The sequence below is a fragment of the Pinus tabuliformis genome, chromosome Q, assembly GCF_031772625.1.
Source record: "Pinus tabuliformis cultivar Carrire ecotype Pingquan chromosome Q, CPIR1, whole genome shotgun sequence".
In the NCBI taxonomy this organism is placed as follows: Eukaryota; Viridiplantae; Streptophyta; class Pinopsida; order Pinales; family Pinaceae; genus Pinus; species Pinus tabuliformis.
The window spans coordinates 1,040,643,587-1,040,715,675 of record NC_142296.1 but is presented as its reverse complement, the minus strand read 5'-3'; the positions used below and the strand labels follow the sequence as shown (position 1 = coordinate 1,040,715,675).

Here is a 72,089-nt window from a genome sequence, read left to right as displayed (position 1 = left end):
TTTGGCCATCAACATTGTTGGCACTAGAAGGAGGGCCATCAAACTTTGAATTCCAAGAAGATCACAAACTAAATCAAGTAGTCATTCCAAGAGTCAATCTCCGCCCAAACCCTCACCATCAACTTCTAGATTTTCTTCTCGTTCTCCACCTCCTAGATTAGAAGTTGCACATACTTCTCATAAATATCCTATCCCAGTAGGAATAACTTCTAGTGAACCTTCATTAAATACTCTTCTCCCTACTCAACTTGTTGAACATACTAAAATCAAAACCATTATCCATAAACCTAAAGAGTTTTTTTAATTTTTGGAGAACATGATGATATACCTGAACCTTCTAAAGGTAGTATTACGTCATCTTTAAAATCTTATGGATTTCTAACTAGAGCACAAAGTGAATAATTATGAATAAAACCTTTTGAATTCCTTGTACAAGCTCAGCGCATAAGAATACTAGTTATTGGTTTTGATCCATTTGCTAGTGAGATTTTCACACAATCTTCCCCTCCTATTACTCCTACCATCCCATCAATTTCATCACAGTCTATTCCATTTTCTTCTTTACCATCTTCTTACCAACCCTTATCTCCTTTCAACCATACATCCACAACCTCCAATTTCTTCCACTATTTTGTTTCTATCCAACTAGTAGGTACTAATATCGTTACTAGTTTTGTAGGGACACCATCATCTACTATTATTTCAACTTCCCCTTCATCAGGTACATCTAATTCTAGGTCTATCCCATCAACCATGGGTCATATTATAAATCTCATAATGGAAAATAGACCTTGGAACAAACCAGGAGCAGTAGTTATGAATCCCCCTTTGCATCCTCTTCCTAAATATCTAGAGAGATTGATACCAAAATTCAATCCAGATGATGGACTTGTTGTGGATGAACATCTTCATAATTTCATGTTGGCCATCAATATTAATGGAGTCTCTGAGGAGGATGCAGTTTGTAAGCTTCTCCCTTACGCATTTGAAGGATCAACTTGGTTGTGGTATTTCTCTCTCCTTATTGGATCAACAAATAATTGAGATACATTTGAAGAGAAATTCCTTAAGAAATATGGAGGTGATAAAATTCCAACCACATTAATTAATGACTTATCTAATCTCAAGGTTGCTCCCAATGAAAAAATAAAAGATTTTAACTCTAGATTTAACAAACTTTTGAATAAAATCCTAGATACATCCAAGCCATGTGAAGAAGTACAGGTTGATTGGTATATTAGTTCTCTTCCTTTCAATATAGATATGTTTGTTGATAGAGCACAAAAAAAAAACACTTACTGATAATATGAAAGAAGCCTTGGCCATTCGAAATATATTGTTAGCATTGGAGAAGAAAGGTGTTGCTAAGGAAAGAAAGCCTACAAAGAAAGTAACATTCAAAGAAGAGACCAAGAAGAAAACTATCAAAGATCCTTATGATATGGAAGGCTTACAAAAAGTTCTTAAAACACTGTCAAATGAAATGGTCAAGTTAAAGAAGCAATCTGTTGAGAGTTCTTTGAAGAGATCATTTAAACCTTTTAGAAGAAATTAACGAGCTACATCTACTTCCCATCCACCTTCACAACTATTAGTTGTTGTTGATGATGAGGAAGAAGTGGAGGAAGAAGAAGTACAACTTGTTGAAGAAGAAACTGAAGAAGAAGAAGTAGCTGAAGCACATTGACTATAGGACTTCATTTTTCTTACTTCAGATGAAGAGGAAGAAGAAGATCTGCATGTTAAAACTATAAGCAAAGGACCTGCAGATGTACTCTAAAAAAATAGAAAGTTAGAGGTGATTCTTTAGTCGATAAAGCTATGCCTGAGAAAACCCCTGGTCAATATATTGGTTCTTCATATTCGTCTAAAACACTGTTAGTATCTGATAATATTGAGTACAATATTGTCGAAGATATGAGGAAAACCAAATCCAATATTTCACTCTATGAAGTCAGCAAGTTAAAACAACAACAAAAATTATTATTAAATATTTTGAATGCAATACCTACTACTCTCTTACCTTCAACTGTTGTTAGAATTAAAGCTCATAAGAGTAAGGAAAAATCTAAGTCTCTTACTTCATCTGCAGATAAGATTAACTCAACAGATGTTATCCTTATTGGAGATAGGTCAAATTCACATACACCTCCTTTCCTCTTAACCTTTGAAATATTTAATAAAAATGTTCATAACTGTCTAGTTTATTTAGGAGCTTCATCAATTATCATGCCTTATTCAGTGTGCTTAAAATTAAATGTGAAGCCCCAAAAATATTCTACACAAATAGTTTAACTAGACAAGACTAAGGTCAAGGTATTAGGAGAAATGAATGAGGTTTTGATTAGATCCTCATCCAATTATAAGGTTTTCAAAATAATTGATATTCTGTTTGTAGACATTGCTAAATTTTATGGCTTGATATTAAGTAGGGACTGGTCTCAAACATTGAATGGCTATTTTTTTATAGATTGGTCTCATCTTAGGATACCTCATAACAAAAAACCAAATCAAATTAGAGTTGACAGGGAGAAACATATGAATTACACAATGATGGAACTTGATGAGGAAAACAAACCAGTTACTTCGCAAATAATATTATGGGCAATTATTCTTCAGAATCCTTCTTTGGTAATTTTCCTTCCCAAGTCTCTCCCCATCCTTTTGAATCTATGTCTTCCCAGATTCAAATTTTCTCACAAACAGATTCATCTGGATGTATAAATATTATAGATTATTCTATAGATAATACTCTAGATAATATGTTTTGTACAATATATTTTGATGGATCTAAGTCCAATGACGGTGTAGGAGCGAGTTGTATTTTAGTTAGTCCAAAGAATGAGAAAACCATGGTTACCTACAAATTAGATTTTTAATGCACAAACAATTTAGCATAATACAAAGCGCTCATACATGGAATGCAAAAAACCATTAGTCTTGATGTTAGATTATTGAAAGCCTTTAGAGACTCCAAAATAGTGATAAAACAGGTATGTAACAATATGCACTATGTCTCTAACCATTTGAAACATTATCAAACCTCAGTTTAGGACTTGACGTCACACTTTTTAGCCTTTAATATTCTCCCCATTCAGAGGATAAAAAATGCTAGTGTTGATCTATTAGCCAATGTTGCATCCAAGCTCATTCCTCATGAAGACCTTAGTCCTAACCAATTTTCAATTGAGTTTATTTTTCGACCCTCTATTCCTAATAACATCAAAAACTGGAGAGTGTTTAATGAAAATGATTATTTTATAGGTTTTCTCACATATGAAGGGACCTATGATGACCAAAACATTGATGAGGACATGCATGATAATGATCTTAACAACTCCTCATGAGATGATAAAATAGAAAATGCATTTCCCAAGTCGATGGTTAAGTTGGAAGACCTTTATGAAATAAAAGATAGATTTAAACACCCAACTAACTGCAAGGTCCAAAGTTCTACTTTAAAGTTTGAGGTTGTCAATTTAGGAATAGATGAGAAGCCTCAAAACATTAATTTAGGACTAGGTCTCTCCCCAAATGAAAGACTTAGCTTCATTCATCTTCTTAGAAGATATAAAGATATTTTTGCATGGAGCTATGATGATTTGAAAACATATGATACCTCAATAATTCAACACATAATACCCATGTTTCCCGGTGTCAAACCTGTCCAACAAAAAAGCAAAAAAATCCATTTGAACCTTGAGTCACAAATTAAAATTGAACTTAACAAATTACATAAGGCTAAAATCATTTTTCCAGTTAGACATTCCAAATGGGTATCTAACTTAGTTCAAGTCAAAAAGAAGAATAGTGACATCAAGATTTGTATAGATTTTATAAATCTAAACAAATCATCTGAGAAAGACAAATTTCCACTGCCTTCCATGGAACAAATTATACAATCTGTAGTAGGATATGAATTAATGTCCTTGTTAGATAGATTTTCTAGATATAATCAGATATTAGTACATCTTGCAGACAATTTGAAGACAACATTTATAGCCAAATGGGGAACATATGCTTATTAGAAGATTCCATTTATTCTAATCAACGCATGAGCCACTTTTCAAAGAGATATGGACATAACATTTAGAGGTCTAATGAACAAATCAATGGTTATCTACTTGGATGACATTACTATCTACTCTAAAAAATGAGGTAATTATTTATATAACCTAAAGAAAATATTTGAAAGGTGTAGAAAATATGTTATCTCTCTAAACCCTAAGAAATCATTCTATGCTTTAACTGAAGGTAATCTATTAAGGTTTATTGTTTCCAAAGATGGTATTTCCATTGATCCTGATAGAATAAACACTTTCTGAAATTTATTACCTCATAACAAGAAATCAATGCAGTCATTTCTTAGACAAATTAACTTTGTAAATTTTTTTGTTCCATACTTTTCTCAAATAGTCATGCCTTTACAAAACATGATCAGGAAAAAAACACAATATATAAATGGGGTACTCCTAAAAGAAATGTATTTAATTCAATCAAGCAAGCCATTATTCATGCTCCTTCTATATCTTCACTTGATTATAGAAAGGAATTCATTCTCTACACTTTTTCTTTTGATCATTCATATGCAGTTATACTTACTCAAAAGAATGAGGAAGGAGCAAAAGCCCCCATTGCATTTAAAATCTCAACATTAGAGGGGGAATAATTAAACTATTCATAAGTTGAAAAACAAGACTTTGTTGTCATTAATTCAATAAAACACTTTATACCCTTCTTGTTGAAATCACATACGCAAATAATTGTACCTTTCTCAGCAATGAGACAATTGTTAGTCCAAAAAGAGCTTGGAGAAAAGAGAGCAAATTGGGTCACAACATTGCAAGAATATGAGTTAGATATCAAACTTTCCAAAATTGCTATAGGGAAGGGCTTATGAAAATTGGTTGTTGGCTCAAACAATCCTCCATCAGAAGACATTGCAGGTGAACAAAATGAAGTACAAGAGGTATGGTTAATTAATTCAAATTCTCAATATGCAGACCTTATTTTTTATTTGACTCATGGTTATGAACCTATCGAATTGGAACCTAAAAAGAAGAGAGCATTGAGATTGAAAGAAAACCAATATCAACTTGTGAATGGTATTTTATTTAGAAAAAATATGATTATGTTTTTCTTAGATGCCTGGAGAAATATGAAGCTAATAAGGTTTTACAAGAAATGCATGATGGCCCAGTGGTGGACACTATGGAGGTTATACAGATGCACACAAGATCCTTCATGTTGGTTATTACTGGCCAAACTATTTAAAGATGCTCATAATTACGTTAAAAATGCAAGGTCTGTCAAACCGCTTCAGGCAGAGAGAGGAAGGTCACACTACCATTACAAACAGTAAACAATGATCAACATTTTGAGCAATGGGGGACTGGATATTATAGGTGAGATCGTTCCTCACTCTTCTAAGCAACACAAATATATTCTTACTACCATGGATTACTTTATAAAGTGGGTGGACGCCATACCTTTAAAATTTGTCAATTCAGAACAAGTTATAGATTTTATCGATCAACATATCACTACCAAGTTTGGTCTTCCAACCACTTTAATGTTTGATAATGAATCATATTTTTCTAGAAACTTACTAAGTTAATTCACACTCAAAAGAGGCTTTAAGACTAAATTTTCTGCAAATTTTTATCCCCATGGAAATGGATTAGTAGAGTCAGCTAATAAAAACCTCTTAATAATTATTAAATGAACCATTGTTGATAACCAAAAGAATTGGCATAAAATCCTAATCTTTGTTATATGGGATGGTAGGATAACCTTCAAATCATCATTATGTGCCTCCCCTTACTTATTGGTTTATGGTAAACAAACGATTATCCCCCCTAATGTTGCTTTTCCTTCCTTAGTACTACTTTAAGCAATTGAAGAACAACCCTGCTCATCTTTACTACAAAGATTGTCCCAAATACTTAAGATAGAGGAAGAAAGGGAAAATCCCACCAAACATATGCCAAACAGCAAAAAATTGTCATGTCTTGATTTGATTCTAGTTTATTTGGTAATAATTATTTTCAAATTGGTGATTTAGTTCTGAAGTGGGATAAATCCCATGAGGAAAAAGGAAAACATACCAAATTTTAAAAATTGTGGCTAGGCCCATTTCAGATTGCAAAACAACTCAGTAAATCTACATTTATTTTGTAAGACCTTCAAGGAAGAAAGGAATCTCTTCCTATAAATGGAGTGATCTTAAAAAATTAATTTTCTTGAAATTCAGTATGACTTATGTAAATATTTAAATAATCACATGTATAATACGGTGTGTTATGCTTTCATGTTGTTCTTCCCTTAATGCTCTTCTTTCCCTCTTTTGGTTTTACAAGTTGAATGATATTGCTTTTGGCTGTGTGTTTGGGCTATCAATAATTCTCTACTATTTATATAAGAAGTTTTACCTTTAAAAAGGGAAACATCAGTGAGATAATATTGTCATACTTTTATTCAAGTTTCCTAACTAATGGAATCCTTGATTTCTATTCATTATAGTTTATCTATCATTATTTTTGTGGACTATTTTGAACCCCTATTGCATTATAGCAAATTATACATATTAACAGTTGATACCAAATAATTAGTCTCTAAGATGCAAAGTTAATCAAGTATGAGTTCAGTTATCTAAAGCTTCTTCTGTCATCCCATCTCTTAAGGAGTGGATTTGTTTCCCCATCCATTAAATAACATATTTTTAGAGTGTAATTCAAAAATATAAAATTGCTTGAAAGATAAGAGGTCTCATCATGATCCCACCTACCATGATCATGGAATCTGACAATTGTGACATTACCACATTTGATCACTTGTTGGGCCGTTAATATATCGTTATTATTTTTTGTTTTTAACACCTATTTCATCCATTTCTACTCTTCTTTATCATGTCATTTATCATGATTTATCATATAATTCCATTTTATAATTATTTATGCTCTTATGGATAAATATTATTTATTCTCCTTTATTTTTAATAAATTGATGATTATGCATGATTTTACTAATGATGGTTTATTAATAAATTGGTTGTAACATTACTCACCATTTTTAGCCTCCAAGATATTTTCCAGATTGAAGATTTGATCTCCAGCTCATCATTAAATGTGCCAACTCAGAAATTCGCTGGAATAAGAAGTGATGATTTTGCATTGGACGTTTTGGGCAAATGGAGAAGAATATAGAAAATCTGAAACATGGGTTTTGTCCAGAACAGACCAAATTAGTTTTGCAATGTGCAGTTTTCCCAAATTCAGTTCGTACTAAGAGAAATGGAAGGTTCTCTGAAGACGTTTTTCTCAGATTCGTTGTGTGGCCGTTTTCCAAATTATCCCAGTTGCAATGCCAAATTCGACCTGTTCCTGTTGAATGATTGATGGAAAGATATTTCAGATATGATCTTGCTTATCAATTTGTTGAGAACAATCCAATTTTGTAATATATATCATATTTTAATCATCTTTGTTGTAACTGCTCTCTGATCTCTCTGTATTTAAATGAAAACAGAGATCAGAGAAGAAGGGGATGGATTCATGATTCATGATGGATGATTAGAAAGAGAATTAGATGGATTGTTAGATTACAGATAAATAGGGTAGGATAGGAGGAATGGGAGAATTACTATTGAGAAATTGTAACTGTTATTGTTGACTCTCATTGTTGAAGCAGAGAACGAAACTACTGTAATGTTTCTGCAATAATTAACATATAAAAACAGTTGTAATTCCTTCGCATATTTTCGAAGTAATTCGACGGTGCTTCACTAGCAGCTAAGAGCTCAACCCTAGTGGATCCACTTGCTTCTTATATGATTATTTTATAGTTCCGTGTGATGGTTTGATTTCATTTTCTTTAATTTGTTTTATTCAGTAATCTTCTATTTCTGAACATTTCGTTGAATCGCCCTGTTATATCAGAATTGTGATTGGATTGCGTTGATAGCAAGATTATTATTTATAACTTAAAATTTCATGCTGTTAATTTTGATATAATACTTCGTTGTCCATTTCAGATTCTGATGTTCATTTATAACTACAATTTTTGTTCATTTATAACTGCGATTGTTGTTCATTCTCCTAGATTAAGACCGTTGATTCAATTACATTTGCAGTTGCTGTGTATTTCTATTTACTTAGCTTTGTTGTTCAGTTATATTTAAGATTATTGTTTAATTCTAATAATTTAGCATTACTGTTCCTTTCCATTAATAATTCATTTCTGTTAGATGAAGCTTTGTTGTTCAGTTTTTCAATAGATTTAGTCACTGTTCTTTTCTGCAAGGATTTGATTTCATCTTTTAATTGATATTTCAGCAAGTGTGTTTTAGTAAGCATTTCCAATCGAATTGTTATTATTTGCTTTAGTGTGGATTGAAAGATCAACAACTGTAAAGAACATTGACTATAGCTGTCTAAGTTCTCAAATTGTGGATCCTGTTTATGTTTGATTTCATTTATATCAGTTGACAGAAGAAAGAGTTATCACTACTACATCCTTGACTGATAAATTGTTGTAGTTTTCTGAGTGAATGATTTAAGTTTCAGAGTGTTAAGTTTCTTTTAATTGTAAGTAGATTATGTTTCAAGCATTCATTTACTTTTGCATTTTAAAGCACTATACTGCAAAGCATTACTCTTGAGTAAATGACTGCCTCAGACTGAGTACACTCTTGAGATAAAAAATTGTCCCTGGGTTGACAATTAATGTGAAGATAATTAGGAGTTAAAAAGACACCTTTTATCACTATTTTGAACCTCTATTGCATTATAGCAAATTATACATATCAACAGGTGATACCAAATAATTAGTCTCTAAGATGAAAGTTAACCAAGTATGAGTTTAGTTATCTAAAGCTTCTTCTATCATCCCATCTCTGAAGGAGTGGATTTTCTTCCCCATCCATTAAATAACATATTTTTAGAGTGTAATTCAAAAATATAAAATTTCTTGAAAGATAAGAGGTTTCATCATGGTCCCACCTACCATGATCATGGAATCTGACAGTTGTGACATTACCACATTTGGTCATTAAGCCACGGTAATCACTTACATCCATATGACTATAAGACAAGAGGTCTCATCACAAGTCGGCTTGTTCAACCCTATTAGGTTCTATGAATGGCATTGTCAACATTTGGTCACCAAAGCAGGATAATGGCTTTCAATTAACTTAATTTCAAAACATAAAATTTCTTCAAAAAAAATTGCTCTAAAAACTTGTACTAATGGATGGGATATTGACATTTCTAGGGTTAAAAGGTAACCCTGTCGGGGCTATGGATGCCTACTAGCAATAATGGCACTACCTATGGCATTGGAGTTTATTTTAATGTTGAACTCTACTTATTACTTTGTATTCCCAATGCTGGTTATCAATAAAATTTGTTGCTGGTGATGCATATATTGTTATCACTTCCTACCTTCTTGGGGAAAATACTTATATATTTCACAAAATAATGATAATCATCTTTCTTGTTTTGTTTTATCAGGGAAACTTATGTTAGAAAATTTGAATTTTGATATTATCTAATTTTTATTCCTTCATTTTTAAAAATTTATGTATTCATCACAGAGATAATTGTTTCGCCCAGTGTGTTTCCAATTGTTGTAGTAAACAACAACCCCCCATTTATTATTATTCCTAATAATAATTAGGGACCCTTTGATTTCATATAAGTATATAATTTCATCGTAATATACCTAAGGGACTTATTTTTTCATTTTCACAATAAAATCCACGCATAAAGAACCACCGCAACCTTAACTTAAATCTTTAAAAAACAATGGAAAAGGTGTTATCTCACTAAGTTAATTGGGGTATCCTGGAACCCGAGAACCCTGTAGCTCATCTTGAATTCAATTATAAAACTTACAGGGATACAGGTATCTGGGTTCCACATCATCACTCTCTGGAAAATGTGCCCAAAATTTTTCTTTCGAACCAAAATTCCTTTATAAGGAAAAGACCCCACTTTTCGCCGATTTCCTTTATCAAGCCCAATTCCCAAAAAATATTGTAACATCTTTAAGAATTTCCATTTCTAAAATCACCTGGGCCTCCAAGTATCTGGGTTCCATGTCAGTATAATAAGGTTGAACTACATCTTTGATTATTTTTGGTTTTCCCATTATTTTATTATATGTGGCCCCTTTCTTTTCAGGCCTTGCCTACCCAGAATCTTGTAGAGTTTTTCTAATTCCATTTAATAATATTTACAGCCACCCAAGATTCTTGGTACTTCTCTCTCATATTAAACTCATCCCGTGTCATATTTCCCCGGTTCTTTATTATAATTCCTTACGGGATTTTCCCCTCCAAGTTTTCACTTCACTTATACTTAGCTACTACCTCCGAACCCCCAGATCCCCAAAAAATTTTATGTATTGCAATTAAGAGTTCTTACGGGATTTCTATTCTCAGGGTATGATGTGGCATCTATCACGTGGCCTCCCACCTCCTTGTCCAATCAACCAAATTCATTCATTAATATTTTGCGCTAGCATATTTATGATTAGGAATTAATTTATTTAAGAAGCTTTTAGTTGTTGTTTTACCATTATTTTCTATTATTTCTCTATAGCAGTTATGTTCCATTAATATTTCCGCATTTTACAGGCAAGCTTCAACTCCCCTTGCCAAGAAGAAATGAAGAAAACTAAGGCAAAGAGAAGGAATTTGTCTAACAACCTACCGTCCCATTCAGGGAAACTGTAAATGAAAAACTACTAGGTGCAGGGTTAGTCTCAGACACGATTTGTACTAGGGATTCAGGATACTCCTCATGGGAAGCTATTTAAAAATATTTTGAACATGAAGGCCCTAAGGTGACAGTGAAAACAATTGTGCTCGATGATGAAACCCCAACTTTAGACGAAACTCCACATGACGCGACAAACTCTTTTTTGCATAAAATTGGAGTGAGGCCTCAGATTCTACCATATACAAATATAGTCAAATGGGTTGTTGAAACCGTGTACATTATAGGAATTAATTTCCACACACAAAAAGGCACCAAAATTGGTTTATACATAACGAAATATTTTATGGAAATGTATTGCTTACCATACCCACAATACATTTACAACGAAGAGTATGTAGGGGACGTTATAAAGAAGCATAGGTAACCAAATGATTCTATAAAGGAATGGAGGAGAAATCCAAACAAACACAAGAAAGAGGAGGACAACAAGTACTCTATAGGCTCACCTGCCTCTCCTTTTAGTCAAGTTGTTGCCATGCTTTTCAAATTTTATGCCTACCCAAATGTCCCTAAATTTCTTGATGATCAGGTTTCTTTAATCGATGGGGCTTCTAAGGGTTACATTTTTTACTGGGCTACTATACTATCCAACAACTTTGCCAAACACATTTTAGCTTTCTGTTCTTCCCACAATGTATCTAAGAATAAAATCCCTCCATTTTACATGTCAACCTACATCATGGATTCTCTCTATTATTCTCTTGAATTCTTAGCCTTGCGATGGAAGTGGACCTTTCATGACCCATCACCAATTCGTATTTACCATAGTGTACTCTAGGAAACCAATTATGTCAGCCATTTCTATCAGGTTTGTCACAAATTCATTATCCTTATTTATGAAATTATATTTGAAACTAAACCCCCTATAATTTCCCCAAAAGCTATGGAAAGCCTTAAGAAAATTGGGAATTGTTTTGGTGAAGAGTCATTCACATACATTAGAGTGTTGAGCAGCTATGCAGACCCCCATGTTTTGCCACTTTATATTCTAGAAAAGTTGCTATGCAAGGAAGTAGCATATCAAAAAGTTGGTCATGGGATTATTAAGGATTTGAAATATTCTAACAAGAAGGATTGGCCTCAATTCCATCTACCTTTTGGAATTTTCTCTTTAGCCAATTTTGGACATGCTGAAAAAGAGTTGTGACCTATTGAGGACTTGAAGTTGACTACCATCCTAGATAGACCATATGACCCTGATGGAGTAGCAAAACAGGTTGCCTTACTCTTTGGTATTAGAAAATATGGACATGAGCATCACAAATTTGATGATTTATTTGTTAGAGCCTCCTCTTATAGTACAATCTTCAGTCGAGTATATGATACAATGTCAGTAAAAGATAGAGAATAATTTTTAATTTTAGAAATGCAAGGTTGGTTCATCTTCCATTGGATTTATTGGGACCTACCCTACAAAAACAAATATCTCTAAAGAATTCTACAACTTCTGCTTAATTGGAGAATTCCTCTCAAATGACAATCCTTCCTCAGCAACAACAAACAAAAACAACTATTTCTTCAAGTCTTGGAGGAGAAACTCATACAGTAGATCCAAGGATGGAACATGTTTGGGATCGATTTGATAAGGCCCTGAAACAGTCCAAGCAAGGTGAACAAGGGAAAGAGATCCTAGAGGGAGAGATTGTTTTCAACAATGGACTCCATTAAGTAATCCTTCTTCTCAGTAGTACACCATTCCAGAGCAATGTACAATTGAGAAGACACCATCAGTTACCCATTTTAAGATAGAGATCATTATTGTCAATCATACTTCATAGGTCTTCCTCAATATTTAGGAGATCCCTCCAATGTAAATTTTTTACAGCCTAATGCACAAAGTGATGGTAAAAAGAGGAAGGAAGAAAATGAAGATAGATGAATCCTAGGCTCTAGTCCCAAGGAAAACCTCAAAATATACTCCTTTTGAAGTTCTCTGGAAAGGGACTTTAGCTGCCCCTACTGATGAGCTTGGAAAGATAACATAATTCATAGGTGCATATGCTTTTGCTACCATGCAAAAAGTAATTGAAATATAAGAATTGATAAGGGAGAAGGATGAAAAAATTTCCACTATGGAACAAGCATTCACGAATGAAAAAGAACAATTGAGAACAAAGTTGCAAGCTTAATTAGATCAAAAGGAGATTGCACTAGTAGAACCGCAAAAACAATTCATCTCTCTTCAAATTCAACAACGACAGAGAAGATTAAGACAAAAGATATAAAACTCAAGGAATCTCAGCAAAAGGTGGAACAATTACAGGTCAGGCTCTAAATTTGGTGAAATTCAAATATGAGGCTCATGATTTAAATGCACAACTAAAAAAACAACAACAACTATTTTGTGAGAAATTGAGTTTGATTTAGGAACAATACAAATTTGGAAATACATTGACTAGTGAGCTAGTATATATGATCGCATGTTATGATGAAGCCAAAAAAAATCTCAATGAAATGTTAAAGTGGTAAAAAATGTTGAAGGGAGGAAATATGACTTTCCCAAAATTGATGAAATACATAAATCAATCATTTTTAATGGATGGAAAGCTAGGATATGATTAGTTAAAAACTTATAAATGATGCGCATGGATTATCAAATGCCCTAGCTGAATCTATTAGTGATTCCTTACTTGAAGAAAATCTCGTCTCCAGATATCAAGAAGATTCCCTGCCAAATATTGAAATCTTGCTCAAGAATTGGCTTGAGCAGAAGGTCGAATTCACTAAAAAGATTAACCAATTGAGTAAATTTAATCTTTAATCCAATTGCATTTTTTGGTCAAACCTCACACCAATTGGTTAGTTTTAAAGTCACTTACCAACATCTCCATTTAGATGTTTCCACCATTGCGAGAGGCTATCTTCAGTAGCCAGATGCAAATCAAGCCTTATTCCCCTCCAGAGTTGGTAATGCTTCTAGACATTCAAAAAGTATGGAAAAAACTGATTGGCTCATCTTCAACCAGCTGGGAGTTGATGCAACCAATTTCTTTTTATGTTATTTTTGTTATTTTTAGTTGAGCATTTGTAGGAAGAGTAGCTCCACTCCTTTTTGTAAAGAAATCTATAAATTCCTTCTAGAACTCATTGCAAAGGGTTTTGAATTTTTGGAAAAAGAAAGGATTTTCTTGCACTTTTGTACTTAAGTTTTTCTTTATTATAATTTGAACCAATATCAATTCCCAAGCATGCACAAATTGCCAACAATATGGATACTTTTGGATATTCCAGGACTTTCTAGACTAAAAAATAATTCTTTTTCTAAATATATTTTACCTGGAAGGGTCTTATAAAAATGGTGTTGACTCCTTTTACTCATGACAATAAATCCTAAGACATAACAAACCGTAGAAGTATGAAGAATATGATTTTACCTAGAAGACCATCAATAAAGAGCATGAAACCAAGCTTTAATAATAATAACTTTTTTATTTTCTTTTATTGTTTTTTACCTAGGATACATATTGAAATGAGTACAATAGTAATTATGAAGACCAAAACTAGTTACATTTTCAACACTCCCTCTTAAATAGGGAGGTATTCATAATTGTACAACTAGTACAACATCATATCTCAAACTGAAGAGTTCTCACAAGAAGAGTCGAATTGATAAGTAAAATTTTAAGCATCATTATAACCAACATTGTCTCTGAGGCCTAACTAGACAAGATCTTCTTCATTCAAGAGCATTATGTTGGGAGGCTTTACATGTGATACTACATTACCTCTACAAAGCACATACCCCATATGGATGTCCACAAGGTATGTCCTTTTAGGACTATTCTTATCTTGGATCTCCATACTTGAGTCCTCAAAGAATATTAGTCCTCTTCGACCACTCTTCTCTTGAATTCTTGTCCCATCCTCAAAGAGTGTCAGTACCTTTCTTGTCTTGGATGTTTTATCCTCAATGAAAATACATATTCTTATCCAATCCTCTACCATTCTCTCTTCAAGGCCTTCACTTATACTTATGGTTGTTAGTCTTGGTCAAGTGCATGACACATGAAGAAGAGAATGTTCATGTGAGGTCTACCATCACTCCCTCTCAAATTGAGAGGACGTCTCTATTCTCCCTTAATATTGAGAATAGAGCCTTGCTCCTTATTCAAGGAGACTCCTTTTCTCCCTCTCAAAACTAGAGGAGATTCCAAAATTCCTTTATATTTAGGAAGTCAACACCACAAGCCTTACAAATTGTTTTATGAGAGTACCAGCTACTTTATCTTCATAGTGATCTAATAATGAGATCTTAGACAATTATTAAGGTATTACATACTCATGTGCATGGATTTGCCTATGTTACTTTGTGCAATGGATCGATAAGATTGTGGAATACATATACAATGAAGCAGTTAAAGAAACATAATAGACAACACACATAAACACAACAAGTTTAATATGGAGTTCACCCAAAACTCTTGGGCTACGTCTCCTGGTCCAGCCTTCAGTGGTGACCTCTCTATTATGTCTTTGAAAACAGAGTTTTAAAAAATGAGCTCAATTTGAGTCTCACAAAACAGATACAAAACAACAAGGCTTTACTTGGATCCCCTAAGTCTTTTTGAGTACATAAACTCTCCTCACTGACTCTCTGTCTCCGTTTTCTCTCTGACTTAGCACTACCTGTCTCTGTCTTCTGTCTTCTGTGGCTTTAAAGCCAATCGGCACTGTCTGTTCATTTCCCCTTCTCGGGCTCTCTGGCTCCCGGCCTCTGTCCACTCGAACCCCCCTCTGAGCATTAACAATCCTTTATAAACGCCTTCAAGGATGGTAGCCACCTATTCTGTAACGAAATGGACCATCGATGCCTTTGAAATTCCAAAAATGGTTGTTCTCTGCTTACACAGAGAAATACACGTAAAACTGTGAAAATCCGCCAATCCGTCGTTTATCGGATTTGAAATATTATAAATTATGCTCTATACTCCTATCGGGTCCACCTTTATATTGCTTATCGCATCTCCAAAATTGATCGGAGAGATCTTGATCCAATGGCTGAGATCCATTTTGGGCGGCTCATGCGTACATGGGTTAACTGCCTGAAAATGGTGGTTTTCTCTCTCCGATGCCTAGCCACGTGGCAGCTAGTGTATGGGCTCAGGCTGAGCCCAGCCAAAACCACTTACTGCCTATAGCCCACCCAAAATCTTGCTTGTTTCGGATCTCAAAACATATATACCTGCATGTATAAACCCCTTCGGGTCCAGTTTCATCGCTTTATTCACATTTCTTTTGTTTTTCGTTCATTTAACGAAAATGCGATTTACATTGAAAAAACCCTTTTACCATACTTGAAATATTATCAAATATCATTCATAATTTTATCGGGTTCAGCTATCGTAGTCATATTTATTATCGGCCCCGCTCCTTTGCATAGCTCCGATGTGATATTGTGATGCGACTAGTCACAATCGCATATCGCATAAACCCTGGGCCATTGGTGAGCACTCCCTTATGGTTTGCTGACACGATATTGTGATTCAAATTGGCCCTTCGATCTGCACGCTTGATCAACAGTCCTTGTTGACCACACTAATCATTGTCACAATATCTATATGGTTAACTCCGATAGCCTCTGCCTACCTTCGTCGATTGTGATATGTCGATTGGATCTGGACAGTTGATCAGCCAGATCTGACGGCTCCTGTACAAAGTTGTTTTAAGCCTTCGATAGGCCATATTTCACTGTTTACTTCATGTTTTTGCCTCCTGATAGTGTAATCATCCTTTTAAAAGGTTCTTCTCAAGCGATAGTTTTGAATTTTTGAAGACTTAGAGGGTGTTTTGGATCCATTTTGGATCATGCCTTCCCACTAAAAAAGCTTTTGGACCACCAAAATTTGGTTTTTAAGCATCAATCAAGTGAGGATACAGCTTCCTCACTTGTCCAATCTCTATCCATCTTGTACTGCTTGGTTTTGAACCTTTGAGTCCGATTATGAGGTACTCAACATCCCCTCTATGCGTAGTTCTCACCTTCCTGTCCAGAACTGTATCTTCCTGCAACTCATTGAGATATTCAAGTAACAGATCATCAATAGAAGGCAAATGACTTTTCTCTTCAGTATCTTCAATCAATGAAGGTTCAAACAATCTCAAGTTCTCTGCATTAACTACTGAATAGATGTGCATGTAAGCTGGCAAATCAAGGCAAAAAGCGTTCTCACCAATTTTCTCAAGTATCTTGAAAGGCCCATACCTTATTGGCTTCAGCTTCTTACCTTCACCTTGCATTATGTCTTTGTTGATGTACAGCTAGAATTGATCACCAACTTGGAAGCTATGCTCAATTTGATGCTTATCATGCCTTGCCTTGTACTTGGCCTGGCTTCTTTCTAGCTGTTCCTGCACTGCCTGGTGAATTTCTTGGATCTGTTCAATGAACTTGGTTGCTTTTTCCACATCACTATGTCCATCAACTTCTATGCCTTTACTAAAGACAAAATCCAAGGGAGACCTTGGTGTAAAACCAAAACAAGTCTCAAAAGGAGATCTCTGTGTAGAAAAGTGCTTAGCATGGTTGTAAGCATGTTGCACATAACACAAATTTTCATCCCAAAGCTTAGGATGTTTGTTGCAATAGCCCCTGAGCAACTGGATCACTGTCCTGTTGACCACCTTTGTTTGGCCATCTATTTGTGGATGAAATGTTGTGCTCTTTTTCAATCTAGTGTCCATCAACTCCCATAGACTTGACCAAAACTTCCCAACAATTTGGGAATCTTGATCAGATACAATAGAAGTGGGTAACCCAAAATGAACCCACACATGCTGAAAGAACAACTCTGTTGTTTGTTTAGCTATAATCTACTTGTTACAAGGTATTAAAATACACATTTTGTTGAACCTGTCCACAATAACATATAAATAATCATGACCTTTTCTAGATTTTGGCAATCCCCCAACAAAGTCCATGGAAACACTTTCCCAAGGATGAGAAGGAACTAGAAGTGGAGTGTACAAGCCTAGTTTTCTATCATTGGGCTTGCTTTTAGCACACATGGTACACCCTTTAATATATCTAGAAACTGTTTCATGCATTCTTGGCCAATAACAGAACCTTTGTAGTTGTGCAACTGTTTTACTTACACCAAAATGACCTGATATTAGAGAAGTATGTGCTTATCGGATTATGTTAACTCTTTTAGTTTGAGGAATGCATAACTTTCCCAAATGATACAAGAGTTGGTCCTTAACATGATAATCCAATTCTTATACTTGTTTTCAATGACTTAAAGTTGAATATACATCTTTAAAATTTACATATTGAGCATATTGTTCAATGTAGCTTTCATGCAATACTGAGTTATGCTTAAGTATAGTAGATGCATTTATGATTGATCTAGATAACATATCTGCAACCTCATTGTGTATGCCTTTCTTATATCTGATGACAAGATGAAACTTTTGTAGAAAAGCCATCCATCTATAGTGTCTTGATTGCTGCAATTTAGTTTGTGAGTGTAAATATTGAAGTGGTTGATGATCAGTATGTATAACTATTTCCTTGCCCAATAGGTAATGTTTCCACTTTTTCACTCTGTACTAATGCATACAATTCTTTATCATATGTGGGATAATTAACTACTGTAGAATTAAATGTCTCAGAATGATAACATATGGGTTTACCATGTTGCATCAACACTGCTCCCATGGCATAGTCACTAGCATTTGTTTCAATCTCAAATGGTCTTTGAAGATCTAGCAATGCTAGTACTGGTGTTGTACTAATTTTTTCTTTCAAGTTATCGAAGGCTTTCTATTGTTTTCCTCCCCACTGAAACACCTTGTTCAATCCTGTCAAAGCATGTAAGGGAGCTGCAATCAAGGAAAAGTTAGCAATAAACTTTCTCCAATATTGTGTTTCTCCTAGGAAACTCCTAACTTCTGCAGTAGATTTGGGTTTAGGCCAGTTCACAATGACTTCAACCTTAGAGGGATCTATCTTCAATTCACCACCCCCTACAATATGACCCAAATAATTCAAAGATGTTTTGCAAAATTCACATTTTGATAACTTAACATAGAGATTTTCTCTTTTCAAAACATCTAGAGTCTGCTTTACATTCTTTAAATGTTCTTCCCATGTTTTACTGAAAACAGGAATGTCATCTAAATATACAATTACAAAATCATCAATAAAAGGCATAAGTACATCATTCATAACTCTCATGAAAGTGGCAGGAGCATTAGTTAAGCCAAAAGGAATAACTATCCATTCATACAACCCTTGCTTTGTTTTGAAAGTAGTATTCCATGCATCTTGTTCTACAACTCTGACCTGATGATAGCCACTACGCAAGTCCAACTTGGAAAAGTAAACTGCTTCTTTCAACTGATCTAATAGATCATCTATGCGAGGAAGAGGATAACGATTCTTGATTGTTATTTTATTCAGTGCTTTGTAATCAATGCACATCCTCCATGAACCATCTTTCTTTCTCACCAACACAATTGGAGATCCACATGGTGATGTGCTTGGTCTGATGAATCCCTTATCGAGTAGCTCCTATACCTGCTTATTGATCTCTGCATTCTCTAAAGCAGATAACCTGTACATTCTGATGTTAGGCAATGGAGCATCTTGCTGCAAATGAATATCATGTACTATTCCCTTTTGGGTGGCAGACCTTTAGGTTCTTGAAATAGGATATCATATTCTGAAACAACTTTTTCTAAATCATCTTTCTGTTTAGCATCACAGCCTTCAAATGCATTGGTTTTATCAGGGGTCTTTTCCTTTACAACCATTAGTAAAAATTGCTTGCATGACTTTACAATTCTTTTCATTTGCCCTAAGTTTATGAGAGTGTAGTTATTTTGAGTTGATGAGCTCTTACAATATATTCTATCCATCTTTTGTGAGTTGATACTTATTTTTAGTTATATAGAAAATGGCTTTTCTATCATACAAGTAAGGACTTCTTAAAACAATACCACATATATCCAAGGGAACTATATCTAAATCAACCTCATCTACAAAAGTTGATCCAATAGCAAACCTAAGTTTACATTGTCTAGTCACTTATAGCTTTGCTATATCACATACCCAACCTAATGGATATGGCTTCTTGTGAGGTGTTGTTAGTAAGCCCAACTTCTTCACAATTGTTTCAGAAATCAAGTTTACTTGTGAACCATTATCAAATAAAGTATCAATATTTTGATGCTTGGAAATAACTCTAATATGAAAAATCTCATGTCTTTTCCTCTCATTATCTTCATTATCAATATATTGAGCAGAATTGCTTGTAGATGCCTAAGAATTTTTACCTTTTATACCTATGGCTGTGACCATTGTTTCATCACCTGAGTTTGATCCCAAGTCTTTCTGAATAGCAATAGCAGTCTTCTTCTTCTTACCACCGAAATTCTTAGGTTTTAGCTCTGGATGCAAAGACTAGCAATGTTCATCATCATGCCCATCCTTCTTGTAGTGAGTGCATGAACGTTTGTCTTTCTGTACAGTGTTTGTCTTCCTCTCCTTCCATTTTTTATTCTTATTTTCCTTTTTCTTGCTTGCAGTGGGTTTTGATGATCCCCCAATCTCTAGGTTCACATTCTTGCCTCTAACCTCTAGATGTGTAGCCTGAATGGATACCTCATCTATGCTAGTGGGGTTAAACATGAGAATGGTGTGCCTCAAATAGCTATGCAGACCACCTATATACTTCATCAAAGTTGCAGGTGAGTCTAGAGAAATGCCTAGAATTAAAGCTCTTTTTCTAAATTCCTGGGTATAGCTTTGTACACTTTGCCCTTTTAATTAGCGAAGAGTTTGCCAACTCATCATTGCTTGTTGCATATAACCTAGTGGATAGAATTGTCTTTTAATGGCAGAAACAAATTCATTCCAGGTAGAAAGAATTTTACCATGCTTCTTCAAATCAGCTTGGGTCTTTCCTTCCCACCACACTAGGGCAGTTCCTCCAAGGTGAAGGCTAGTTAGCTGAATCTTTCTCCTTTCTGAATTGATGTTCTGCACCCTGCAATATACATCAATCTATCTAATCCAGTTATCTAGCTTTTTTACATTTAATTCACCATCATAAATTGGCAAATCAAATTTCACATCTAATTTAATCACAACAATTTTCCTCTTTTTCTTTTCAGGGCTAGTTTTATGTGAAGAAGATGATGAGGATGGTGATGAGGGAGTAGATGGTGGAGAAGGCTTCTCTTTTTTCCCTTTTCCTTCTGGATGGCCATCTAGAAGAGGTTCCTCTTCTCCTTTTTTTGTTTGAGGTGCTGAAGTGCTTTTACCTTGGCCTTTCTTAAATTCTCGATGCATCTCTTCCACCATGGCTCCCATGGTCATGAAATTGTCCAAGAACTGAGAGTCTGATTCTGATGAGATTTGTTCTGCCATCCTCCTCCTAGGATAGATTCTTCCAATTCCTGGATTAGCTTCAACAAGTTCTCCTTCTCCTAGTTTGAGCTTTGATCTAGTTAGCATTCAACAATCCAATACAAACTTGTCTAACCGTAACAAACCTAAAGCTCTGATACCACTTGATCTGATAATGAGATCTTAGAAAATTATTAAGGTATTACAGACTCATGTGCATGGATTTTCCTATGTTACTTTGTGCAATGGATCGATAAGATTGCGAAATACATAGAAAATGAAGCAGTTAAAGAAACATAATAGACAACACACATAAACACATCAAGTTTAATATGGAGTTCACCCAAAACTCTTGGGCTACGTCTCTTGGTCCAGCCTTCAGTGATGACCTCTCTATTATGTCTTTGAAAATGGAGTTTTACAGAAGTGAGCTCAATTTGAGTCTCACACAACATATACAAAACAACAAGGCTTTACTTGGATCCCCCAAGTCTTTCTGAGTACACAGACTCTCCTCACTGACTCTATGTCTCTATTTTCTCTCTGTCTCAGCACTGCCTATCTCTGTCTTCTATCTTCTATGGCTTTAAAGCCAATCAGCGCTATCTGTTCATTTCCCCTTCTCGGGCTCTTTGGCTCCCGGCCTCTGTCAGCTCGAATCCCCCTCTAAGCATTAGCAATCATTGCTAAATGTCTTCAGGGATGGTGGCCACCTATTCTATAACGGAATGGACCATCGATGCCTTTGAAATCCCAAAAATGGTCGTTCTATATTTACACAGATAAATACATGAAAAACTATGAAAATCTGCCAATCCACCATTTATCGGATTTGAAATATTATAAATTCCACTCTATACTCCTATTGGGTCCGCCTTTATATCGTTTATCGCATCTCCACTATTGATCTGAGAGATCCTGATCCAACGGCTAAGATCCATTTCAGGCAACTCATGCATATAGGGGTTAACCACCCGAAAAGGGTGGTTTTCTCTCTCCAATGCCTAGCCACATGGCAGCCAGTGTATGGGCTTGGGCAGAGCCTAGCCAAAACCACTTACTGTCTACAGCCCTCCCGAAATCCCACTTGTTTCGAATCTTAAAACATATATACCTGCATGTATAAACCCCTTCGAGTTTGGTTTCATCACTTTATTCGCATTTCTTTTGTTTTTCGTTCATTTAACGAAAATGAGATTTACATTGAAAAATACCTTTTACTGGACTTGAAATATTATCAAATATCATTCATAATTTTATCGGGTCCAGCTATTGCAGTCATAGTTATTATCGGCCCCTCTCCTTTGCATAGCTCCGATGTGATATTGCGATGTGAGTTGTCACAATCGCATATCGCATAAGCCTCGGGCCATTGGTAAGTGCTCCCTTGTGGTTTGCCGACACAATATTGTGATTCAACTTAGGCCATTGATCTGCACGCTTAATCGATGGTCCTTGTTGACCGCGCTGATCACTGTCATAATATTTATATGGTCGCCTCCGATAGCCTCTGCCTGCCTTCACTGATTACGATATGCCGATCAGATCTAGACCATTGATCGGCTAGATCTGATGGCCCCTGTGCAAAGTTGTCTTAAGCCTTCGATAGGCCTTATTTCACTATTTTATTCATGTTTTTGCCTCCCGATAGTGTAATCCACCTTTTTAAAAGGTTCTTCTCAGGTCATAGTTTTGAATGTTTGAAAACTTAGAGGGTGTTTTGGATCCATTTTGGATCACATAGCTACATGGATCCCTCTTTCTTTCGCATATCTTTCTTTATTTTGTGGTATCATTGTTTGGTCAATTTGGTGTGTCCTAAATTGCTACATTAATTATCAATCCGGGAGTTGTAAACTGATGAAATGTGGCACACTATATGTGCAAGACAGCCTCTTTCTTATATTTTTGTCGTTTTTCAATTTTTATTTTGTTTTAGGGGTTTTTATCTTCATTTATCTCCTAATGTGAATGGAAATCCTATTCCTGAGTTTTAAGAATACTCTAGAAGGCAAGTATCGATATAGATTTTAAGGCAATTGTGTCCTCTATAATGATTTCCAGAACTTAACACTTCAGAGGGTCTTAGAACATACTAGTGTTGAAATTAATACTTGAAAAAAAATGAAAATGTGCTACTATTCAAATCAATCAAATAATGAACTACTGATCATGAAACCATTATCTCTGTTGTTGTCTAAATATAGAAAATGAATTAAGCTACTGCACTCAAATAAATCAAAAATTACATTCTAGTAAAATCAATTCACATCATTCATAGTCCGATTCCTCGCCAGTTAGTCTAAGCTATGGCTTTCAGAGATAATCGTCAATGATATGAGCAAGTTGATGTCTAATTGCAGAAAAGTAAAACTAAAATCAAATCACATCATTCATAATCCGATTCCTCGCTAGTTAGTCTAAGCTATGGCTTTCAGAGATAATCATCAATGATATGAGCAAGTTGATATCTAATTGCAGAAAAGTAAAACTAAAATCAAATCACATCATTCATAATCTGATTCCTTACCAATTAGTCTAAGCTATGGCTTTCGGAGATAATCGTCAATGATATGAGCAAGTTGATATCTAATTGCAGAAAAGTAAAACTAAAATCAAATCACATCATTCATAATCCGATTCCTCGCCAGTTAGTCTAAGCTATGGCTTTGGAGATAATCGTCAATGACATGAGCAATCTGATATCTAAACTAACTACTAAAGCAAGTGAACAAGACTGGAATCAAAGCATAACTGGAATTAAAAAAAACTAAGAAAAGCAAAGTCAGCAGAGAGGTTAATTCCATGTCACTAGTTATTACAAAAATTGCATGAAAAATGCCCGGGCCTACTCTGTCCTGAAACATACACACACTGATCAGCGTTAACAACAATATACAAAGCTTGTAAAATCATAAACAGGAAGGAAATGTTAGAAATATATACACAGGTGAATAACTATGAAACATGTGCAATGAAAATAAGGAAACGATACATAAAAACTGTACAACAACAATGAAAATGAAACCTCAGCATACAGGGGCCCTCTGCACAGCCTCGGTCAACAGGCTATCAATCCAAAATTATGTTCACGCAATCATGTAGAAACAAAGTCTTCTTTATATATCAAAACAGAGGAATAATCCTCTCATTAACACAACGGAACTAGTGTCACGGCACAGTAACTTTAACAACAAAATTACATTAACAAGAACTAACTTCTATGCGTATAGAAACACATTATTTATAACAAAAATTTCATAACTGTTTTCCTGTGAAACTACGTCAATAGGAGACACGTAAAAGACAGTGTCCATGGATTTAGCATAATGATTGCGGAGGCTATTAAATCTATCAATTGTGGCTATTGGATTCGCATTGGGGGGCAGTCTACAGCTGTCGACATGACCCCAAGGATCTAGGAACAGCCATGAATCCTTCACGTGCTTGAAGACGGAGTCCTGTTGCTGTAGGATTCCTCTGTTTGACCACCGCTTGACCACCATTGACCACAGCTTTCCTTGATGAATCCGGCTGAACCAATAGGACCTGATCCATGTCCAGGTCATTTCTAACTTGCCCATGTGGCTTGTTTTGCCTGATGACACCTAAAACCTAGAGTTTAACAAAAACAGTTGCGGAAAGTTGAATCAACTGCGGAAAGTGGCTGCATTCCGCAGTTAATGATCAAAATCTAAGTCAAACAGCAAACACAAAAACATAGTTAGAAAACCACTTAAATGCTCTTTTAGGACCAATATGCAATGATTTATAATAGCTTATGGAGTACTGGTGAGGAGAAAAAGTCTGGGAAAATGTGTAGGATAGGTGTAATTTCAAAGCTCAACAATCATGGAACCATCTCCACTCTTCATTCTTGGGATAGGATCCAAGTCATCTCTCTTGCTCTTCACTTTCATTTTTGACATGAAGGCATTTCATTGAGCCTTCCCAAACTTCAAGTTGATCATAGCTTCCTCATGAAAGTGATCTCCTTTGACCTTCAGGTTCTCTTCTTGCACTTCTACCTTCAGGATGGACATATCTCGTCTTCATATTTTCTAGGTACCAGATATTGAGCTTCCCTCAATACTCTTCATCCATACAGTTGACCTTGCCTCATTTGTCATCATTTATTCTTACAAAATTCTTCCAGGTAGCAAAAATAATATGTTAACCAGATAACCAACAATTAAAATTAGACTTGCCTCATCGTGATGATATTTTCGTACTATCAACATCCTCATTAACCATGTCCACTTGAAACTTCCTTCATGCATCTGAGTGCCCAAGGATCGAACTAGACTACCAAGTTACAACTTTTCTTCTGGAGATTTATACTGGATGTTAATCTCTATTTATATATTCTAGAGAAATTCCTACTCTTTTATTCACCTTAAATAAAGTCAAAACCTATTCTTTTTCAAGCATCATATATTCATATACTTAAGAATATTCTATGATTAACTTTATTTTCACAAGATTCTATACATATTAATCTTATCCAAATTTTTACATCCAACATGCATTCCTGTGCTTTCACCCAATCATCTAGTTATTTTCCCTAAAGTGAGCCTGCAACTTGACCCATTGCATCCTTCATCCCTTTAACGGTATTGATTCCACATTATATGGAATGTATACTAACCTTGTCATGATGCTTTTCCCAAGGACATTCCAAAATGATGGTCCTTCCTATATCATGATGATCCGACTAAGAAGGATGACAACTTCTAACATAATGTTAGATAATACCTATATCAACATTATGCAAAAGTGGTATATTTATCCATCTATCTATATGATCTCTATAAAGAAACTTAATCATGTAAATTATAGCTGACATGCTACTAACATATGCTTCTCTCTATGATGCTATAGATAATCAAGACTAACAAAGCATAATGTCTAAAGGAAATAATATTTTATATAAAATACTTTCCAAACAAAGTGCCTTCTTTAGTAGTAAAGATCCTTTAGTTCTTCCTTCTTTGACTTCTTCTATGGTTCTCCCACTTCCTCAGCTACACGAGCTTCACTCATTTCCTTTCTCTTGTTGTTATGTTGACTTGGACGGTCCCTCTTAAAGTGTCAAAACTCATTGCACTTAAAGTATTGAACCTTGGACATGTATTTATTCTTGAAATTTCCAAACTTTCCTTTGTTCAGCTTCTTGACTCAAGCTCGAAAGGCTTGAGACTGCTCATCTGATCCAAAGTCATATTTTACATTGATCCTTGATTCTTCTAGGATGCATTCAGCCCACAACTCATCAAAAGGAGTTGAATATCTCTTGGAGTAGATGCTTGTGGCAAAGCTGCCCCATTCCAGTGGCAATGCATTTAGTACCATGGGGGCTTCACTCAATGAACCTCTGACACAACACATGTTTTCGTGGCATACTAAACAATACCCTGAATTTGACTACATATTGAAAAATACCTCTAAAAATCACTTTATTTAATCCCCTACCAATACAAACCCAATACATCTTTCCAGTTTAAAAAACCCCTACTTTCACTAGATACTGTAGGTATCCATTTTTTCATTAACATTTTTTATACCCCTTTATATCTATATCCCTATTATAGTGACATGATGCCTCTCTTATGACCCCACATGCATTCTATAATGCACCTTTCTTCTTTTGATATACATTGTAGATGCATATTAGTTCTTCCACAGTGAAATTACTCAACCCACACTCAAGCACGTCTCACTATGATTTATGGCATTTAATGGTCTAAGGTACACAAATATCAACCATGTTTTAGGAATATTGATTATGTGCATGGATATAAAATGACATATAAATTGATCTATATGACGATGAAAAAAAAATTGATGAATCTTTACGAATATGTTTGCACCAAATAAGGTGTTCAAGCACAAGTTTAGACCATCTAGATGCAAGACCACTATTTACAACCAAATTTGGGACCCCAAATCTCAAATCCATATACAGCAATGGGTTATACCCCCATCACTCAATTAATAATTCACTCACTATCTCTTAAGCTAGGGAACTTATTACAACCTATTTGGTTCTTTGGAGAGGAATAAAGAGAGCAACCTACTTTTGTGTTATTGCAATGCATATCTAAGAATCTAGCTATACTCATGTAGTCATGGTGAATTATGATGGAAAAGCAAAAGACAAGAGCCATTTGCTATTTTTTTGGAAAATGTTGTATATACAGATTATGGTATAGGAACACTCAACTAGATGAAATATTGTCTAGTCTCTATAATAATGTAATGTGCTCCTTTGTAAATTCTCAATAAGATAAATATTTTCTTTTAATTACCAAAAAAAAATTAATGGGATCAAAGTTTCTCTAAGTCAAATAATTGTGTCTTATTCATAAGCATGTGTGCTTAATTAAGTATTGTATTTTATGTTGTTATTTTTCTAGTTCACTTATAAACTAATGAAAAAGCTTTAACACGTATTGAATGTGCAGTCACACTCCAACAACATATCAAAATGAAAACTCTAGCATATTCTAATGACAAATAGCATTCACATAGAGAATACCCTACTGGAAGTTACACTCAACGTTCAATTATTATCCTCCCTTCTTCAATCCTCTAGCATGGTTTATTACTTCTTCAATGTGAAAGCTTGCTCTAATGTTGATATGTAGATTGTGTGACTATGACCTATCCATCTCATAAAAATGGACACTTTCATGGAAGTAATTAAAAAAATATGTTCTCTGTCATGTTAAGTTCAAGGCTTCTTTTCTGATAAGGATGAATGAGTGGCTCTATTTGGTCAAGACTAGTTGGCTTGGTTCACTACTTTTCTTGGAAAGACCGAGGATTATTCAAGAAATGTAAGAGCCCTATATTTAATGGCCAAAAACTAAACAAATTTACCATGTTAAGTTAATAAATCATTCTAATTTTTAATTCACATTCATAGCACTTCACTCCATCATTCCTTTCCTCATTCACGATATAATTAATTGATGAACAATTGTCCAACATTGAATTTATGGCATTACTAAAAATTGTTTTCCCAAAACATTTGGTTGTAGCTTGATATGATGCAACAAACTCATGATCTAATGTTCTAGGCAATAAACCAACATTGATTTAATTGAAGAGAGCATTTGAGAACTTGAGCAATTTCTAATTTGGGCAATGTGCATCCTTAAGGGCAAATTACTTAGCTAAATCTCACATACACAAGTACATTGTCATGACGAGTATCATGATAAGCAAGGAAAACAAATCATGCACCATAATCATATCCATATACCATCACCAAGGGCATCAAATCACATGAAAAATATCTCTCATCAATACATCCAAGCTCATCCAGCAGCTACTCAAATTTGTGAAATCTCATACAAATTAAGGGGTAACAAGGTCTATTATCTATAATGTGTTTATTGATAGCAATTTCATGTCATGTGAGCCATTTCACTTGGAGTAATACATTCCATTCACATATTTAGAGGCTTCCATTTCGGAATTTGGCCCTTTCTTTCTGAAGATGCTTTTTTTGATGTCCATATCAAGATTAGTAGGTGCCATCAAATTAGTATGTGAGTGAAGTTGTTAAGAAGGGTTTTTCTTTAGCATGCCACAAATGCACGTGCTATATCAAAGGTTCATTGAGTGAAGTCGTCGTGTGTCCAACCTATGATGAGAGCTATGGAGGTCCAAGCCAAGAAGGCTTGGACCTTCCTTCATTGAAGCATCGAATAACCAGATGTTGATGGGGAAAAATTCCACCTCAAACCTAGTGAAAATGCAAAGATGTTAGAAAATGGTAGAACAATTTCGAGTTGGGTAAGAAGACATGGAGGTTGCAAGGGTTACCATATTAATTCACTAGATTGTGATGACTCATAGCATGTGTGACTTCATGGGGTGAGTTGGCCACACCATTCCAACACCCCCATTGTGGTCCCTTCCCATTATTTTAAAAATGGTTAAAAATAACTAATTCTTAGAAAATTTACACTATCATTGATTTTACAATTTATTTATCATATATTTTCACATATAAAAAATGAAAAAATGATATATTTTAATATAAGTTTAATTTACTATGATATTCTTTCACTAAGAACATAAATAAGACATTTTAAAATTTAGAGAACAGTGTTTCGGATTAATCACATTGTAAGGATTGGGTCGACGTTTCGAACCAAGTAATTAACAATTAATATGAAATTATTCAATATGTACATGATAACCTAATTATTTATTTATATTTTTAGATTGAAATTATTCAATAGCCCCTAGGGCAGCTCAATTGGTGATGGCCATGAAAATGATGTGGTATGTGCAAGGAGGTGAGAGGTTTCAATTCCCCAATTCATATGTACCTCCAATAGGCACCTAGAGGTTATAAAGTCTCCTCATATTGAATTTTGTTTTTTAAATTTTACTGCCTTTAAATTGTAACGAAGATGTGAGAAAAGACATACATAGACACCTAGAAATGATAAAGTCTCCTTATATTAAAATTTATTTTTAAAATTTTACTGCATTTAAATTGTAATGAAATTATAATGAAGGTATGACGCTAGAAATTTTAGATTGAATTAAATTGTTAATATGTATTAATTAAATAAATATTTGAACATATAAAAACATATTTTTTATATTTAAAAAAAATCAAATATATAAGATTTTCCAATATAAAAAACCATATATGTGACTAATTTTAGTGTAGAGAAAACAAATCCTTACACAAGCCACAATTATGAGAAAACCATGAAATTTTTGTTGTGTACTGACAATGATGAAATACACACACACGCACACATATATATATGCAATTTTTTTTTCTTTTCTGAAGCCATTTTGTAGTACTAGTCAAATATTTGATGATCACGCTGGCTTACTAGCTTTCCATTAACATCAAAAACAAAACATTTGTGCCAGGAATTAACCATAATATTTACAAATGAACTTTACATGCATTTGTCAGTGAAGTGACCATTAGACATGTCAAGAATAAATTCCATATACTTTATTCAAGAAAATCACTAAAACCCTGATAAAAAGGATATTGTTACATTTTCTATTTATAGAATTTTCGTGTTTTATAAAGACTAAAATTTCAATATATATTATATATTAACTTAAAAAGTTGCAATGGCTACCTCACAATGATCTGCACGTCAAAGAACCTCTCAAAAATCCTCTTGACATACACTCAAATAACTAATAAGATGCCATTGTTCATTGAAGATGTTTGAAGGCCTTTTGATAATTAATGAAACCCATGAACCAAAATTCATGATTATCTATAGTCTGGATTTGTATATATTTCTTTGAAGGCTTGTTCACATTCTCACATGGGTTCATTGATCTCACTCTTCCCAGATGTATAACCACTCGCAATATCCAATCCAATCGATCTAAGATCAATTACAGAGGTCTGAGTATTCTAGGCATTTGTATTTAATAGATACTCAAGAAATGTAAGCTTCATAAAAACATTTTTTGGAAACATGTAAAATATTTCTTTTGTAAACCTAGGAAATGCATACTATGTAATATGCCCAATAAAAAGGAAATATTAAAATAAATTTGAATTCACAAATATTAGTCTCGAATTAATGTGATAATGTATGTATTACCCTATAGTAGTTGCATGCATTCCTTCCTTGAGAATATGTGAAGGAGAATGGACAATCACTGCAGAAGGCTACTTTTTTTGTTGATATGAATAGTAGCATTGTCACAGGTTCACTGCTGGTTGACAAGTAACAAGCTGAAGTTTTCAAGAGCTTCTCTATTGGACCAACGTCAAATCTCAGCTTAAACATTTTTTCAACTCCACCTTGAGCTACTATTTTGGTCCTCATGCTTCCCCCAAGCTTCACTAAACACAATGAAAAAGCAGATGCATTCTATGAGAAATTTATATTGAAAATCCTTTACTCACTTTGCATATAATGAAATCTTAATTTTTACTCATATTGAAAGCTTATGCAGATAAAAAGTTTTGTAGACTTATTGTGAGCCCAAAAAGTCTCAACTAGGCCATCAACGTTTTTGCTCGATCTATATAAGCGCTCTAAGAATGAATCTACCTTAGTTATACACAACACAAACAAAGCCATAACCCAATGAAGATCATTACCTCATAACCCTCCATACTAAAAGTCTATAACTTAAAAGCACAAAAAATTGACAATTACTGGAAAAGTTATTAATACATATAAATAACATGTATATTTACTCCAAAGGAAATATGGGAATGTGAGAATCTTGCTGATATTGCACTCAAGTTGCCTTTGCTTCTTGTTGATTTGATAATAGTTGTTCAAGAACATCATCCAAATCATCCACTTCCCCCTTTGCACAAGTCTGACCCTCCTTGGAATTATCTCCAATGGATTCATTTCATGCGTCTTCATAATGGTGACCCTTTTTCTTTCCTAAGTTTGTTACACCCTACATTTTATCTGCCTCAAGAAGTGCTTCAGCCCTTGAGGCTTCCAAGTCATCTTTTAGGAATTGTCTTAGTTATTTTTGGATTCTGTTGTTGTTCCCTTTAATATTATTTGCAAGAAAACTTGTGCCTTTCAAGGACTCCATGTTTTTAATATGAATAACAAATTCCTTCAATACCAATATTCAAGATTCCTTATCTCGAGTAACTAGTGGAATAGAAGGGAGGTACATGTGCATTTTCTCTACCTCTCTCTTGACAAGTTTCATGGAGCATCTTACCATGTCATCCTCTCTCAATGTTTTACGTACTTTTTCCAAGTATGGCTTGAGTAATTCCTTTGTATCATCTCTTTAGTTGAATTTCTTGAAGAGTTCTCTTTCTGACTTATCTGGATCGACCTTCAAGGACTCCAATCTAGCCATAAGGGCATTGCATGTAGCCTGATTCAACCTTGGCCGCTCCTTATACACAACATTCCTATCCAAATCGAATATTGAAACCAAATATTAAAAAAATTGATGTCCTTAAGAGACCTTGTAATATCCATGGGACAAGTGAAAAAGGAAAACAATATAGTGTACATTTTCTCTCATCTTATAACACAACAATATGCAAACATTGCTTCCACTCTGAAACCCTCCTAACTACGAGAAAGATAAATTTATAATTTCATTAAAATCCTCGCTTACGTATATTATCTAGAATTATAGCCTTGCAGTCTAACACAACCAAGCTAGGCAACCTATTTTATCAGTCCCTTGGTCAAAGGTGTTTTGTTTTTATTTGAATCATAAATAACTTTTCATTGATTTTGTTAGCAGCCTTCAATGGATTATAAAAAAATGTAAACTCACTTTTTCTGGGAGAGAAGTGATAAGAGAGGACATGAAACCTATGCATCTTCTATTGTGTATCTCTTGTCCAAGTGCAAGTTTTAGCGTCTATCAAAAACATGCATTACTACTAAAATCTATCAAAGACCAATACTTATTAAAATGCATTTCAAAGAAAAAAACATTAATGCCAGACATGGTTATGAGAACAACATCAATTATTTATGTTCCAAAAGCTTTGTAACAACACCAACTATTTATTGAACAAAGCCTTAGCATTCACCAAACTGGAAAATATAATTTTTTGAGGTAAAAGAAAGACCAATATTTATAAGATGTAGTTCAAATAAATACTTATTAATGATAGCCACAATAATGAGAACAACACCAATTGTTTCTTGTACAAAACCTTCGCAACAACACCAACTATTTATTAAACAAAACTTTAGTGTTCACCAAACTAGAAATTAAAATATGTTTAGATAAAAGAAAGACTAGTAGTTTTAAGTTGCAACCCAAAAAAAAGTTGTCAATGCCAACTCTTTATTGCACAAAGCCTTTGAAACAACACCAATTGTTTATTGAATAAAGTATTAGCATTCACCAAACTAGAATATAAAATTTGTTTAGATAAAAGGAATCCTATCCTTCCTCAGAATGATACTCGAAATGATGTATGATACTCTATTCATTGGTTGAAGGAACTTGAAAACCAATAAATATCAAGTGGTTTTGGCCTCAACTACATAAAATATAGCATCGAATTGATTACAATGGGAGTTGAGTTTCCATATTTCAACAAGAGAGTGTAGTAGGAGATTGATCTAAGAACATACTTCTTCAGTATTAACTCCCACACCAACACATTGACTGTGGTAAGTCTCCTTTAATGTCACCTAAAACCCTCTAAAACAACGTAAAATGAGCAAGCACCATTACCCTAAACCAAAACTTTTAAAGGGCTTCTCTAAAAAATGATAGTTGCATGCAGAACCTTAGGTAGTCTTCACTAATGAGTATATTATCCACACGAACTAGAGGCATGCATAGAAACCTATTGTACCATAACAAAAATGAGTATGAAATGATGGTCATGTAGACAATATACCAAATTCCAAAAACAAGCTTTATCATCTCCAGCTTGGTGAATAAATAGAATGCGGCATAGACAAACAAACAACATGTTGAGGAGCCTGCAGTTAAATAAGATCTCCACCACCAGTTGTAATATTCACTGCACAATTGGAAGTAGCACAAGATAACGATGATATCTACACATGTAAAAATGAGGATCACAAAGACAACGGATATGAATCCAAAGATATAGAACTGATGCATCCATATTGAAGTTAATATGAAGAAAAACTCAATAAATATAGCTCCAAAAGGCAACATGCCTGTAATTAATATTGAGAAAATGGGCCGCATATACCAAGCTTGCTCTAGAATCCGCCTGGGGATTTTATTGGTCTTCACTAAATCCTCAATTGTAGGTTTCTTGTAGCCAAAGTAACTTCCCACAAAGACCAATGGCACGGAAATTCCAAAGCATAAAAGTTCCAAAGAAAACATAGTCCCAAAAGGAGATCCACTAGATGATTTCTCACCCCATATAAGTGCATTGAGAATAAAGAAAATGCAAAAAGAAAATATTGGAAAGAAGAATGTTGTCTTTAGTGTGTTCATGGAATGATAAGTCTAAATTATTTAAACTATACAATCTAAGGGAACGAAGGGTTTTTGAGGGTATTGAATCTGTTGTATCTATTTATGTTTTCTAAAGCACATTTTAAATAGTGAAAATAAACTATCTCATGATTTTTTTTAGATTCCCACCAAAAAGATAAAAATGTCTGATGGTCAGATTGCTTTAACTATAAAGAGTTAGTGCCCACAAAATTATGATATTTATGGAAAAGAATGAAACAGATTTGCATGGAAAGTTGATTCAAAATACTTGATTAATATATCAAGTACCATAACTGACACCAAAAATAAGAAAAAACACACCACAACATCCATAAAATCAAAGGTATTTTTAATATTCAACCCTTATAACTGCCTAATGAATAGATATGTGACAACCAACAATCAAAATATGGAAATAGAAAAATACTAGGATCTTTTTTTTAGGATAAAATGAATCTCATGGCAAGAGAATGCCATTATTTGTAGTATCAACATTTAATAATACTCATCAAGATTCAAAACATGATATGAATAAGCTATAATATCAACTTTATTCTAACCATATATAAAATAGCAAGAATTCACAAACATGATATCATCTTTGTGATGCAATATTCTACAGGTTATAGAATTAGTCACAATCTATCTAAGGTTCTATTAGAAAAAACTTGGAAATATCAAACAATGGAATACCAAATATAACCCCTAAAATGAAAAATAAATGTATATGTAAGTAATAGTACACATTTTTTAACACTGAGATTGATTATATGTTAAGTTTAGGTATGTTCTATGCTAGAGCAATTTATTTAAATTTTCACAGTTAGCAATCACATCAACATTACGATAAACTGCAGATAGAACATAAATATAACATGCAGAAGACAAGCCAAGATAAGAGGACACAAGATATGGCGCAAGCCAGGGACAAACCCCACAATGTGTGGGGAAACCCTTTGATCAAATCTTCTTTTATCTTCAAAGTTCAGCAGAGAGAGAGAGAGAGTACATTTACAACAGAAGTCAATACTTTGACTTATCTAGATCTAGCATAGATCATTTCATATAACGATGAGATCATTTGAAGACATTCTGCTTCAACTGATTCTCAAGGTGACTCCTTCACCTATCATCATGCTGCATCTCGTCCACTTGCTGCACCTTACCATGTAGCACCATCATGCTGCTCATGATCTCATACATCACACTGTCCATACATTATGATGTCCATGATCTGCATCCAGCTGCCCATGATCTACATCATACATACATCATGTTGTCCATGATCTGCATCATGCTGCTCATGTTCATGATCTCATTTATCATGATGCTGCCCGTTGCATCATTCATCACAGTTGCACCATTGCTGCACCTTTATGCTTCCCTATGACTGAGTTGCTCTCATCTGCTCTTATCATCATTTTTCTGCCCATGCCGATCATGATCTGAGACTGATCATTCTTATCATTCTCATTATGTTGAGATTGTAATCGTCATTTCTTATGATCCTTGTCATTGTGAGTGCATATTTAATACTTCACATCACAGCTGTATGTCACCGAGATCTATATGCCGAGATCTTCTTCATCCAACCAAAATCGAGCAGTTGTGATCATACATCAAGACTGCTACAAGTATGCCTAGGGATTATCATATCATGTAGAATTACTGAATTATCATACACAGGTATGCGGAGCTTCACATATGATCTGCGGCTTGATTCAATACATGACTGCGGCTACAGGAATTTACAACGGCTCCATACCTTGACTCGAGTTATGACTGCGTATGAGTATCTATGAACATCGTATGTATGAACAGCGTGTATAACTAGCATTGGACGATGTGTAAATATATATAACATGAACAGTGCATGTAAATATGAACAACGTGTATCACCAGCATTGAACAACATGTAGGGTTTCTGTAACGGTGCATATATTGTCTTCAGCTTATACACTGTTTCCATAATCTATGTGTGAATGACTTCATGAACAGTGTGTTACTGTTTCCTTAATCTGCGTGAATGAATATTGACTGCGTTGAATTATGTTATGGTTCTATGACAGCGTTCCATTTAATAGCATCATGACTGCATTCCAATACATATATCTGTATTTATATTATCATTCCATGCCCATACATATGACAGCGTTCTATTTCTGGACAACATATATATATATATATATGTGTGTGTGTGTGTGTGTGTGTGTGTGTGTGTGTGTGTGTGTGTGTGTGTGTGTGTGTGTGTGTGTGTTTCCCATATTGTGTATTTCTGGACAGGGTATATATATATATATATATATCTGTGTGTGTGTGTGTGTGTGTGTGTGTGTGTGTGTCCACGTATCTCACGTTGCCAGATCTAGGGTATGACAGCGTTTCATACAACCACGCTGCCAGATCTATGGTATGACAGCATTCCATGACTGCGTTGTGTATATACCTGACTGCCTAGCGTATGACTGCCCAGAGTATAACCATGACTGTGTTGCCTCCTCATCACTGTGGCTCAGCTTTATGCACTTGCTGTGTGTATTGTTGGCGTATTATATCATTGCCTGCATCCTGATCATGAACAGCGTGTAGATATTACCATTGCGTATATTATTGCCTTCTCTTGGTGTCTCACTCCTTCTCCAAAAACCCAAGACGTGGAGAGGAGGAGATCACTCAAGAGTTGTGTGCCAATTGACATCAAAACTCTTCTTTTTATACTAAAGGCGGATGATTGAATAGACATGACGTTTCGGCTTCTAGAGCCTACATAAGAGCTGGTCAGCTTGATAACAATTATATAAACTAAATAAATTCATATCTCCATAAATACTTATCGGAATCGGATGATCTTTGGATCAATCCTACACCTCTCGATGAGAGGGATCCAATAAAATTATCAGCTGCCATAAATAAGCTGACCCACATGGAGTTTGGCCCTAGTTTCCAATTTAACACTCCCTCTCAACTAGGGAGAACTCCATCCAGTGATCCATATGTTCGACTGTACTATCTTGGCCACTAGTGCCTTGCACTGCTCTGCCTAGCTCTGCTAGCTCTGCTCTACTCTGCCCAGCTCTGCTGGCTTTGCTCTACTCTACTCAGCTCTGTTGGCTCTGCTAACTCTGCTCTGCTCAGCTCTACTGGCTCTGCTAGCTCTGCTCAGCTCAGCTTTGCTGAACTATGAAGAAGAAGAATTGATCAAGAATGTCTCATACCATTCTCCACTGACCCGAAGTCAGACTCAGAGAGTGTACCACTGGTCCCAGACCAGTCTCAGCAGACCCGAAGTCAGCGTCATAGTATGTACGACTCTCACTGGTCCTAGACCAGTACTGCACTAACACGAAGTCAGTCTCGGAGTATGTACCACTGATCCCAGACTAGTCTCAGCCGACCCGAAGTCAGTGTCATAATATGTACAACTCCTACCACTGGTCCCATACTAGTATCATTGATCCCAGATCAATGGAGGACATCCTAGCGTAGGGAGTACAATAGATACAACGATGCGTCCATCGGTACTACTATGGTCCCTAACTTCATTTCCCTGCTCATTGATCAGATGAGAGGTACTTCCCATGAGTCCCAGACTGCATGGGTAGGATGCCTCGACAGGAGAACTTAATCAATCCTGTCCTCACAGGAGAACACATCAATCCTGCTACAATCGCCATGGAGAACACATCAATCCAGGCCACCATGGAGAACACATCAATCCAGGCCGCCATGGAGAACACATCAATCCAGGCCTCACAGGAGAACACATCAATCCTGCTACACAAGAGAGCAAATCATCATGTTCCACAAGAGAGCGAATCATCTTGTCCCACAAGAGAGCGAATCATCTTGTTCCAGTGCGCACCACCAGGGGAGGGTGAGTCACCCTGTGGTCGTATGTTGCTCCAGTAGATTCTGCAAGCCCCCCAGAGCTCCCAGAGCTCAATGTATGCAACATGCAGGACCCTTTTACAAAGGTCTCTTGATGACTCCAAGTCATTCGGGAAAATCACAAATTTGATCTTTCCCCCGGGGATTTAGCGACCTGTATATCATCTCAGTGCGATGGAGCCTCCTTGCTCATCGACTTTCCATATCCCAAATAAGGCAGTATCTGATGTCCATTCGCTGGAGCAATTGTCGAATACAGGATTCCTCAATAATCGAAAACAGCTAAGAAATTCCGCAACCATACAGCTTCATACAAGATCATACTCGTAGCCATGTATTCGGTCTTGGCGGTGCTTATAGTGACCGACTTCTGCTTCCTGCATCGAAGCAGAATCCATAGAGAACCAACACTGAAAAGTGCTCTAGTGATCCTCCACACTGCCTGCCCACTCATCATTCGAATAATCATGTGGTTTCATATTTTCGGCAGTGTATCTCAATCCATGAGAGATTGTATCCCTGAAGATATCTCAGAAGATTCTTGGTACCAATCCAGTGAGGCTCAACCAAATATGAGCTCACCATGCTAACTGCAACACATATGTTCGAATGGAGGTTCTCCAAGAACATCAATGCGAATGAGTTTATGAAACTCAAAGGCATTTCCCAAATCTGGTCCGACATCATTACCATATAACTTCTGAAAGTTAACATCCTCGAGGCAGTCACAAGCTTGCAACTTATCTTCCCACATTCAGAATCCAACTCCCTCTGTCTCCTATAAATGAGAGGGTCTGCACTTGTTATACATAGGTGCTGGTACGAGAGGTTTATCATCCACAACCTTCGAGTAGTGGATTTGGATCAGTTTCACTCCTAGTGAATCTTAGCTGCATTAGACAGCTATCAATCCTCTCATACTATGCTCTAGGTGATTTGCTTCAAGCCATAAAGGGCTTTCTTCCACCTGTATACATGAGATTCCTGATCATGAGTCTCAAACTCCTCGGGTTGTTCCAAGCTTGTGGACCTGCTGTAAGAGGGGAATGGTCCCCTTATAATATTTTCCTTCAGTACATTTCAGACATGTACCTTCATGCTTCTTTTTGAATTCAGGCATCCTAGTCACCATTTGACTCACAGACCTGCGGAGCTGAGTCAATGGACATGGTCCCAGTGGACTTCCTGCAACTTGATACAACCCTGAACTCAAAAACATCTTTAAAAGATCTATTTTCAAACACGTACCTTTCCATCGATAAGTGCCATCCTATAACCTTTGACTTCCATTTCCGAGATGGACACCAGGTTCGATCAGGTACATAAAAGAGATTTTGGGGTTCCTTGCTTTCGTGGAAGAGTCGACCATTTCCTTGATGACTTGCATTACCAGTCATTCTTTTGATCATTGAAGATGTCCCAGGAATGATTGTTATCTTCATCAAGAGATGTGTCTCTGTCATTCGGACACTCCTTCGCATAACGGCCGAACTTATTTCAACAAGGCATCCGCCTTTCCTTCCACCCTTAGATCCAAACTTCCCAATGAAGTGATCTTAAGATGGACCATCAGAATCTTCCGCTGCGCCATTCTGATAACATTCTCTGCTTTGACTTCACCCTAGGTGAATTATGAGGAACCCATTGATCCTTCTGTCTTGTCCCAACTGTCTTCGGTGATTGCTCTTTCACTCTTGCTTGGGCATTATCTTCACCTCAGCTTTGATACCATGTTAAGTTTAGGTATGTTCTATGCTAGAGCAATTTATTTAAATTTTCACAGTTAGCAATCACATCAGCATTACGATAAACTACAGATAGAACATAAATATAATATGCAGAAGACAAGCCAAGACAAGAGGACACAAGCCACGGACAAACCCCACAATGTGTGGGGAAACCCTTTGATCAAATATTCTTTTATCTTCAAAGTTCAGCAGAGAGAGAGAGAGAGAGAGAGAGTACATTTACAACAAAAGTCAATACTTTGACTTATCTAGATCTAGCATAGATCATTTCATATAAAGATGAGATCATTTGAAGACATTCTGCTTCAACTGATTCTCAAGGTGACTCCTTCACCTATCATCGTGCTACATCTCGTCCACTTGCTGCACCTTACCATGTAGCACCATCATGCTGCTCATGATCTCATACATCACACTGTCCATACATTATGATGTCCATGATCTGCATCCAGCTGCCCATGATCTACATCATACATACATCATGTTGTCCATGATCTGCATCATGTTGCTCATGCTCATGATCTCATTTATCATGGTGCTGCCCGTTGCATCATTCATCACAGTTGCACCATTGTTGCACCTTTATGCTGCCCTATGACTGAGCTGCTCTCATCTGCTCTTATCATCATTTTGCTGCCCATGCCCATCATGATCTGAGACTGATCATTCTTATCATTCTCATTATGTTGAGATTGTAATCGTCATTTCTTATGATCCTTGTCATTGTGAGTGCATATTTAATACTTCACATCACAGCTGTATGTCACCGAGATCTATATGCCGAGATCTTCTTCATCCAACCAAAACCGAGCAGTTGTGATCATACATCAAGACTGCTACAAGTATGCCTAGGGTTTATCATATCATGTAGAATTACTGAATTATCATACACAGGTATGCGGAGCTTCATATATGATCTGCGGCTTGGTTCAATACATGACTGCGGCTACAGGAATTTACAACGGCTCCATACCTTGACTCGAGTTATGACTGCGTATGAGTATCTATGAACATCGTATGTATGAACAACGTGTATAACTAGCATTGGACGATGTGTAAATATATATAACATGAACAATGTATGTAAATATGAACAACGTGTATATATATAACATGAACAACGTGTATAACCAGCATTGAACAGCGTGTAGGGTTTCTGTAACGGTGCGTATATTGTCTTCAGCTTATACACTGTTTCCATAATCTGTGTTTGAATGACTTCATGAACAGCGTGTTACTGTTTCCTTAATCTGCGTGAATGAATATTGACTGCATTGAATTATGTTATGGTTCTATGACAACGTTCCATTTAATAGCATCATGACTACGTTCCAATACATATATCTGTATTTATATTATCATTCCATGCCCATACATATGACAGCGTTCTATTTCTGGACAACATATATATATATATATATGTGTGTGTGTGTGTTTCCCATACTGTGTATTTCTGGACAGCGTATATATATATATGTGTCCACGTATCTCACGTTGCCAGATCTAGGGTATGACAGCATTTCATACAACCACGCTGCCATATCTATGGTATGACAGCATTCCATGACTACGTTGTGTATATACCTGACTGCCTAGCGTATGACTGCCCAGAGTATAACCATGATTGTGTTGCCTCCTCATCACTGTGGCTCAGCTTTATGCACTTGCTGTGTGTATTGTCGGCGTATTATATCATTGCCTGCGTCCTGATCATGAACAGCGTGTAGATATTACCATTGCGTATATTATTGCCTTCTCTTGGTGTCTCACTCCTTCTCCAAAAACCCAAGACGTGGAGAGGAGGAGATCACTCAAGAGTTGTGTGCCAATTGACATCAAAACTCTTCTATTTATACTAAAGGCGGATGATTGAATAGACATGACGTTTCGGCTTCTAGAGCCTACATAAGAGCTGGTCAGCTTGATAACAATTATATAAACTAAATAAATTCATATCTCCATAAATACTTATCAATCCTACACCTCTCGACGAGAGGGATCCAATAAAATTATCAGCTGCCATAAATAAGCTGACCCACATGGAGTTTGGCCCTAGTTGCCAATTTAACATTATAGGACAAAACCATTTTTAGAGGATGATTAAAATAAATTTATAAGGGATTTACAGTTGATCGAAAAAACTTATTTTCCCTTTTCACGCTCATGATATGTAAAGCATTGAACACTTCAAATAATGTGATAAAACTAAGAAATATAATACAGTTAAGTATCCTTCCTCTTTTCTATTATAGGAAAAATGCACCACGGGTTTTATAGTATGTATGTTGCATTCACTGCCTACAATCTAGTTGCCTACATACAACAGTTCCTCCTTTTGAACTTATAAGTCTAACCTGATTTTGAAGATAGTTTGGATATGTTTTGTATCAAGTGTATAAAGCCAATTTTTTTTTTAGTATTTAATTTCTTTTAATTTTGGAGGAAAGCACAAAATCAATTATTTACTAAGAAAATAGTGGAAACATAAACAAGTGGGGACTTCAACCCCACATATTGAACAAAACCAACAAAATTCGTTAAATTTTTGTGTTATAAGCTAAAGAATGATTCTGCTTGAATTCATAATATCTTCAGAAGTTGTCATTTATCAATTCATGGGTTCTGTTACTCATTATGAAGAAAAATATATAGAATTTTGCATGTTCATGCTTTTGGAAATGATGTGGCATCAGGTACAAATAAGTAACATGTTTTTTTGCGCAACAAATGATATTTTATTAGACTCTAAAATAAATAATAGTGCCAAAGATACTAGAATATCAAATGATAATAGAACTGTGCTTTAAGAACCAGAAATCTCAGAGGCTTTCACTTGGAAATGATATTGAGGAACAATCACAAACATCAAGTTAATAATGAACTCAAACAATTAAAAAGTTCACAACCCTTCCTGTACATCTTGAAGGCTCCAAACACCTACACTTCTAGAACATGAGTTGAAGGAGAAACTCAATGATTGGTTAAGGAATACTAAATTTATTTTAAAGAAGAATCACTCTTTTAGGAGATAAGACCTACAATTGATTAGCTTCCTTGTAAAAACACAGATCATTCAATACTAAATTCAAAGGAATTTGGTAGTTATTGAGTAAACTTGTGCTTGTAACAAATGAGTGGTATTTTTTTATTGATTAAATACGCTTATATCTTACATTTAAGTTGGTATCCATTTAACTACAACCATATCAGGGAGTATACTTTCACATCTTCAGGTATTAAGTAAAAACATGCCATAAGTTGATCGATTGTCAAAAGATGATTTGGAGATGGCCTAATGCTTATGAAGGATAGAGGAACAAAGGGAAGGCAACACTTATGTTTGTTTGTTTGTTTTTTTTTTTGTTTTTGTTTTTTGTTTTTTGTTTTGTTTTTTGTTTTTTGTTTTTTTTGTTTTTTTGTTTTGTTTTGTTTTGTTTTGTTTTGTTTTGTTTGTTTGTTTTTGTTTTTGTTTGTTTGTTTGTTTGTTTTTGTTTTTGTTTTTTGTTTTTTGTTTTGTTTTTTGTTTTTTTTTTTTTTTTTTTTTTTTTTTTTTTTTTTTTTTTTTTTTATCATAGGCCCTATATATATCAAAATGTCCAAGAAGAAAATCATTAATTTTCAGCTGAACAATTTTCTTTTAATAGTTTGCTTTCTAAGATACTAGTCTACTAGATAGTATAACACTACAGGGTGAAAACAATTATTCTTTTCATCAAAATTTTTATGTAATATTTACGGATCTATGTATATGGATCTTACTAGGAAAATGTTAGAAAATATGCAGCTACCAAAGCACACCAAAGAAACATCTAGAACAATATGGAATACACATAGGGTGTGTATATACAAAATGTAATTTTGAATCACTTTTACAAAGGAAATAAAAATTATAGTTTTTTTTTTAGTAAAAAAAAATCCTACCATAAATCTCGCAGTATTTAGGGGGTGATTGTTTTTTTATATTTGGAACAACTATATATCTTTTAGGGTTACATTTTAAACCTTCCCTATTGATGTGTTATAGTCAGTGATACATGAAAACCTTTTTATGAGATAACAAGTGATATGAAACTAGGCTTTTGAGTTCAATACGAATATTAAATTTCAACTAAATGTGAAAACTAGAAACAAAATCAATTTTGAGACTCATTACGTGCAATACATTGCTTATTACTAACCATGTTGTGATCATGGAACGGGTACATCATCTCAGTAGAAAAAAATAGAATAGTTAAATATCACACGATCAATCCACCAACAAAACAAGATGGCATAAAATAATGCATTGATTGGTTTATAGCAGAATCATTAATTAAAATAACATCAAATACAATTCAAATCTTATGGCTACCAATACCTTGTCTTGGAAGTTATATACTGTAATAGTTAGAACAAGAAATTATATTGTAGGCTATAATAACTAATCCTCATTGTTGTGCCTAAATTTTGAAGATTCAGATAAAAACACCTTTTGAAATATTTCTAAACAATTAGAATTTGACACTCTTCTTTACAAACCTCTCTGCGTACAAGCTAACCACTCTACCTGACTATCACAATGTCATCAATATTCAAAATCATCTGAACACATTATGTTTCCAAGGATATTGCACTAGTACTCAACAACAACAGTTGAAGCACATTTTCTTCCAAGATGTTTGTTATCTACCGCTTCCTCACATTAATGGATGTGCTTATCTCACCATTCACATTCCTATTTCAAAGTTCTGTGACATTATCGATTGGATTCAAACCTTAATTTTAAACCAACGCATATGGAATGATTTATAATGCATCAACAAACCTCTCCATTCCCTACAAAGTCTTAGCCCACAAACCTAACTTCCTTGAAATTTCAATCTCTGGTGCACAACTCCCGGTAGTCAAAAACCTCTTGTTAACAAGACACCTAACAACATAAAGCACATCATACAAAATTCGCTCTGCCTCATCCAAAACCAATTGATTCGACCCCCTGATCAACATTGTTGTTGTCTGCCCCATGTTATTTATCCCAGTAACCTTCACAATCCTATCGTCCCCAACCATAACCTCCTCCATGATATCAGCATGCCCCAACTTCTCTTCCCTAAAATGCTCAATATTTTAAATAGGAAAAGAATTCAGTGTCATGGTAATAAATTCGATATCATCCCTCTCCAAGTCCTTGACAACCAATTTCTTCGCCTTCAACAAATAATGTAGTGAAAGATCAGTCATAACATCACGTAATATACTCTTCTAAATCAACAACACATTGCAACCAATAGCCTTGATTTTCTTAATTATCAACATAATATAATTTCTCTCCTCCTTCAAGATCCTATCCATCATGGTATAGTCCAAAACAACTATTTTTTTCTCAATGTTGGTCTTAGGAGGCAAAATTTGAAATTGGATGACCACAATGTTAGCATTCTCAACCCTAGTCAGTCCTTCGGTAGTGTGGGTGATCTTCTTATAAAATACCAAACCCTCAACCATACTCATATCATAAATAGTCCCCCCCAATTTCTTGACAACCCTAATGTCTCTCAAATCCATGATATTGGGCTTCACAGCGTTGACGACATTCAAGATGGTGTCAACGACTAAAGGAGTGAGAAGGGAAGAGTAATGACTTACCACTTTGTTTTTCATATAAGTACTCACACTCTTCGCCAGGAACTCCTAATGCGCGACATTGTCATCAACACCTTGAAAGCATTTTCCAAATCCTCATGGAAGGCATCGAGATGATTTTTGAGTGAACCCCCTTGTTGAGCAAGTTCATGCATTGCTTCATTTCGCCCTTGTAATGATCACGATCGTCGTAGATCCATCATTAGTCATGATGTCTCGAGACTTGGAGAGCTCCACTAGCATCTTCACAGCGAGATGTAAGACCTCCATCTTGTTCAAGATTGTAGACATGTCACTGGTGATGATGATGTCACCCATAGTTGTACAGAGCATCTTGTCCATGCCATTGAAACCCAAGCTAGTTCAGACAACATCATCCACAGCCTTCATGGATATGATGTTAGCCTGACAGATATCATACTTATGCTTGTTATTGAAATATTTCTCTATCTTTGCAGGGCCTTGTGGCTGCAAAATGGTCATCATTCTTGAGGTCGTTGGAAATCTCTTGGAATGATTTGTCTCATGAAGTTATTATCAGTTCGGTAGTCGGAATCAAATGATAATTTTGAGGTCCAAGAGTGTGAAATCTATTGGTTCTGACACAAACCCTAGTTACAATGTTATTTTGTTTCTCCACTATCTAGGGGCTCATAAAACAACTAGGATCTTATGCTTAAAGGAAACAACAAATTCAATGCAATTAATCCAACATAAAGCCGAGCTCCTCAACACAATAAAAACTTTGGCAATTTTGAATCATGACATGGATCATGATTATGAGTATGTGAATAAATTCCATAGGAATTTACCTCGTGATCTCCAAATTTTAATTCAACAGGCTAAAATCAAACAAAAACCCACTTAGTTCCCGCTATCAAATAAAAAACATCTGCAAAACCCCTAAAGGGATTAGGACCCTAAAAATTAAAGAAACCCTATGATTTGATGCATATAGGTGTTCAATATGAACCTTGTTAAAATATTGGGGTGTGACACAGAAGATAAAAGTAGTTGACCTTGAAGAAAAGTAGAAGAAGAGCCAAAGCTCATGTGAGGACCTTATTGAGTGCAGTGAGCGTAGTTGGCCTTGAAGAAAAGTAGAAGAAGAGCCAAATCCCATATGAGGACTTTCATGAGAGCCATCTTTAGATCCAATTGGATTTATTGATCATTTTAATGTTGCAACCCCACTTACACTGAAGGGATGTTTGAATGAATTCATGGTTTTCCCCTGCCATGCATTTTTTTCGCCCATGATACATGTGAAGGTCTATCCCGCCCATTTTTTTCTTAAAGGTCCATCCCACCCATTCTTTTGGCTTCTGTGTGGTCAATATATTATATAAAAAATATCTTATAATACCCATATTGTCATAAAACATATAAAAATCCTATACCCCTTATTATATGTGCAATATATTATTTTATTTTTTCCTATTTTTTTATGCCCCAATATGCACGCACGTAGTATGGTATTACTTTATCACTGAAACCCACATGTTTAGTATACAAATGGTTACTTCCAAATTTTAAATTGTTCCCCCAAGTCTTTGCAGACGGTCTCTTAGCTGAGAGACTCTCATGAGAAAGGATTGCACGTCCTCATCCTTTGATTTATTCATTCTATATAACTTATTTTGCAAAGACATATTTTGTCGTGTTGTACTTACACAGTACAAATTCACTAGCTTGTCATAGATATCCTTGTAAGTATTCAAGTTTGAAAAAAATGGAACAAGAGAATCCTTAATTGATTCAAAAATGAACCTTTGAGCCCTTACTTCCCCTTTATTATACTTGGCTAGTTCTTGTGTCTTGTATTTTCTTGGTTCAGTGATTTCCCCAGCAACATATTCCATTACTTCTTGTTATATGATTATCAATTAATTTATTTTCTTCCATTCAAGATACTTTGATTCCCCAATGAGCTTATTTCTCTCCTTATAGAAAGAACCCATATGACTTGTAGATTCAAACATGATGTAATAATATGATACTTAATTGAGACCAAGATTCTCTTGATGATGTCTTCAATATTCTTGATGCCTTCAAGATATTTGAAGAGACTTTCTTGAAATATGTTCCCTAGGATTGTTCCACCAATAACTTCTAAGATTGATTCCTTCCAAATAAACTTCTTCTTGCGAGATCAACACCCTTCTTGCAAGATTGATTTATTCCTTGGTCTTCTTCAATGTAGAAACCCTAGATCAATAGATCTTCTACCAATGAGGCTTTAACTAGATTCCTTCAAGAGACACTCCTTGAGAGTTTCTTTTTTCCTTTCCCTTGACAAGAAAATACTTCTAGTGTCCTCCCACCTACCTACCTTGTTCACCTTAGCTCTGATACTATGTTGGATAAATGTAAAGTGGAAACTTGTAATTCTTGTTTTTCTTAACCTTAATATTTTCTTTTGAACTGTATTAGTATTTTTTATGTTCTTTAGTTAGATCTTTTCATCAAACAAATATCAAGAAAAAAATAGCAACAATAGAGGACAAAAAATTAGGCTCTCGACCAGGGGAAAACCCCTCTAAGGGGAAACACAAAAATCTCTTCTCTTCCTAGAATATGCTTCAAATGAAATACAAAGACCCAACCCTAAACCAAGTCCTTCTCTAAGTACCAAGTCAACCCTTCCAACAAGTCCTTCCTTGAACCTGCACCAACCAAATCTAATTTTAACCTACCAGCCTTAACCCTGTAATTTGCACAATTACTTTGACCCTTCAGTCTATTACCTCCATTTTGCACCTTCCGCTTGTTATGTACCTTCATCCTGTTCTGCACCTAGTTTTGTACCTTCAGCTTGTTCCACACCTAGTTCTATACCTTTGACCTATTTCACACCATGTTTGGTACCTTTGACTTATTCCACACCCGGTTTTGTACCTTCATCCTATTCCACACCCGGTTTTGTACCTTCATCCTATTCCACACCCAGTTCTGTACCTTCAACCTGTTTTGCACCTTTTTTTGTACCTTCAACCTGTTCCGCACCCAATTTTGTAGCTTCGACATAAACTTCAGATGTGATGCTCAATTTTTTCATTTTTGAATGAGGTTGAACTTCCCCTTTATATAGCCTTCTCAAGGGGTCAAATTCCCTCCTTTAGGCTGACTTGGTCTTTCTAGGGTCAACTTGTACTTTAGGAGATTCCAAGACTTTCTAGGCTAAAAAAAATATTATTTTTATAAGTATATTTTGTGGGAGGGTCTTATAAACATGATGTTGACTCCTTTGACTCATGACAATAAATCCTAAGACCTAACAAACCCTAGAAGCATGAAGAACATGCTTTTCCCTATATTTTGTGGAAGGGTCTTATAAACATGATGTTGACTCCTTTGACTCATGATAATAAATCCTAAGACCTAACAAACCCTAGAAGCATGAAGAACACGCTTTTACCTATATTTTGCGGAAGGGTCTTATAAACATGATGTTGACTCCTTTGACTCATGATAATAAATCCTAAGACCTAAAAAACCCTAGAAGCATGAAGAACATGCTTCTACTTCGAATACCATCAATAAAGACCATGAAACCCTTGCTTTGATAATAATAGCTTTTTCTTTTCTTTTCTTGTTTGTTACATATGATACATATTGAAATGAGTACAAAAACAATTATGAAGACCAAAACTAGTTACATTTTCAACAACACCAATCCATGTTGCAAGATAAGAACTATTAACCAACCAAGGAAGATGCTAAAGAATTTGTTTAGGAAAAGAAGGGCTTTTCATGAAAAGAAGTTTCTTGAATCATTGTTATAAATTTATAATCAGAGACAAATATTCCTTCTAGAAATAGCAATGGATCCATGAACTATCATAGAAATAAGATCCAAAAATATTCCCTAGCCATTCTTGCCAATTTACAAAAGGGATCAAAGAGTTATTAGACAACAGATGATGGATAACAAATGATGGAACCATGGGCTGAAGGGTTTCTTGCATGTTTGATTCTAGACTCTATATGCATTCAAGAGTGTAGTGGTCAAATAACTGAAGAATTTCATTGTATGACAAAGGACAACAGGCACATTAGTTCCCATGAACAAGGAAGCTAAAAGAACAATTACTACATTGATTATTGGTTCCAAATATTCATCAACCCATAATATTCTTCTTGTGTTCAATGTTTCTTGTCACTACATCAATTAGAGCAATTGGTTTCTCATCCAAGCATTCATTGAGGTATTTTTTCAAACTCTGATGTGATTCTACATATGATCTTCTTATGCAAGTGGATGCATTGGAAATATTCCTACACTTGAAGGAGAAATTATTTTCCAAATAAAGAGTATTCTAGTGTAGAGGAATAAATGAATTAATAAATAACAAGGAGAAAATAAGTCTAAACTGTGAAAACCAAGATTCTACTGCCATTAGCCATGAGCTTTGCTTGAAAACTAGGGTTCTACCTGGCAAAGCTCACAATAAGTTTTGCATAATAATTTGTTTCTAGTCTTTCATGAATAGTTCGATAAATCAATCTTTGATCTAAAGACCCTTCTTTCGACAAATCATGATCCCAGATAAGATACCAAGGTCATGCCAAGAACACATATTTTAATGGATAGAATTGCACATGATGAGTTCTGGATGAAGATTATATGGTTTTAAAGTACTAATAACAACTTGTAGTTTTATGGACCACTAAATAAACAAGGAAGTTTGTTTCAAGAAACAAAGTCCCATAATTTTGTAGCAAATTTCAATGAATTATGTTCAAAACATGAGAAAATACTTCTTGTCAAATTACATCATTGTTCCAGTTATCATTCTATTGATGGTGCTGGAACCCGCCAATAGGCAAGGTGTCTCCCAGATGTGAAGTCCCAATTAGACCTCACATCGTTTGGTATGGGAGCCCTTCCAGAAACAAGGCCCAACTGCCATTTTGTTAAATATTTTCCTTGGCTGTAGTGGTTAGCACAAGAGAGAAATGCACATGTACTTTTGAATGAACAAGTGAGTATGCCTTGTGAAATGTTCAATTGCAAAATATATCAAGGTTCTTTCATGGATGGGAACAAAAGTGAGTCCTTAATAGAAGAGAAATAGTAGAAAACCTTAAAAATACACATGCACATTTACATATGAGAGAATCATTAATCAACTAGCGAAATAATTCACATAGAAGTAATGATCATTAAAACAAGTACAACACACATTCAACAAAGTGAGCACCAAAGCCAAAGAAATAGTTCAATTTATTTAGAACAAATGAGAACAACATATACTACAAACATTCAAAGAATAGTATTACAACATTTACGATATACACATGAAAGTCTGTTGGCTCAATGAGCTTCAAGTATTAAGAAAAAGTTCTGAGATACATCGATACAGTGGACACCACTAGCTCCAATAGTGGAGTTTTAAGCCATCATTTTCTCTCCAAAAGAACTATTTTCCTCTCTATGCCTAGTTGGAGAAATCAAGGGGAAAAATCCGTTACTTGAGCTATGAGGGTGTATATATAACAAATGAAGTGACTCTCCACCTCCCCTATGACTCTTAAGCTTCCCTCATGATTCATGAACTTCCATATGAATTTTTGAATTCTCATGAGGCTCTTTGACTTCTACATGACTTTTCACATTCTATAGGTGACCCTTGGACTTCCACTTTACTTTAGATTTATCATTTATTGAAATTACATAATTAAATCCACAAATGATGTAGCACATGGTGATTCATATGACACTTGAAATGCCACTTTGACAGGACATGACTTGACACTAATGACATGGAACTGATGAGGATGTGTCAATGTCAGGCTTCTCCTCTTGCCGCTATCTTTGTGTCTTCATGAAAGATGTGCATGCTCTTCCTCTTCCTCCTCCTCCTTCAATAGGATTGAGAATAGGGAGTCTTCACTATGATCTTGGTTCGTCATTTTCTGTCACAATCTAGTGTCCCTTCATCTTCTTGTTCAACAATCATATTGTCTTCACAACTTCATAAGTGTCTTCTAGCATAGCCTCCTTCTCTTCCTTTTGAGCATTGTCCTGTCATGTCAAGATATGGAACCTGTAAGTGAAACTCAATCACGACAAGATGACATTAGTTTGCAAATATCTTAGTCTAACTTTCTTCATGAAAATCACTGATTGGCCAAGAACTGACTACTGGTACAGGAGGAAGGCTGAGGGACAGCACAATGCACAGTTTCAAAGCACAGGAGTGAGGGACTGAGGCTTGCAACTACATAACCCGTAGATCTGTAGGCATATGAAGCAAGATTGCACAGTTGAGTGTCATAATGAGACAGGCTTTCCCACTGTAACTTTGTAATGCATAGTTTTAGAGGGAGATTGGGTAGTTGGATTACATAGTTTCATAGTTCAAGGAGCCAAGGATATAGAATGAAAACTGGGATTGCGCAATGTGCAGAACGAGACTAGATGGGATGCAATATTTTTTAGTTCTAGAGGTCAGTATGTTGGGATTGGGCACCATGACTGCACAATGTGCAGTTCACTGAGGAAATGACTGTGCATTGTGTAGTTCCATGAGGCAAGGGATGCAGGCTGAGGCTTGCAACTACGCAATGTGAAGTTCAGAGGGGCAGAGTGTGCTGAGGTTGGTCAGGCATGAAATCTTCTAGAATTTGACTAAGTGTGGGATCAGTGAGGTAGAGATGAAACCAAGGTATGGTTTGAACATGATCACATGATCAAAACCATCGATAACACAACATATAATAATCAACACTCAGGAAAAAAAAAATGATCCCCTTAATGCAATGACAAAACAACAATCCCCTCCAAGTGCAACACTTAAGATATTCTTTGCGACAACAATGATGACACTAGTACGATAGAGCATAAAACTTTTGGAATGAGTCTAATACATGTTTATATGATAGATAGGACCCATTAGTAGCAAAGTTGCATCTTGAAATAGACTAGACCTTTGCTTTCACAATGTACGAAACTTCCCATGCCAAAAGACAACACTTGGGTTTTCTTCCAAAAGGGACTAGAAAACTTAGAGGATTTACATGGAATGACTCTTGTTACTAGAGATGACACTCACAAGATCAGAGTAGGCCCTAAAATTTGGATATAGGACAAAATTTTGGAGGGAGTTGTAAAAGTGACAACACTTGGCGACACACTGGTATCAACCTTGGTCTAACTCTATGTACAAGATCTAGTTCCTTAGGAAGTATTGGTTTATCGTGTGGATTACTCTCATTTTCTCACTTAAACCGATTATGGATATTGTCCCCTCCATTCATCTGTTGGTTAAACACATTCATAAAACTAGCTATATCACAATTGTTTCAATTCAAGAGAAGGGTAATATAATTCATGAGTTTAGGATAATCAGAGCATGAGTTTTTATATCTAGTGTTACTCCACTTCTAGTGATTATGTTGAGTACCCCAACGGGGTTACTATAGGGAAAAAACACTGCTTCACTACCAGAAAACCTAGTCAGTACCCCGGCGAAGCTGCTTGCTTCAGCTCTATGCGCATGAAGCCTTTCTCTTCTTTCACCCTTATTTATTTTATTTATAGAACTATGTTAAGGCACTTATTTATTTCAGTGGGGTAGATGAGGGGTCTCGATTTATTGAGAGTAGACAAGGTTTTTCCTTTAGAGAAACACACACACACACACACATATAACCTCTTATGCAGGTTTGTGCATTATATATTTTCCCCTTGTCCTTCTCTACTTGATTGGATCAACATGCAAAGAGTCGAAACATTACAGAACTGAGATTAGAAATGAGGTTCCTAGAATAGATATAGGTATCATGGTTCTACAGAAAGCTCTCTTCGTAGAAGGATCACATTTTCCACCGAAACATAATTGACCGAAAGATATGGACCAAGATAAAGAAGAAGGAATGAAGGTTATCCAAATGTTGTAGTGTCACAAGCCCTTTTCATTTTTCCACATGTAGTGGAACCAGATAAAACAATTTCACACAAAGTTTGATTCAAAAGGACAACACAAAACAATGGAAATAACTCAACATCATATAAACAAAAAAACATACTAAAGAGGTGGAATAAATATGTACATAGGGTAGGGTCACAACTCTAGACCACTATTGAAAATATTGTTTCAAATCTTGGCCATCGACAGGAAGAGAATCCATATTTCCATCCAATTATTAGAGAAAATAAGTGTGGCCAAGCTTGTCGCGAACTACAAATGGTCTTATCCACAGGGACTGGAATTTAATGTTCTTCCCTTTCTCTTCGTGGCATTTATCCCACTTCAATACTAGGTCTCCTTTTTCCCTGTAGAATCCTTATCAAACCATCACTTGATACAACTCTGATCAATGGAAATTTTTTCTTTAGCTTTCCTCCTTTCTTCTTGTAACTTCAAAAGAGTATCTATCCTACTATGAACCATAAGACAAGGCTTACCATGCGACTTTTGAGAGAGTTGAAGCGTTGGTAGGTATAAGTTCATAGGTAGGATGGCTTATTTCCCATATACTAGAAAGTAAGGAGAATTTTTCAAAGAGGGTTGAGGCATAACATGGTCAGTCCATAGAGGATTCACCAAAGTACTATGTTAGTTCCTTTGTTCAGAGTAAACATTTTTCTTGATAATGCGGATTTGATTTTTATTGGTTTACCCAACAATATTGTTACATTGTGTACAATAATTAGATTGATCTGATAATCACCCTATGAATGATCTCAGTTAAAGAATTGTTAAATGAAGGTATTACAGACTCATGTGTTGTTGTGTGTCTATGTTATTTAGGCAACGGATCGATCAGATTGCAAATACACAGACACTTGAGATGGAAAACAACAGAGAAACACAGTAATCAAAATACACGAATACAACAATTAATAAGGAGTTCACCCTATCCTCCAGGGCTACATCTCCGGTCTAGCTTTCAGTGGTGGCCTTCTTTTATTGTGTCTTAAAGAAGAGAATTACAATGAAGGAGCTCAATATGAGTCTCCTGAAACATAATGCTTGGCAGGGTGGTTCTTGGATTCCCCAAGCCACTAGAGTGCACAGACTCTTTACCTTACCGGCTCTTTGACCTCTCTGTGATAGATCCTCTCAGGGATGGCTTGAATCTCTCAAGCTCTCTGGTGCCCGACGCTGCCTTTGGTCAGCTCGGCCCTCTGTATTCTTTCTGCTCTTTGCTTCACTGGTTCTTCTCTTCTCTGTCTTCATCTTCCAAGGATAAGAGTTCTTCCTCTCTCTGTCTTCTCTTTGTCTTCCCTGTTGTTGTTGGGAAAAGTATCTATTCAGAACACCCCTATCCCACTCTAAGGTGTGACAGTGCCTTAGCAACAAACAAGGAAAATTACTTGAGTATTCTTCTTTATGAAATGTAAACGAAGAGGAAGGATAAACTAACCCGTGTCTTGCGCTAGTTTGTTGATCCAATCACTCTTCTCTTCAATAGCTCCCAGCTCTCTGTTCCCTTATCGGCCTAGCTTCACCGAATTCCTGTAAGATCACAGAAGAGAGAAACTACACGAAGATATAGATTTACGTTCATAAAAAGCTTAGGATTAGATTAAGCTAAACATGCAAATATAACAAAACATCATTGATACACAGCATGTAGGAGAAACTCAAATAATTTTATTGATATGATAAGAAAGTCCAAGAGGAGATACAACCAAGTGAGTCTCGATCCAGCATCTACCTCCCAGCAAAGGAATCCCTTCCTCACCTCCAACAAAGCATAAATCACCCAATGTACTAATCTCAATCTCAAACCAACAGCAATTCTCTGCAAAGTACAAAATTCCAGCCTCCGGATCTCTGGGATGAGGGATCCATATATAGATGTAAGCAGAGAGGATGAGTCAGCTTATGTTTTGACTTGTGGCTTCTCTCTGTCAGTTCTTGCTTCCACTTGGAGACTGAGAGCCTCTTACTCATCACTGGTCGAATTCAGTGAGGCAAGTGTCATTGGAGAAGATTCTGGAAGCTTCCATTGTCTCTCCACCTCGTTGAATGACTCTGCCACTTGTCATTTCCCGCTCAACGCACCTGGGTAGTGCATTCAAGTGCGTTGCAACGCACCTAGCCAGTGCATTTGGGTGCTTTGCAACGCAGGCAGCTAGTGGAGCTTCTGAATTGATCCTGATTTGACTAGTTTTGAGCAGTTTCTGGTGGAGAACTTCTGGGAGAAGCTATCATTGGTTGACCTTGTTCCTTTAGGGGCAGGAACAACACTTTTAGGGACTTTGGATCCCTTGGATTATGGACATTTCATGCTTATAGCTGTAAGGCACAAAAATGTCTATAACAGTTGCCCCCTAAAGTATGAGGCCGTTTATTGGGTGAAATGCTTTATTAGGAGGATCCGAAGTTCTTTCAATGCTGGGAGGAGACCTGTAATAAGATACAATACAATACATTGTTTTCATACTGTTTTCATGATCTCGCTGAGGCGGGCATTCCCATGCTCAGCTTTATAAATTCATTTTTTATGTACACAGGACAGACAATCGTCTGATGGTAGACTGATGATTTTGATGAAGTCATCATCCTTTTGGTAGGATGATTATCTGTGCTGCAATGCTGTACATGTCAATGTCTTTATTTTTCTTGAATATATATCGCAGCCCGGATGGATGAAACTAGATCCGGGGTCTTCAATCTCGTCTGATCTTCACTCTAAGTACAAGTCGATCCATGTGAGAAATGTTTTGAAGTCGAACATGGAAAGACATCGCTTGATTACCAGTCAATGATGTAAACTGTTAACAAGCGCGAGAGGAATCACCGATAATGATAATGACCCTCAAGGTACTGCATTACAATTCACGTGGTGTGAATAAAGGACTTGGCGTCGAACACCACGCAAAATCTTTCGGTCGAAGGTCATTGATGTATACATGTCGCCGGAAGTGAGAAACTTGCCATTGAGGCATGCAAGCTTCAAAGTACTGAAGGGGGTGTTCCTAGATCAACTTCTTGGATAATGAGCTGATGTCGACAAGAAGCGATCCGTCAAAGGAGGGCCTTAATGACTCCCACATCAATGACACGGAACGGAGCAAATGATTTTGATGGAGGTGAAAACGATCTGATGATATATGGTTCAAGGTGGCGGTCATGAAAGAATGAAGTATAATGTATGGCAGTGGACGAGACATGGGTGACTTCTCTGGATGACTTCTCTTGAACATATCAGCAACATTTATATGATGGATTGGTAGCATTTACCCCAAAGGTGGATGGTATGGCGAGACCATGGTGATGTGACCGGTGAATGAAACAACCCAACCCGACTCTGGCACGGAGTGGAAGTGTCATGTTCAAGAGCGACTCGCTACCAATAAAGGTTCTTTGAGTTTCTTCCCAATTTTTCCCCAGTCATTGCTGACCAGTACCTCTTTATTTTTGTCAAGCTTGAGGAGGATAACATATGCTTGTTCTATAATTTGCCCTTCGGGCAAACCCATCGCTATGTTTTAACGAGCCTAGCGATAGTGAAACTCGTTCTCGTCTAAAGACAAGTTTGTCGCTATTAATGTTTTTAACGAGTTTAACGACAAAGATAACTCGGTCCTTTTCATTTTTAGAGAGTCTGAAAAGGTACGTAAAGTTAACTCCGGAGTTCCTTTTTCGTCATCTAATCTCTTAAGTCTGAAAAAGTATAAAACAATACAGAAGGGATGAATTTTCGATAGTTTTAACAAGCCGAACAAAACAAGCGCTCGATCTTTTTGTGCAATAATCCCTCAGGTCCAAAAAGATTAAAATCTAGAGGAGGGATAGCTCTTCCTGTCGCTTTAACGAGTTGGAAGGCCAAAACTCGGCAATCTTTTCATTTTTTTACGAGTCAGATGAAAAGAGCTTAAAGAAGACTCGTCTTTTGAGGAATGAGTGATAAAACGGGTAGCAGCTGATTCCAGGTAAGGGTTGGAATTTTCCAATCATGGCAGTGTCACAAGGATGGCTAGTGAAATCACTCTTCGCAGCTGTTCCTCAAAATTGGTAAACAATCATATGGAGGTGAATGATCGGCCAATGGAAAAGTGGAGGTGACGATGCAAACACGACCAAGGCTTTAATGGCTGATAATGTTACATTCACGGTGGTTATTTACTGGAGGATAGTTCATTTTTTAACGAGCTTAAACGCGGGTTGAAACACTTGCTCGATCTTATGTTTATTTTTTAACGAGCATGAACTATGTGCTAAAACTGCTCGATTAATCCAGTCATATGATAAGAATGTCTCATGTAAGATGCCATTTTTTATGGAGCTTGCGCCTTACAAAGCTTTGCCCCGCATCCTTTCGTTATGCAAGTTCGGAAATGACTAATCCTACGAGTTTAAAGGGTTAGAGGTCCTAAAAATTTAAAAAATAAATAGCCGCCCCTTGCTTGCACTCCAAAAGGTTTGCATGCCCCTAGGTATAAAATACGATTTCAAGGTTACCCCTCAATTTGCAGATAAAACATTTTTTCTACCAGGAAAGGCCTACCTCTTTCAATATTGTCTCATTTGCGCAGCAAACAAAACACTTCTTCGGCGATGTCTACCGAGATAGACAAAGGTGAGTGACAACGAGTGCCAAACACATAACTTTGACAAGAGAATCTTATTCTAGAACAACCCCTCTTCCAATCACGGACGGGGTACGGACTAGTCATATTCTCCCGCGGAAACCTACCTTATACCCAAAGTTTTCCTGCTGAAGCAGACCAGGACGCATGCCCCCTAGGTTCCAGTCATATCCCTCCGAATTACTCGCGCTCATCGGGAGGACGAACCGTGGGTTGAGACATTTCTTGCGTGAAGAGACCATTTAGGGATGGTATATGACTATTTGCGATGCGTGATCCGGGAAATGAAAGCTGGTCCATGAGCTTGACCACTCTTCCTTCGTGCGGAAAACACATTACTCTAAAGAGTGAGGAGACGATGGCTCCCATGCAATATATATAGTCTCGTCCAAGGAGTAGGTTATAATCCAAGGGTCCTTGAACGACCATCACGTTCATTTGAACGGTCTTCCCTTTCAATGTTATGGGCACATTGGGGAGGATCCCTAAAGGTCGACTGGTTCCTTTATCAAAACCTGTCAGATTTCTCATTTCAGGCAAAAGCGATGGCGAACCAAGCGCTTTCCAAGCAGTAGAGGAAAGGATACTCACAGAAGCCCCTTCATCTATGATGGTACCAGCCATGACCATTCTATATATTTGGACGATAATTCTGAATGGTATGCTTGCTGGTAAACGGGGTCTGCCTAGTTGATTCCAGTCGAAGGAGACAACTAGGTTGCTTGGTGGTGGGACCGAGTAGACGGCCGGGTACGGCTCTAACGAACTTCCTTCCTGCGATAAAGGAATGGGTAGGTTTCCCCCATGTTCGTCGGAGTCTGTGTTGATGAAGAGAATTTGGACGGGGTCGTCCTTATTCTCCTCAGTGACTATATCATTCGAAGATAAAACCTCTGAAGGCAAGACCGGGTCAACTGTCGCCTCAACCTTTTGACTTTCGTCGGGTATGGATTCAACTGGTTCATCTTCAATGACCGGCGCTTCAGCTGACCACTTGAGCGGGCCAGCTGGATTTTCAACTAACGAAGGACTCGGCAAGAGTTTTTTATATCCAGGAGGAAGTCGTAACGGTGAAACCGGACGATCATCCAAAACTCTTTTAGCTTCGTCTAAGAAGGGACAACGGTGGATGGCGTGATCACCTTCGCACAGTTTACAGGGAGATCTAGCTCTCCTTTTTTGTCCTGGGGCTTCACTTTCGCTAGTTGACAGTGTGCTTTCAACATGGCTATCAGAGGTTGACGCCACCGAATTGTGCAAACGGGGAGACCAGTCCCTTAGTATCTGAGGGATGCAGGGAAAATCTCTGTGAAAGTGGTATCCCTTGCAAATGACACATGGCGATTTAGGCCTGGTCAGTGCAGTGTGTGGATTTTCGTTAGACGACACTCGTTTGCCCCCAGTCGCTTTTGGCTCCTTCTTCTTCTTCTCTTTCTTCTTCTTTTCCTTCTTCTCCTTAGGAACTTGACTTTTGGCTTTTCCAGCCCCATTAAGCGAAGAGGAAGGAGGAGAGGAAGAATTAGAGGAAGTGGAAGGTTGGTGGGTAACTCTGGACTGGTCTAACTGTTGATTCGACTGTTCAGGAATAGTGGTGTTCTGAACGACATTGGTTGAGAAGAGCCAGACTGGCAAGACAATTGTCAGTCCTGGAAGCGACAATGTGGCCATATGGGGCGCACCAACATCTCCCCAAGAGGAGAAGGGACTAGGATTTCCACCAAGGGGAATTCCTTGGTTGGTAGGCTCCATTTTCTCAACCTAAAGATCAACGCAGGAAAAAGGGTATGAATATTCCGTTTAAAATAAATTTTAACGACGCTTGGACACAACTTGCTTTTTCAATTTTAAAGAGTCGAGAAAAAGCAAAAGATGACTCTAGTCTCCTTCAATTTTTAATGAGCCTGAAGTGACAAGTCCTCAGATGGACCTTTTCCGTTAAGGAGTCTGAAAAGGAACGAAAGGGACTGCTCTGGAGATCTAGGTAGAGGGTGTGCCAAACCAATCGCAAAACCACAGAATACTTTTTAGGGTACGGGCGGTCAATCTTCCCGAATGCTGTGTTCAGTGCATTGCGATTAGTAGGGCGGCCGATGCGGCTTCCTATGGATAAAGTTTTTATGCCTATAGGGGTCTCCCAATATATACTCGACGGTACGTGGGAGCACAATCCGTACTAGCACTTATCGTCTCTCAGGAGGAATCACCCAACCATCAGTGAGGCCTACAGTCACCAGGTTTTACGACGCCGGAACACGTCTCTAGCCTAGACCTCTATGTTGTGCGTTAAGTTCCAATGCGTTGTTAAGTTCATTCAATTTATTTTAGGTTGATCTTTCTTAGAAGTTTTCCTTTTTGGATCACCACGAGATGTAGATACAATTCCTAAATGCAGTCTAAAGATGATAAGCAAGCTTTTATCTCTTTTCAACAATGAAAATCCTAGCTACAAAGGGAAAAGAAAGACACAATCTTTTCTCAAAGAGCATAGAGCACACTGTAAATGCACTTTTCCTAAATCAAACCATACAAACTGTCAAAATGCAAATGCACTTGTGCATGTATTTGTTTTCACTTTCTTAATATTGATGCCTAAAAAGAAAGTTGTTGTACAAATTTGAATTCGATTTCAAGTGAAAACACAAACAAGTTTCTTTTTGAAATCAAAAAGACGATTACGACACTTTATGATTTTGAAGTAAACACTTGTTTCGACACTAGAAATTCACAAATTCAATCCAAAAGACAAAAGTAAAAGCGCAATCAACTGTCAACAGCAAACACACTTATTCCTAAGATCAAAACAACACTTACGACAGGTCTAGATCTAAGGGCGACAGTATGACTAGTTTACTTTTGTAATGGGAAACTGCAAATGATGTAACAAATACACAAAAACAAATACAGTTTCTTTTATACAACCGAGGCGGAATTAAGGCAAAGAAAAGGGGTTTTCAGATAGGTACACACACTGATAACAGGCTGCAAAAAATCAGAGATAAAACTGAACAAAAAGAAGCAAAGAACCACAGCTGCACAGGGAAAAGGCTGATCAGCACACCTATTGCACAGAGAAACTGAATTGCAGTGCAGGTAGCCCTCTCGGGACCTGAGTTGAAATGCAGAACCTCTTCACAGAGCCTGCGCTGAAGCAGAAACGAGAATTTTCTCTGGGTTCTGGGTCACGGTTTGCAGTTTAATCTATGGTTTTTGGCCGGATAAAAGCTATCAGTAAGGTACAATTAGAGGGATGATTTAAAGGAGGACTAAGAGCTATCACAAAGGGCATTTAGAGCATTTGTGGATCAGCTGTTCAGATTATAAACAGGCCCAGTGAATGGACTAGAGTAGCAGATCTCTACTTTGCATTTGTAAATGGCAAATGCAGTTCGATTCGCCACTCCTAAGTTTATGAGAAGAACAACAATAGAAACACAAATAAACTAACTAGATACGATCCCCAGCGGAGTCGCCAATTTGTTGTTGGGAAAAGTATCTATTCAGAACGCCCCTATCCCACTCTGAGGTGTGACAGTGCCTTAGCAACAAACAAGGAAAATTACTTGAGTATTCTTCTTTATGAAATGTAAACGAAGAGGAAGGATAAACTAACCTGTGTCTTGCGCTAGTTTGTTGATCCAATCACTCCTCTCTTCAATAGCTCCCAGCTCTCTGTTCCCTTACCGGCCCAGCTTCACCGAATTCCTGCAAGATCATAGAAGAGAGAAACTACACGAAGATATAGATTTACATTCATAAAAAGCTTAGGATCAGATTAAGCTAAACATGCAAATATAACAAAACATCATTGATACACAGCATGTAGGAGAAACTCAAATAATTTTATTGATATGATAAGAAAGTCCAAGAGGAGATACAACCAAGTGAGTCCCGATCCAGCATCTACCTCCCAGCAAAGGAATCCCTTCCTCACCTCCAACAAAGCATAAATCACCCAATGTACTAATCTCAATCTCAAACCAACAGCAATTCTCTGCAAAGTACAAAATTCCAGCCTCCGGATCTCTGGGATGAGGGATCCATATATAGATGTAAGCAGAGAGGATGAGTCAGCTTATGTTTTGACTTGTGGCTTCTCTCTGTCAGTTCTTGCTTCCACTTGGAGACTGAGAGCCTCTTACTCATCACTGGTCGAATTCAGTGAGGCAAGTGTCATTGGAGAAGATTCTGGAAGCTTCCATTGTCTCTCCACCTCGTTGAATGACTCTGCCACTTGTCATTTCCCGCTCAACGCACCTGGGTAGTGCATTCAAGTGCATTGCAACGCACCTAGCCAGTGCATTTGGGTGCTTTGCAACGCAGGCAGCTAGTGGAGCTTCTGAATTGATCCTGATTTGACTAGTTTTGAGCAGTTTCTGGTGGAGAACTTCTGGGAGAAGCTGTCATTGGTTGACCTTGTTCCTTTAGGGGCAGGAACAACACTTTTAGGGACTTTGGATCCCTTGGATTATGGACATTTCATGCTTATAGATGTAAGGCACAAAAATGTCTATAACACCTATTCTCTGTTTATGGCTTTAAAGCCAGTTGCTCTCATGGCTATTCGATTCCTCTTCCATCGTTGTTGGATCGTCTGCTACAGCTTTGCTTGGAGTTCCCTGTTTTGGCGCCATCATCAGGCTCACAGGGCGTGGCCACTTGTCCTCCTGCAACTGCGCTAACTTGCTCCGTCAGTTCATTTCTTCGGTTACGTTGTGGAATGAGTCCTCTGCCACCTTGGCGATCAAAGCGGACCTCAAATTCTTGTAAATCATGACTTATTCCCTCGTTAAATCCGGTCTTATCGTCGGGCACGATATCGGCCGTCAGATCTAGATCCACCAGATCCAATGCCATCCGCTCATTTCATGCAGTGGACTTGCTCAACCGTTAGCGCGCGATGAGCGACAGTTTTCTCTCTCCTTCGCTTGCCATGCGTCGGGCGCTGAGTGGAATCGCTCCATTTTTGCCAAAACCATTTACCACCCAAGGATGCCTCCGATCAATACCACCATTTTTGGAGTGGGTCCCGCCTTTAGCCGTTAGCATTTTGTCCCATGGTTTTCCCGGCTCCCACACGAACGAGCACTCAGGGCCTTTCCTTCTTGAGGGTTTTTACCCAGCGATGCGCGATTAGTGCTAATCGTGCATCAAAAACTCCTTCCATTTCCCGATCAGGGCTCCCCAGGGGCTAGTTTCACCTCCTGCGCAGTCTCCATGGGCCTTGATCAGCGCGCTTTGACCGAGGTCCTCGTCGCTCCATGCTGGCTGCTAACTACCACTGTTTTAGAGGTGTTTTTGATCGTTGTTCTTGATTCTTTGAAGTTTGTCCCGACCTAGTACAACCATGGTTCTTTTTATTATTCTTCATGGATCCAATTTGGATCATGGCCTTTCCACTGAAAAGCTTTTGGACCACCAAAAGTTGGTTTTCAAGCATCGACTAAGTGAGGGTACTATTTTCTCACTTGTCCAATCTCAATCCATTTTGTACTGCTCGGCTTTGAACCTTTGAACCCAATTCTGAGGTACTCAACATCTCCTCTGCGCGTTGTCCTCACCTTCCTTTCCAAGACTGTGTCTTCCTGTAATTCGTTAAGATATTCAAGTAGCAGGTCATCAATAGAAGTCAACTGACTCTGCTCTTCAAGATCCTCAATCATTGAAGGTTCAAACAATCTCAAGCAATCTGCATTTATGACTGAGTAGATGTGCATGTAAGCTGGTAGATCAAGGCGAAAAGCATTGTCACCAATCTTCTCAAGTATCCTAAAGGGTCCATACCTAATAGGCTTTAGCTTTTTACCTTCACCTTGCATCTTGTCCTTGCTGATATATAGCCAGGCCTTGTCACCAACTTGAAAACTATGCTCCATCTGATGCTTTTCATGCCTAGCCTTATATTTGGCTTGGCCCTTTTCCAGCTATTCATGTACTACCTAGTGGATCTCCTGGATGTGTTCAATGAACCTAATTGCCTTGTCCACATCACTGTGTCCATCAACTTTGGTATCTTTACCAAAGACAAAATCCAAAGGAGACCTTGGTGTGAAACCAAAACAGGTCTCAAAAGGAGATCTCTGTGTAGAAGAATGTTTTGCTCTGTTGTAAGCATGTTGCACATAACACAAATGTTCATCCCAAAGCTTGGGATGTTTGCTGCAATATCCTCTGAGTAATTGGATTACTGTCCTGTTAACTAATTCTGTCTCGCCATCAGTTTGTGGATGAAAAGTTGTGCTCTTCTTCAGTTTGGTGTCCATCAGTTCCCATAGACTTGACCAAAACTTCCCCACAAATCGGGTGTCTCGATCTCATACAATAGAAGTGGGTAATCCAAAATGAACCCATGCATGCTCAAAGAATAGTTTTGCAGTTTGTTCAGCTGTAATCTGTTTATTACAAGGTATCAAAATACACATTTTGCTGAACCTATCCATAACAACATATAGATAATCATGACTTTTCTTATATTTAGGTAGTCCTCCAACAAAATCCATGGAAACACTTTCCCAAGGGTGAGAAGGAACTAGTAGTGGAGTGTACAAGCCTAGTTTTCTATTGCTGGGCTTGCTTTTAGCACACATAGTACACCCTTTTACATATCTAGAAACTGTCTCATTCATTCTTGGCCAATAACAAAACCTTTGTAGCTGTGCAACTGTTTTACTTACCCCAAAGTGACCTCATATCAAAGAAGTGTGTGCCTCTCTAATTATCTTCACTCTCTCAGTTTGTGGAATGCAGATTTTCCCACAATGATATAAGAGTTGGTCCTTTACATGATAATCCAATTCTTCTATTCTTTTGCCTCGACTCAAAGTTGCATATACATCTTTAAAGTCTATATCTTGAGCATATTGTTCAACGTAGCTTTCATGTAGTACCGAATTATACTTAAGTATAGTAGATGCATTTATAATGGGTCTAGATAACATGTCTGCAACTTTGTTATGTATGCCCTTTTTATATCTGATGACTAAATGAAATTTTTTTAGAAAACCCATCCATTTGTAGTGTCTTGATTGCTACAACTTAGTTTGGGAGTGCAGATATTGAAGTGGTTGATGATCAGTATGTATTACTGTCTCTTTGCCCATTAAGTAATGTTTCCACTTTTTCACACTATGAACTAATGCATACAATTCTTTAATATGTAGGATAGTTAACTACTGCAGGATTTAAAGTCTCAGAATGATAACATATGGGTTTACCGTGCTGTGTCAACACTGATCCCATGGCATAGTCACTGGCATTTGTTTGGATCTCAAATGGTCTTTGTAGATCAGGCAGTGCTAGTACAGGTGCTATACTAATTTTCTCTTTCAAGGTGTCGAAGGCTTTCTGATGTTTGCCTCTCCACTGAAACACCTTGTTCAATCGGTTAAAGCATGTAAGGGAGCTGCAATTGAGGAAAAGTTAGAGATGAACTTCCTCCAATATTGTGCTGCTCCTAAGAAGCTTCTCACTTCTGTAGCAGACTTGGGTTTAGGCTAGTTTGCAATGACTGCCACTTTAGAGGGATCTATTTTCAATTCACCACCCCCTACTATATGACCCAAATAATTTAGAGATGTTCTGCCAAATTCACATTTTAAGAGTTTAACATGAAGTTTTTCTCTTTTCAAAACATCTAATGTCTGCTTAACATGCTTTAAGTGTTCTTCCCACGTTTTACTAAAAATCAGAATGTCATCTAGATACACAATAACAAAATCATCAAGAAAAGGTTTGAGTACATCATTCATTAATCTCATGAAAGTAGTAGGAGCATTAGTTAAGTCAAAAGGCATAACCAACCACTTGTACAATCCCTGCTTTGTTTTGAAAGCAGTTTTCCATGCATCTTGTTCTGCAACTCTGACTTGATGGTATCCACTGTGTAAGTCCAGCTTGGTGAAATAAACAACTTCATTCAATTGATCTAAAAGATCATCTATGTGAGGAAGGGGATAACGATTTTTGATTGTTATCTTATTCAGTGCTCGGTAGTCAATGCACATTATCCACGAGCTATCTTTCTTTCTCACCAAAACGATTGGTGACCCACATGGTGATGTGCTAGGCCTGATGAAACCTTTCTCGAGCAACTCCTGCACCTGCTTCTTGATTTTAGCATTCTCTAAAGCAGACAACCTATACATTCCAATTTTAGGCAATGGAGAATCTTGATACAAAATAATATCATGTACTACTTCCTTTTTGGATGGCAGACCTTTAGGTTCTTGAAACAAGACATCATACTCTGAAACAACCTTTTCTATATCAGCCTACTACAACCTTTTCTATATTAGCCTGTTGTTTAGCATTACAGTCCTCAAATAAATTGGTTTTATTAGATTTCTTTTCCTTTACAACCATCAGTAAGAATTGTTTGCATGAATTTATCATTCTTTTCATCCACCCTGATTTTATGAGAGTATAATTATTCTTGAGCTTATGAGCTCTTACAAAGTATTCGATTCCATCTTTAACAAGTAGATACTTGTTCTCAGCTCTATAGAAAATAGCTTTTCTATCATACAAGTAAGGACTTCCTAAAACAATTCCACATATATCCAAAGGAATTATGTCTAACTCAACCTCATCTACAAATGTTGACCCAAAAGAAAACTTGAATTTGCACTGTCTAGTCACTTGTAGTTGTGCTTTATCATTCAACCATCCTAATGGGTATGGTTTCTTGTGAGGTGTAGTTGCTAATCCCAATTTCTTTGCAATTGCTTCAGAAATCAAATTTACTTGTGAGCCACTATAAAAAAAAGTATCAATCTTTTGATATTTGGAAACAACTCGAATATGGAAAAGCTCATGTCTTTTTCTCTCATGTTCTTCATCAATAATAGATTGAGCAGGATTACTGGTAGATGCTTCAGAATTCTTACCTTTTGTACCTGTGGCTGCAATGGTTGTTTCATCTCCCGAGTCTGACCCCAAATCTTTCTGAATAGCTGTAGCAGTCTTCTTCTTCTTGCCCTTGAACTTCTTAGGTCTCAGCTCTGGATGCAAAATCCAACAATGCTCATCATCATGCCCATCCTTTTTACAGTGAGTGCATGAAGCTTTGATTTTCTGTGTAGTGTTCGCCTTCCCTGCTTTCCACTTCTGCTTTCTTTTCTCCTTGCTCTTGCTTGCAGTGGGTTGGGATGGTCCCCCAACTTCTGGATTTCCATTCTTTCCTCTAGCTTCTAGATGAGTAGCTTGTACAGATACCTCATCTATACTAGTGGGATTAAACATGAGGATGGTATGCCTCATGTAGTTGTGTAGACCACCAATGTACTTCAAAAGAGTCTCTAGTGAGTCTAATGAGATCCCTAGAATCAATGCTCTCTTTCTAAATTCTTGAGTGTACCCTTGCACACTTTTCCCTTTCAACTGCTGAAGAGTTTTCCAACTCATCATGGCTTGTTGCATGTAGGCTAATGGATAGAACTGCTTCCTGATTGCGGAAACAAAGTCACTCCAGACAGAAATAGTCTTACCATGTCTTTTCATGTTATCTTGGGTTCTGCCTTCCCACCAAACCAAGGCAGTGCCTCCTAGGCATAGGCTTTCCAGCTGAATTTTGCTCTTGTCTGAGTCGATGTTTTGTACTCTATAATAAAAATAAATTTGTCTAGTCCAATTGTCCAACTTTTCATCATTTAGCTCTCCATATATAGGCAAGTCAAATTTAACATCTAGCTTAATCAAAGATGCTTTCTTTTTATGCGCAGGGCTATTAGGAGGTGCGAGAAAGCTTTCCTCTTTCCCTTTTCCTTTGGAGTGATCATGGAAGTGAGACTCATCTTCTTCTTTGTCTTGTTTAGAACCTGATGAATCCTCGTCCTTATGCTTTATAAAGTCCCTATACATCTCTTCTACCATGGAGTTTATAGCTAGGAAACTTTCTATGAATTGAGGGTCTGGCCCCACAGAACCTTCCTCTAACATTGTCTTCCGAGGATAGACTCTCCCAATTTCAGGATTAGTTTCGACCAACTCTCCTTCTCCTAGTTTGAGCTTTGATCTAGTGAGCATTCACAGCTAAAACCAACACAAGCTTGTCTAACCTTACAGGCCTAAGATCTGATACCACTTGATCTGATAATCACCCTATGAGTGATCTTAGTTAAAGAATTGTTAAATGACGGTATTACAAACTCGTGTGCTGTTGTGTGTCTATGTTATTTAGGCAACGGATAGATCAAATTGCAAATACATAGACACTTGAGATGGAAAACAGCAGAGAAACATAGTAAGAAAAATACACGAACACAACAATTAATAAGGAGTTCACCCTATCCTCCAGGGCTACATCTCCGGTCCAGCTTTCAGTGGTGGCCTTCTTTTATTGTGTCTTAAAGCAGAGAATTACAATGAAGGAGCTCAATATGAGTCTCCTGAAATAGAATGCTTGGCAGGGTGGTTCTTGGATTCCCCAAGCCACTAGAGTGCACAGACTCTTTACCTTACCAGCTCTTTGACCTCTCTGGTCTGACAGATCCTCTTAGGGATGGCTTGAATCTCTCAAGCTCTCTAGTACCCGATGCTGCCTTTGGTCAGCTTGGCCATATGTCTTCTTTCTGCTCTTTGCTTCACTGGTTCTTCTCTTCTCTGTCTTCGTCTTCCGAGGATAGGAGTTCTTCCTCTCTGTGTCCTCTCTCTGTCTTCCCTGTTCTCTGTTTATGGCTTTAAAGCCAGTCGCTCTCATGGCTGTTCGATTCCTCTTCCATCGTCGTCGGATCGCTTGCTACAGATTTGCTTGGAGTTCCCTGTTTTGGCGCCATCATCAGGCTCACAGGGAGTGGCCACTTGTCCTCCTACAACTGCGCCAACTTGTTCTATCGGTTCATTTCTTCGGTTACGTCGTGGAATGAGTCTTCTGCCACCTTGGCGGTCAAAGCGGACCTCAAATTCTTCTAAATCGCGGCTTATTCCCTCATTAAATCTGGTCTTATCATCGGGCGTGATATCGAACGTCAGATTCGGATCCCCCAGATCCAACGACATCCGCTCATTTCGCGCGGTGGACTTGCTCGACCGTTAGTGCCCGATGAGCGGCGGTTTTCTCTCTCCTCTGCTTGCCACGCGTCGGGAACTGAGTGGAATCGCTCCATTTTCGCTAAAACCGTTTACTGCCCAAGGATGCCTCCAATCAATACCGTTGGTTTGGAGTGGGTTCCGCCTTTAGCCATTAGCCTTTTGTCCCACGGTTTTCCCGGATCCCACGCGATTGAGCACTCGGGGCCTCTCCTTCTTGAGGGTTTTTGCCCAACGATGCGCGATTAATGCTTATGGGCTCCCCAGGGGCTAGTTTTTCCTCCTGCGTAGTCTCCATGGGCCTCGGTCAGCGCGCTTTGACCGAGGTCCTCGTCGTTCCACGCTGGTTGCTAACTGCCACTATTTTAGAGGTGTTTTTGATCGCTGTTCTTGATTCTTTGAAGTCTGTCTTGACCTGGTACAACCATGGTTCTTTTGATTATTCTTCATGGATCCAACTCGGATCATAGATGAATGTTTCAAAACAATGATATTTTTTATTGAAAAATCGTAAAGTTTAAGCGATGAGAAATAAGTTTCATTATAAAAAACAAGTGACATAGGAATGCAAAGTCTGGTGATGATGTTTTGTTTGAGGAAATTGATGACTTCTTGTTCATTCACTTGTTTGAGAGGAAATTCTTCTGTCCATTGTGTGAAATAATCTGTAGTACCTAGGATGTATTGATGTTTATTCAATGAGTGTGGAAAGATTTCGCCAATGACATCCAATCCCCATTGTTGAAAAGGCTCTTCTACAATAATGGGATGCAATGGGGAAACTGACTTTATATCACAACCATCACATTTCTGACAAATCGGACACATGCAAGCATAAGCATGAGAATCCATGAAAAGTGTGGGCCAATAGTAATCGACTCGCATGGCTTTGTGTGAAGTAATATCACCTTCGTAATGTCCATTGGATGGTCCATCGTGGAGATCTTGTAATACCCTTTCTTAATCAGGTTCTTCTAGACATCTCAGCAGGACCCCATTATGGTGCTTTTGAAAAATCACTCTATGTACCAATTTATATTATATATCTTTAAGTTGAATAGCCCTCTTTTGTCGTGCTAATAAGTGTGAGGGAAAGGTAGCATGCTCAAGATATTATCGCACATATGCGTACTAAGAGGTGGATGTGTCGGTGGGGGTAGATTGCTAAATTTTATACATTTCAATTTCCTTATCCCAACTAGAAGACTCTTATTCTGGTGTGTTAATCGCTTCTGCTGCAAGCTAGCATAAACCATGGCTTTTTATATTGTGAATTGGATTAAATTCAAGATCATAATGTTGCAAGCTTATCATCTAGTTCACCCTTATTTCACCGAGATCTTATTGAACAAACAATGATTTGACCATTAGGTGAGGTACAAAGATGATGACATGAATTTTCAAAAGGTATCGCTTGAAATGTTTCACCGCCCTTTACACTACATATGCTTTTTTATCAATGGTGAGGTAGTTTAAATCAAGTCCTTACAAGCTAACACTCATGAATGAAATATGTCACTCATTTCCTTGATCATCCTTTTGCATCATAACGACTGCAAGAGAAGTGTTAGAAGCGAAAGTATACAATAGGAAATATTTGTCGAGATCTAGACTATATATTATTGGACCTTTGATGATTTCTTGCTTGATACATGTGAAGGCATCCTTTTCCTTTTTATCCCACTTATATGTTGCATCCTTCTTGATCATCTCTTGTAATGGTTTTACTATCTGTGCATAATCTGAGATGAACTTACAAAGGAATGTGATTTTCCCTAGGAAGAATTGCATATCTCTCTTGTTCACCATAAAGTGAATCTGAATGATAGCTTTGACCCGTTCTGCATCCAATTTAATCCCACACTTTGCGATAATATGACCCAAGATATTTCCTTTGGAAACTTCAAAGATGCTCTTCTTAGGATTTAAATATATCCCGTATTTGTGACATCGCTCGAAAATATGCCTCATATGACACAAGTGATTTGATCTTTTCTTTGAAAATATCGTCACATCATCTAACTAGACCACAAAAAATTGTCCATTCAAACCACATAATGTGATGTCGATATCTCATTGGAATGTAGCTCCTACATTAATAATCCCAAAAGGAATTTGCTTGAATGCAAAAGTACCCCACTTAGTGTTGAAAGTGGTCATGTGTATGTCGAGTTCTGCTACTAGAACTTGGTTGTAGCCATAAAAACCAGCTAGTAACAAGAACATCTATGACCCTGATATTGTTTGAACAATTTGTTCCATTGATGACATGGGATAGTTATCCTTTTCCGAAGCCCAGTTCAGATTGTGAAATCAACACACAAACATATCTCCCCGGACTTCTTTCTTACTGGAACCATATTAGAGACCCATGTTGAATGACGAACTTTAAATATGATCCAAGCATCCAACAATTTTCTGAGTTCTTTTTAAATGAGGAGTTAGAGTGTAGGCTGAAATTTTCTCAATTTCTCCTGAAATGACTTAAAACCCATTCTTTGATGGGAATCACATGTTGGATTATTAGTGTATCGTAAGTTTTCATATCATTGTATGTCCATGAAAACACATCTCGATAATTTTTAAAGAGGCAGATGAAAACTTGTCTGTCTTGAGGTTTACAACACGTACTGAAATTTACATACTTCGGATCTTCTTTTGTGCCAAGATTCACTTCTTCATGTGACATAGTGGAACTGTGAGTCTTTGCATTAATTGGTCTCTTGAAGCGATTTTGTAGCTCATATAACTTTTCAACCAACACCACACCCTTGGGCACGGGGTTTCCTTTATTCGCTTGAGTTGATCCCTGTAATGCTTTTTCATGCTCGTCTTCATCAATCTGCATCCTTGAACACATCATCATTCACCATAAAATCTAGTATCTACTAGCCGTCACTAAAAACACGAAAGTTAGTTATATTGTCGAGCATGGATGGCTTATAAATAATTTGAATTGAAAATCCATCCTTTAAGAGAAACAACATTAGCTAATGTATTAGAAATGACATTACGAATTCAAGGAACAAAATTTATATTGAAAGCTTGGAAATGGAAAATCAAATGTCATACCTCTTGTTGATAATTTCTAAGATTGGGTGGCACACAATGTATTATATTTTGTACCTTTCGTGTAACAATTTTTAGTCACTTATTGCTTTGAGTTCTTGAACCTT

The 72,089-nt window shown here is 36.8% G+C and overlaps 2 pseudogenes; both read right to left on the bottom strand.

Moving 5' to 3' along the window:
- Nucleotides 1-30,339: 30,339 nt before the first annotated feature.
- LOC149223054 (GEM-like protein 1 pseudogene) lies at nucleotides 30,340-31,226 on the bottom strand (annotated as a pseudogene).
- Nucleotides 31,227-44,261: 13,035 nt separating this feature from the next.
- LOC149223053 (T-complex protein 1 subunit delta pseudogene) lies at nucleotides 44,262-45,827 on the bottom strand (annotated as a pseudogene).
- Between the last annotated feature and the right edge of the window lie 26,262 nt (nucleotides 45,828-72,089).